Here is a 65693-nt window from a genome sequence, read left to right as displayed (position 1 = left end):
AAATGTGAATGCTGTTATTTGCCACCTTGATTAGCATTGAATGGCCTGCAGTTTCAAGGCCTGGCTGCTTCCTGCCTGGGGGAATCCTGTGTTTCGAGGTGTTAGCTGGCCCTGCTTTTTGAGGTGGCAGCCCAGAAACTCACAACAACCCACCTATGAAAGCCTTTGACAACACATGGCAACATTTTTGAAAATTCACACAGCTTTCCAGAGGAAATAATGAGTAGAATAATACAGTAATTGCATTTTTTTTTTACCAATCTGATTTATTTCCAGCCTTAAGACCCATAACATGCTATGCTGAAAATTTTATATATATATATATATATATATATATATATATATATATATATGTGTGTGTGTGTGTGTGTGTGTGTGTGTGTGTATTATTTTGTATATAATGGACAATATAATTTATAATACAGTAGAGTCTCGCTCATCCAACATAAACGGGCCGGCAGAATGTTGGATAAGCGAATATGTTGGATAATAAGGAGGCATTAAGGAAAAGCCTATTAAACATCAAATTAGGTTATGATTTAACAAATTAAGCACCAAAACATCATGTTAGACAACAAATTTGGCATAAAAAGTAGTTCAATACGCAGTAATGCTATGTAGTAATTACTGTATTTATGAATTTAGCACCAAAATATCATGATATATTGAAAACATTGACTACAAAAATGCGTTGGATAATCCAGAACGTTGGATAAGTGAGACTCTACTGTATATGTATATGTATATATGTATATATGTGTGTATTTTTTGTATATAATGGACAATATAATTTATAATAATATAATCTAATGTATATACATATAATATTGATAGTAATATTGTAATGTAATACAATATAATAACACAATACAATAATATTGATTATATCTATATATATAAAAGAGTAATGGCATCAGGGCAGCGGACCAAACAACAAAACTACAGGCCCCCCAACCTTGAAATTTGACAACACAACCCATCATCCACGCCTCTAGGTTGACACAACAAAAAGAAAAGAAAAATAAAGTCCTAATTACAAGGAGAGGAATTTATCCAATTGCTGTGTCATAATAAAATTATTATTATTATTATTATTATTATTTATTTATTTATTTATTTATTTCTTACCCACCTCTCCATCATCATCATCATCATTATTAAAACTGGCCTATCCCCTCAAATGTGCTGGGGATGATGGGAATGAAGATAAGAATAATAATGAAAATTATTAATATAATAATAATATCATCATCATCCTTCGGAGGTGAGAGTCTTAGTATTAGGAGAAGGGTAGGATATACATGAATATAGTCATCATCATCATCATCATCATCATCATCATCATCATCATCATTATTAAAACTGGCCTATCCCCTCAAATGTGCTGGGGATGATGGGAATGAATATAATAATAATCATCATCATCATTATTAAAACTGGCTTATCCCATCAAATGTGCTGGGGATGATGGGAATGAAGATAATAATAATGAAAATTATTAAAATAATAATAATAATAATAATAATAATAATAATAATCCTTCGGAGGTGAGAGTCTTAGTATTAGGAGAAGGGTAGGATATACATGAATATGATTATTATTACATTATTATTATTATTATTATTATTGAGCCCCCTTGGGGTAGAGAAAGGTGGGATATAAATATGGTAAATAAATCGTCGTCGTTCTTCAAAGGTGAGAATATTATTATTAGGAAAAGGCTAGGATATACATGAAAATAATAATAATAATAATAATAATAATAGAGAAAGGCGGGATATAAATATGGTAAGTAAATAAATCATCATCATCACCATCCTTCAAAGGTGAGAATATTATTATTAGGAAAAGGCTAGGATATACATGAATATAATAATAATAATAATAATAATAATAATAATAATAATAATAATAATCCTTCAGAGGCAATAGCTTCATTAGTAGGAGAAGGACTGTGGTGGAGGCTCCTTCTTTGGAGGCTTTTAAGCAGAGGCTGGATGGCCATCTGTCGGGGGTGCTTTGAATGAGATTTCCTGCGTCTTAGCGGGGGGTTGGACTAGATGGCCCATGAGGTCTCTTTCAACTCTACTATTCTATGATTCTATGACAGGTTATAAATGAATATAATAATAATAATCCCTCGGAGATGGGAGTGTCAATATCAGGAGATGGGAACTGTAGTCCGACACATTTGGGGATGCTTGGAGATCCTGAGCTGGGCTAGATGACCTTTGGGGGCCCTTCTAATTCTATGACTAAGTTGGAGAAAGGGGAACGGAGTCCTCGTTGCCTTGCACTGGACCCAGTGATTTAGGATTTTCTGTAGGATTTCCTTTGGGGCCTGAATACCATAGCATAGAATAGCATAGAACTTCAGGTAAATAACATTTTCTTTATAAAATGTGTTTCAGAGAGCAACTTAAAGCTAGTAAAAAGCATTCTTACTTCTTTTGAAAAGTGTATCATCATCCAGAACTTAAACAATGAAGCAATATTGAATATTTTTGCATCCCTCTTATATTTATTTTGTGTAGGAAGAGAGACAGCAGAAAATGTTAAGAGAAGTGAGGAGAGGTAACGTGGCCTCACTGTACTATCAAATGTACTACCATTCCCATTTTGTCATCCATTATTCAGCTATATGTGCATTATAACAACCTCTGTGGCAAGGCAATGTGTACACTATTGCATAGACGTACTCATAGCTTAAAAAGATTGCCTGTCCCAGTTATGTTATTGCAATATCAGCAGGCTTTGGGGAGGTTGTGGTTGGGATTGTATGTGTGTGTGTGTGTGGGGGGGGGGGAGTGAGTTTTAAAAGCTATTTTAAGTGTAAAAGGTAAAGGTAAAAGTCCCCTGATATTAAATCTAGCCGTGTCCGACTCTGGGGGTTGGTGCTCATCTCCATTTCTAAGCCAAAGAGCTGGCATTGTCTGTAGATGCCTCCAAGATCATGTGGCCAGCATGACTGCATGGAGCATCATTAAGTGTATTATGTTTTAATCTGTTTTTAACAAAATGTACTCCGGTGCCTCCGGTGGCTCAATGTGTAAAAGCGCTGAGCTGCTGAACTTGCGGTCCAAAAGGTCCCAGGTTCAAATCCGGGGAGCGGAGTGAGCACCCGCTGTTGCTCTAGCTTCTGCCAACCTAGCAGTTCAAAAACATGCCAATGTGAGTAGATCAATAGGCACTGCTCTGGCGGGAAGGTAACGGCGCTCCATGCAGTCATGCTGGCCACATGACCTTGGAGGTGTCTAAGGACAATAACGGCTCTTCGGCTTAGAAATGGAGATGAGCACCAACCCCCAGAGTCGGTCATGACTGGACTTAACGTCAGGGGAAACCTTTACCTTTACCTACTATTAAATTGAGTTTTTTAAAACTTTTGTATTGCACTTTTTAAAACTTGACTAAAGCATGGAATTGTTAGCCACCTTAAGTTCCCCTGAGGATAAAAGCAAGGTATAAAAAAAGTTAAAAACAACAGCAGCAGCAATATGACCTGCATGATTGGCTAGGATCATGTAGTAAAAGAAAATGGGGGGAAACTCTGTTATTTTCAGAAATCGCACTACAGTAACATCAAATCAGAAATGTTAAAGTTGCACATGTGTGAAAGAATGAGTACAAAACAAATTTCTGCCACTCTCTTCATAAGCATACTTGGTGTATATGAGAAGGGGATCACTTTTGACTTTGGAGTTCGGAGTAGTTAGACAAACTTCAGTCATTCGCCTCTCCCTTATCCTAGCTGTTATTTCAGCCTTATTCTCTTTCAGACTATTTGAACCGCTGAGACCACACTGGCCTTGCTGGACCATCACCTCCCCTTCTATGTCACCCACCCCAACCAATTGCAGAGTTCCATGCATGCTCATTGCTGTCACAGGTGCCCAATTCTGACATCAGCAAAATGTGCCTACACAACCAGGAAGGTCAGGGCTAAGCTTCCCATCTTCTTTCTGGTCATGTGGGTTTCTCTGTTGATAGAGCTGTTGCCATCTGCAAGAATAATCCCTCCCCTTTTTCTAACTCTAATAAGCACAGGCAAAAGTTATGGTGTCAGTGTCCCATCTGAACATCAGGCTGGTCCAAATGAGATTCAATCCAGCTGTCTATACTGCCCTGAAGTTGTGGGATACTCCGGAGTTCCCAGAAAGCTTTGGAGTATACCCTGACTTTGCCTGTTTAATCTGGTATATTTATCAGAAGTACAAGAAGTTCATGAAAGCAGCCAGGAATCAACTCATGGTGAGCCCAGGTTTTCATGCGCATGTAGATTTGCTCTACTTTAGAAAACTAACTATTTCTGAAATGGTCAGTGCTATACAACAAATAATCAGGTATCATGAGAGAAAACAAACCTTAATGTGGAAATTACCCTCTGTTTTCTTTCACCAGAATTATGCAACTAATTAACAAGAAAAGAGGTCTTTTGGATCGAGTCAATACGGTAATTCATTGCATGCAACGGCATTTGCCCAAGTTGTGTTATTTCTCAGGTGTTGCTGACCATTAGGTGCCAATGTCCTTGCAGGATCCGTCCCGGCCAGTTACCACACAATTTATATACAATATTTATCATAAAAATTATATATATATATATATACACACACACACTGGTTTTATATATATATAATTTAAAATGTATATATATTATATTTATATATTTAAATTAACATTTACAAGGTCAGAAATCTTAGTACTTCATTTTTTGGCTCAGACTAGGAGCACTACACATTTTTAAGTGGTATTTAAATCCTGGGGCATTTAGTACCTTATCACACAATTATACGTCATTATTATTATTATTATTATTATTATTATTATTATTATTATTATTATTCTATTTTACCCTACTTTTTCTCTATCATATCAAAGTGGCCAGCACTAAAAGCTGTAACAACATGTGAATCAACATCTAACACATAATAAATATTAAAATAGAAATAAACAAAATATTTTTAAATATATACAGTAGTTAAAAGCAATAAAATGATTAAACAAATCTATTAAATGACATCAAACACAGCATCCTGGGGCATTTACCGTTTGGTCCAGTTGTTTGGTCTCTGCTCCTCCTTTTTGCTGGTCATTTTCCAGACTCTCTTCGTTCTTTCGGTCACTTTCCTCCTTCAGCCTGGAATCATCTTTCTCCTCTTTGGATGTGAGATCATCCTCTATTTCTTCATTGGTTATCTATAGAAATTAAACAAAATTAGTCCAGCTCAGCCCATAGGACTGGTTTCTCAACCTTTTTCTGACATTAAAGCATAAACTGTACTTGTATAAATAAAGCAGAGGCAAAAAAATAGAGTACAAAAACAGCCATTTAAATAAAATAAAATATTAAAATGCAATTAAAACATTTAACTCCATACATTAGGGTAAATCACGGGAACCATAGGCTTAGCCCGGGCCGTTCCATTAGTCTGTTACACATCTTTCATACCTATTATTGCACCAAATAATAGTTCTCTATTATGCAATGCAGTTTGCCTTTTACCGTGTTTCCCCGAAAATAAGACAGTATCTTATATTAATTTTTTCTCCCAAAGATGTTCTAGGTCTTATTTTCAGGGGATGTCTTATTTTTCCATGAAGAAGAATTCACATTTATTGTTGAACAAAAAAATGAACATTTATTATATACTGTACAGTAGTTGTCATCATAAAACAGCATAACCAGACAAACTGTGAATCCTATCAAGAATTTCTTGTTACTACCAATATTTCCATGTACAGCACTTTATGGTATGTACATTTACTGATCCTGCATGCTCTAGTGTTCTGTTCGGCGGGCATGCTTCTGAACAAAAACTTTGCTAGGTCTTACTTTTGGGGGAGGCCTTATATTTAGCAATTCAGCAAAACCTCCACTAGGTCTTATTTTCTGGTGATGTCTTATTTTAGGGGAAACAGGGTAGTAGTCAATGTTTTTGTAGTCAACGTCTTCAATACATTGCTAGATTGTAAATACGGTAATTACTAGATAACGTTACCGTGTATTGAACTGCTTTTTCTGTCAATTTGCTGCTAAAACAGCAAAAGGATCGCTTAAGACAGGCCTGGGCCAACTTGGGCCCTCCAGGTGTTTTGGACTTCAACTCCCACAATTCCTAACAGCCTACCGGCTGTTAGGAATTGTGGGAGTTGTAGTCCAAAACACCTGGAGGGCCCAAGTTGGCCCAGGCCTATGCTATGATGATGATGCCGGGACACTAGACTCTTATTGATGCCACCAATTGATACACATAAAAGAATAATAATAATATTAATAGTAGTAAACAGTAGGCGTGAGGCCCTGACCAGTTCGAAGGGGTTGCTGAGCTCCTGCCCTTTCCTCCTCCGCCTCCGCCCGGCGCTCCTTCCTTCCTCCTCGTCCTCCATCGGCCTCTTCCTCCGGCAGCGCCTGGCCCCGGGACTCCCCCCCCAGAGCCGGCCCAAGATAATTTTCAAGTGTAAGCAAATAGAAATTTTGGTGCCCCCCCCCACACACACCAAACCACATGAACGGGCCAGCAGAGCATTGGATAAGCAAAAATGTTGGATAATATGAAGGCCAAGTGTGAATAACTGCAGTTGATCACTTTGATTAGCATAGAATAGCCTTGCTAGACATGGTTATGGTTATTGAGCATTATTCCTAGCAGTGCAATAATTGAGGACTTTTTAAGTATTGACCACTGGACTGATTCTGGACTATGATTTTGAACTTATGTGGTTGTAATTGTTGTTTTTAGTAGTTTTTGTTTTAATGTTTGAGTTTAATTGTCATTATATTATTGGAATTTGTATGTCGGCCATTGAATTGTTGCCAGTTGTGAGGCCACCCTGAGTCCTCTTCGGGTGAGAAGGGCGGGACAGAAGTATGGGAAATAAATAAATAAATAAATAGTTAAAAAAAGGACAGTAAAAAAAAGGACAGTAAAAAAGAACACTCAAAAACAGGGGAATTCCAAACATGAAACAATCAGGGCCAGCTAACACCTCTCAACAAAGATATACAAACCCCACTTGCCTAGTTTCCAACACACCTCACAACCTCTGAGGATGCCTGCCTTAGATGTGGCCCTCCTCTGGACACTTTCCAGCATTATTTGGCAGAGAAAGGAGAAAGAATTTGGGCCCTTCCACACAGCTCTATAACTCAGGATATCAAGGCAGGATAACCCACATTACCTGCTTTGAACTGGATTGTCTGAGTCCTTACTGCCATATATCCCAGTTCAAAGCACGTAATGTGGGTTATTTGTTTGAAGCCATTCTTCCAAGTTCTAGTCTCCAAGGCAGAAGGCAACAAGCTTGGTCCATCCTCCCTATGACTTCCTCTCACATTATTATACATGGCCATCAAGTCTCCTCTCAACCTTCTCATCTACATGCAAAACATGCCCAGATCTTTAAACTGCTCCTCATAGGGATTATTCTCCAAAGCCTTGATCATTTCAGTCACTCTCCTCTAGACAGATTCATGTTATCATTTAGTATTACAGTAGAGTCTCACTTATCCAAGCCTCGCTTATCCAAGCCTCTGGATTATCCAAGCCATTTTTGTAGTCAATGTTTTCAATATATCATGATATTTTGGTGCTAAATTTGTAAGTACAGTAATTACAACATAACATTACTACGTTTTGAACTACTTTTTCTGTCAAATTTGTTGTATAACATGATGTTTTGGTGCTTAATTTGTAAAATCATAACCTAATTCGATGTTTAATAGGCTTTTCCTTAATCCCTCCTTATTATCCAAGATATTCGCTTATCCAAGGATTAGCTTGGATAAGTGAGACTCTACTGTACTCATTATTTTTCCTGGAAACTTTCCAAGGCCTGAAGATAGGAGGTATGGTGGCACAACGGGTTAAACTCTTGTGCCAGCTGAACTGTTGAACTGAAGGTTGGGTTGCCGACCTAAAGGTTGCCAGTTCGAATCTGCAAGACAGGGTGAGCTCCTGTCCGTCAGCTCTAGCTTGTAGGGACATGAGAGAAGTCTCCCAGTAGGATGGTAACACATCTGGGCATCGCCTGGGCAACATCTCTGTAGATGGCCAATTCTCTGACACCAGAAGCAACTTGCAGTATGTTCTCAAGTCGCTTCTGACAAGGAAAAAAAGCTGATGGTTTGTAGATCAGTCATAAAGAAATTACCATAAATAAATGTCTCTTAAATATTTTGCCAATATCTGCTTATTATTCCTTCTATCCAATAGAGAAAAGTTCCATAATAACCTCAGGCCCATCATGAAAGTTGGGCAAGGTTACCTTCCGTACAATTTACAGAATCTTTCACCTAGCATGAACACAGAACTTTTGGTAGGTAAAGGTAAAGGTTTTCCCTTGACGTGACCGACTCTTGGGGTTGGTGCTCATCTCCATTTCTAAGCCGAAGAGCCGGTGTTGTCCATAGACACCTCCAAGGTCATGTGGCCGGCATGACTGCATGGAGCGCCGTTACCTTCCCGCTGGAGCGGTACCTATTGATCTACTCACACTTGCGTGTTTTCAAACTGCTAGGTTGGCAGAAGCTGGGGCTAACAGTGGGCGCTCATTCCGCTCCCGGGATTTGAACCTGGGACCTTTTGGTCCGCAAGTTCAGCAGCTCAGCACATTAACACACTGCGCCATCAGGGCTCCCACTTTAGGTAGCTCTGCTCAAATGAAATCATCCAAATGAAATCATTACAAAGGAAATCCAGTTAGTTCATCCTTTCATAGACCAAAACAGTTTAATGGAGACACCCAACCCACATAAACTGGATTACTCAGGATGAGGTCAGAAATAACCAGTCAGCTAATCATAGAATCATATGGGACATCCAGTCCCAAACCCTGCCATACAGGAAAAGCACAATCAAAGCACCCCCAAAAGATGGCCATCCAGCCTCTATTTAAAAACCTTAAAAGGAGAAGCTTCTACTGAACTATGAGGCAGTGAGTTCCACTGCTGAACAGCTCTTACAGTCAGTAAGTTCTTCCTAATGTTTTCTGTAATTTGAACCCACTGCTCCATTGAGTCCTAGTCTCCAAGGCAGCAGAAAACAAGCCTGCTCCTTTTAGATCAGGGGTCCTCAAACTTTTAAAGCAGAGGGCCGGTCCACGATCCTTCAGACTGTTGAGGGGCCGAATTATCATTTGAAAAAAAAAAAACGAACAAATTCCTATGCACACTGCACATATCTTATTTGTAGTGCAAAACAATAACAATAACAATGAAAGACCAATACAATATTTAAAAATGAAAATAAATTTAACCAACATAAACCTGTCAGGATTTCAATAGGAAGTGTGGGCCTGCTTCTGGCCAATGAGATAGTCAGGTTAATTAGGATTATTGTTGTTGTGTGTCTTCAAGTCATTTCAGACTTTGGGCAAGCCGAAGTCCAAAATTATTTATTTATTCATTTACTACATTTATTTACTACATTTATATCCCACCCTTCTCACCCTGAAGGGAACTCAGAGCAGCTCTATGTACATACAATATATTATATTATTAGCATAGCACAATATTAGCATTATATATTACTATATTGAACTATACCACTATATGTAACATTATATGTAATATATAACATATAATTAATATTATTATATGGTATTATTATTAGTATTATATTGTATAAAATGATAATATTATTATCAATATCATATGTATATACAATATATTATATTATTAAAACTGATATAAAAATATTATATTATAAATGAGGGTGGGGGCCAGGTAAATGACCTTGGAGGGCCGCATCTGGCCCCCGGGCCTTAGTTTGGGGACCCCTGTTTTAGATATTTAAACATGGTGATCATGTCTCCTCTCAACCTTCTCTTCTGCAGGCTAAACAGACCCAGCTCTTTAACCTACTAATCATAGGGAAGGTGGGAGCCCCCAATAGCACAGTGTGCCAGCAGGACTGATGACTTGCCCGTTCGAATCCAACCTGGGGAGAGCACGGATGAGCTCCCTCTATTAGCTCCAGCTCCATGTGGAGCGGTCTGAATCAAGGTAAATCAGGATGGTGGCGATGAGGAGAGCAGCCAGTTAGGGAACATTTAAAAAATGGTAATCAAAGATATGGGAAATAAAGAACATGGACAGACTGACTTTCCTGATGAAGAAGCATAATGGAAAACCAATCAAAGAAACAGGAATATATAAGAAAAGGACAGACACAGATTGAAGGAACTCCATAACTGAAATAAGAAATAGCCAACCCAGGCAACATAAAAGGGGGGCACAATCTGCCCCCTAATAAAATAAAACAACTACTCCTCTACATCCAGCAACTTGCTCCACAAAGAGACTAGACTCATTGAACCGAAGATCCAATGGAATATACCGATCCTCTCCCCCTCACCCAATCCCCCCTCCCCCACCACGAATTCCATGTTTTTTCTTTTATTTTTAATTGTAAATTAAAAAACATCAATTAAAAATATTCAAAAACAATTTTTTTTTATCATGACTGTATGCATTGCATTGCTGCTGCTGCTGACTGACCTGAAGGTGGGCACTGACTGGGCAGGCAGGCACAAGTGAGATGGTTTTAACAGCAAGATAGAAGCTGCTCTGCTACGATCAGTCAGCCGGGCCCTATCACCTCCTGGCTGGCTGTTCCACGTGGTGGGTGGCTGGAGGCTATGCCTGCACAAAAACAGCCAAAATGGCTGATGGGAGTCCTGTGCGCGTGCGCATAGAAGTCCCATCGGCCATTTTGAGTGATGGCATGCCAGTCCTGTGCATGCGCTGCACTCAGGGCCTCCATTGCCGGCGCCAGGACAAAGAAGCCCCATCGGCCATTTTAGGCGATGGCATGCCAGTCCTGTGCCGTTGTGTGCATGCGCTGCACTCAGGGCCTCCATTGCCGGCGCCAGGACAATTTGGACAAACACTGTGACCGGAGCAAAACGGGGGTGCTGCCAAGGACTCCACACAGCGCCCCCCCTCGCCTGCGCCCGACGCCAAGGCGTAATCTACGTACTGCATTGGACCGGGCCTGTCCCCCCCTCAGACGCCTCAAAGCCCGGCGCGACATCACCTCAGACCCAGCCCGGGCCGGAAAAGACAGCGGACCGGAAGCGGCCTCCGAGAGGACCCGAATGAGAGCAGGCTGAGAAGGCGCTTTCCGGCTCCTCCGCCCGCCTTCAGAGCAAAAGCGCATGCGCTAAAGGACGGGCCGCTCTCCCATTGGCTACCCTGAAGCGGGCCTTATTTTTGCTAGCCGGGTTTTTTTGCACATGCGCAGAAGGGATTTGGCTTGGTTTTTTTTTCTATCACTGGGTTTTCAAAGGGAGAGAGTCATAGGCACTTTAAATATATATCTATATCTCTATATATATCTAAACATTTATTTTAAATTGTATATATATATATATATATATATATATATGATAAATATCATAAATATATAAATATATTTAAATATGGCTGATGGGAGTCCTGTGCGCGTGCGCATAGAAGTCCCATCGGCCATTTTGAGTGATGGCATGCTAAACTGATTCCTGTTTACTTTATGCCCAATCTCTGAAATTGCTGAAGGGTCAACAATGGAAGGCTTGGCATAAAGTATCGATACAAGCAACTGGTGGGCAGAAATCACATTTATGGAGAAATTAGCGTTTCGGAGGAGACAATGGACTCCAGGATGTTAATAGTGATTGGTTTCCCTTTATTGCAAATGTCAAACACAACAGAAAACTTTATTTGGAACCATTATGGTATCGTTTGGCACAATGCTTTGATACAGCTCATCATTTCATCCCATTGTGTTGTCAAAGCCTTTCATGGCCAAAATCACTGGGTTGCTGTGAGTTTTCCAGACTGTATGACCATATTGCAGAAGCATTCTCTCCTGACGTTTCGCCCACATCTTTGGCAGGCATCCTCAGAGGTTTGTTGGTGTTATTCCAGATAGGAAACAATCATAGGAAACCTCCCAAATGAAATCCAACAGGCACCCTCCCTCCTATCTTTTTTTTAAAAAAGTGAAAACTTGGTTGTGGGATCAGGCTTTTGAGCGATAGAAGCAACATCAATTATAATTATAATGTTTTAAGACATAATGACAGACGCAGATCGGACTCAATGTGTCTTGAATGTATATTTTTATGAATGTTTTAATGTAATTAATTTAAATTGTAATGAATTGCAACTGGAATTTTTTATACATATGTTTTATATTTGTAAACCGCCCTGAGTCCTGCTTAAGGGGTGAGAAGGGCGGGGTAGAAATGTTGTAATAATAATAATAATAATAATAATAATAATAATAATAATAATAAGTCCTAAACGCTTGGAAAGTGTTTGACTTGTGAATTTGTGATACGAAATCCAGCATATCTATCTTGTTTGCTATGTCATACAACGTCGTTGTGTCAATAATAATAATAATAATAATAATAATAATAATAATAATAATAATAGGGCCAGCTAACATCTCCCAGCAAAGGATTCCCCCAGGCAGGATGCAACCAGGCTTTGAAGCTGCAAGGCTATTCAGTGCTAATCAAGCTGGCCTGCTGCACCATTCATAGATGTGGGCAAAACATCAGGAGAGAATGCTTCTGGAGAACTCACAGCAACCCATTTCATCAACACATCTCTCCGGAAAAAGGAGATATGTGTTGTTGAAGGTTTTCATGTCCAGGATCACAGGTTTGTTGTGTGTTTTCCGGGCTGTATGGCCATGTTCCAGAAGCATTCTCTCCTGACGTTTCACCCACATCTATGGCAGGCATCCTCAGAGGTTGTGAGGTAGAGATGCTCACCAGCTTTTTGCAGCCTTCAGGGAAGAAGAGCCTTCCTGCTTCTCTTTGGCCACAGAATCAAGCAGCCCTAAAACACAAAACAAACAAACAATTATTGAAAATATATTGTCTGAGAAATGATTATGAAAGGCCAATAGATGAAAGTATTGCACTGTATGCAGCAAACACTTGCAATGCATGTATATTTGAATGAACGAAAATAAATAAACATTATATATTTAAAGGTTAAACAATCCAATGGGGAAATATGCATTCAGTCGCAAAATGATGCTCATCCTTTTAAAAATCTGACCTCATTATGAGAAGGAGGGAAAAGGAACCATTAAGGCAGAGGCAGGGAAGGCATTAACCCCGACCTTGAACCACTTTGGGATGTGCCATTTAAGCAACACGGAAAGCATGTCCTGATAGGGATGCTCCAGATGTCACTGGGGCACCATCTCCAAGGAAGGCTTCCACATGGCAGCGCATGAGAAAAACTACGGCTGGAAGTAGATTCTAAGAGTTTTCATAACTTTTGTATCAGGTATTTTAATATGTATGTTTTTATATATTTTACTGGAGCACCCAGTGGCGCAATGGGTTAAACCCTTGTGCCGGCAGGACTGCTAACCTGAAGGTTGCTCATTCGAGTCCAGAGAGGATGCAGATGAGCTCCCTCTGTCAGCTCCAGCTCCCCGTGTGGGGACATGAGAGAAGCCTCCCACAGGATGGTAAAAACACCAAAACATCTGGGCAATGTCCCCTGGGCAACGTCCTTGCAGACAGCCAATTCTCTCTCACCAGAAGCGACTTGCTGTTTCTCAAGTCGCTCCTGACACGAAATAATAATACAGTAGAGTCTCACTTATCCAACGTAAACGGGCCGACAGAACGTTGGATAAGTGAATATGTTGGATAATAAGGAGAGATTAAGAAAAAGCCTATTAAACATCAAATTAGGTTATGATTTTACAAATTAAGCACCAGAACATCATGTTATACAACACATTTGACAGAAAAAGTAGTTCAATACGCAGTAATGCTACATAGTAATTACTGTATTTACGAATTTAGCACCAAAATATCACGATATATTGAAAACATTGACTACAAAAATGCGTTGGATAATCCAGAATGTTGGATAAGCGAGTGTTGGATAAGTGAGACTCTACTGTATAATTACTATGTTTTAATATGCAATTTTATATATCTATTTGATTATGCTGTGTCTTGCCTGGAGCCGAAAGGACAGGTAAATAAATAATAATAACAACAACAACAATGATGATGATTATGATGATGATGTAATCCAGGATTGTTGTAATCCAGAGAAGCCCCCACAACGATGGTAAAAACATCAAACATCTAGGCGTCCTCTGGGCAACGTCCTTGCAGACGGCCAATTCTCTCTCACCAGAAGCGACTTGCTGTTTCTCAAGTCGCTCCTGACACGAAATAATAATAATATATATTACTATGTTTTAATATATAATTTTATAGATGTATTTGACAATGCTGTGTCCTGCCTGGAGCCGAAAGGAGAGACAGGTAAAATAGTAATAATAATAATAATAATAATAATAATAATAATAATAATGACACAGTACGAAATCCAGCATATCTATCTTGTTTGCTGTGTCATAAAATAATAATAATAATAATAATAATAATAATAATAATGTGTTGTTGTTGTAATCCAGAGTAACCCCCACAATGATGGTAAAAACATCAAACATCCAGGCATCCTCTGGGCAACGTCCTTGCAGACAGCCAATTCTCTCACACCAGAAGCGACTTGCAGTTTCTCAAGTCACTTCTGATACTATATATATATAAAACTATGTTTTAATATGCAATTTTATAGATGTATTTGACTATGTTGTGTCCTGCCTGGAGAGACGGGTAAATAATAATAATAATAATAATAATAATAATAATAATAATAATAATGATAATAATAATAATAATAATACGTCATCACACAGCCCTAGAAACTTGGGAAGTGTCCGACGTGTGATCCAATACAACTGCCAGCAGAGTGTCTGCTGTGGCCTCATCTTGTTGTGTTTCAAATAAATAATAATAATAACAACAACAACAACAACTTTATTTTTATACCCCACCACCATCTCCCCAGAGGGACTCGGGGCGGCTCACAGATATAAAACAAGCATACAGTGGTATCAAATTTTTAAAAAACACACAAAATTAAATGTTTCAAATAATAATAATAATAACAACAAAAACACAGTCCTAAACACTTGGGAAGTGTTCAAGTTGTGATTTGGTGATAACGAAATCCAGCATATAGGTCTCGTTTGCTGTGTCATACTGTGTCTTTGTGTCAATAATAATAATAATAATAACGACATATTGTTGTTGATGTAATCCAAAACAACATTTCTCTGATCTACTACTCCCGCTCCGTGTTACAGCTCCATCTCCTAAATTCTACTCTACAAACATAGTTGCAATTGAAAAGCTAATTATGTACACAGCACGACAATTATATACACAGTCAGCAAACTCCACTATAATTGAGATCCCAATGCAATTGCTTTCCATGCCAAAGAACTTACATGCCAGCATCCTCCCAAGGACAGCACAGTAAATCTGTGAAGACAAAAGGCAGACATTAACTTTGAAGCCATTCCGAGTGAATGACAGGCCACATTGCTCTGCCAGCCATTAACTTAACAGATCCTCCCTATGGCTCGAGGCTGGATACATCATCATTAAAACAAGAGATAAAACACTATCAAAACACATACAACAAGGGTTAAAATCTGCTAATGAAATGCAGATTAAAATTCACAGATTAATTCAAATAATAATAATAATAATAATAATGAATTTATTAACCGCCTCTCTCCATGGCTTGAGGTGGGGCGCAACGTCATTAAAACAAGAGATAAAACTCTATCAAAACACATATAACAAAAATTAAAATATAAGTTAAAATCTGCTAATGAAATGCAAGTTGAAATCCACCAATGAAATACAGATTAAAAGTCACAGATTAATTCAGATGATGATGATGATGATGATAATAATAATAATAATGAATTTATTAACCGCCTCTCTCTACGGCTTCAGGGGGGGTACATTATCATTAAAACATGAGATAAAACACTATCAAAACACAGATAAGAAAAATTAAAATATAAGTTAAAATCTGCTAATGAAATGCAAGTTAAAATTCACAGATTAATTCAGATGATAATAATAATAGTAGTAGTAATAATAATAATAAATGAATTACCCGCCTCTCCCTACAGCTTGAGGTGGGGTACAACAACATAAAAACAAGAGATAAAACTCTATCAAAACACATACAACAAGAGTTAAAATACAAGTTAAAATCTGCTAATGAAATGCAGATTAAAATTCACAGATTAATTCAAATAATGATGATGATAATAATAATAATAATAATGAATTCATTACCCGCCTCTCCCTACGGTTCGAGGTGGGGTACATTATCATTAAAACAAGAGATAAAACACTATCAAAACACATATAACAAGAGTTAAAATACAACTTAAAATCAGCTAATTTAATGCAGATTAAAATTCACAGATTAATTCAGCTGATAATAATAGTAGTAGTAATAATAAAAATAATAATGATGAATTTTTAACCCATAGTAGTAGTAGGAATAATATAATAATAATAATAATAATAATAATAATAATAATAATAATAATAATAAATGAATTACCCGCCTCTCCCTACAGCTTGAGGTGGAGTATAACAACATAAAAACAAGAGATAAAACTCTATCAAAACACATATAACAAGAGTTAAAATACAAGTTAAAATCTGCTAATGAAATGCAGATTAAAATTCACAGATTAATTCAAATGATGATGATGATAATAATAATAATAATAATAATAATAATAATGAATTCATTACCCGCCTCTCCCTACGGTTCGAGGTGGGGTACATTATCATTAAAACAAGAGATAAAACACTATCAAAACACATATAACAAGAGTTAAAATACAACTTAAAATCAGCTAATTTAATGCAGATTAAAATTCACAGATTAATTCAGCTGATAATAATAGTAGTAGTAATAATAAAAATAATAATGATGAATTTTTAACCCATGTAGTAGTAGTAGTAGGAATAATAATAATAATAATAATAATAATAATAATAATAATAATAATAAATGAATTACCCGCCTCTCCCTACAGTTTGAGGTGGGGTATAACAACATAAAAACAAGAGATAAAACTCTATCAAAACACATATAACAAGAGTTAAAATACAAGTTAAAATCCGCTGATGAAATGCAGATTAAAATTCACAGATTAATTCAGATGATGATGCTGATGATGATAATAATAATAATAATAATGAATTTTTAACCCATGTAGTAGTAGTAGGAATAATAATAATAATAATAATAATAATAATAATAATAATAATAATAATAATAATAAATGAATTACCCGCCTCTCCCTACAGCTTGAGGTGGGGTATAACAACATAAAAACAAGAGATAAAACTCCATCAAAACACATATAACAAGAGTTAAAATACAAGTTAAAATCCGCTGATGAAATGCAGATTAAAATTCACAGATTAATTCAGATGATGATGCTGATGATAATAATAATAATAATAATAATTATTATTATTATTAATTTAATATTTTCGCATCATCCGAAAATACATCACACAGTCCTAGACACATGGGAAGTGTTCGACTTGTGATTTTGTGAAACGAAACCCAGCATATCTATCTTGTTTGCTGTGTCATACAACGTCGTTGTGTCAATAATAATAATAATAATAATGAAATAATTCAATGACAGAACCCAAAACCTGCTTCACAGGCCCTTATTCTATTCATAGTCATTGCTACAGTGGTAGGAAAGCCTGTGTTTACAAGCATTAATGGTCCTCATTCATCCCATTCCATCCTTACTTTGGACAGCCTTGGCGACTTCTTTCCTGGCTCAGACGTCTTCGGAAATCCGTGACGAAGGAAGACAGATGCCAGGCCTAAAGACAAAGGGCAAAGCTACCATCAATGGACAAAGCTACCACCTTCCTCCCCAAGGCTGGGTGTCCCAAAGGTCAGGGTTGCTTTCGGCTCCTGATGTTACCTGTCAGGAGGCTCCCCAGGTGCTCTGAGTCCAAGGAAGAGCTTTCTGTTTCGCTGCACAAAAGGCAAAGACCACGGCACAGCCAATCCACCAACGCAGACGTGTCTGGATTACTAGGAAGACACACAACACTGCAGTTGACCTAAACTCTCTTTTGTAAATTGCGTTTTCAACTAAATGTCCCAGTATCCCCTAAACAGAAGGATTCTGTAGCCCCAAAAGGCAATTATTTATTTATTTGCGACATTTATATCCTGTCCTTCTCACCCCGAAGGGGACTCAAGGCAGCTCACAATTTATATGTACATACAATATATTATATTATTAGCATAGCACAATATTAGCATTATATATTACTATATTGAACCATACCACTATACTGCAATATTAGCAATATTACATGTAATCTATAATATACAATTATAATAGTGTATTATTATTATTGTATTACATTATAATATTATCAATACTATATGTATACAATATATTATATTATTAGCATAAAACAATATAAGCATTATATATTATTATATTGTACTATACCCCTATACTGCAATATTATTAGCAATATTACATGTAATATATAATTATATTATATTGTTTTTTTATTAGTAATGATATTGTATTACATTATAATATTATCAATACTATATGTATATACAGTAGAGTCTCGCTTATCTATTATTGATACAAAGCTGTCCCAGTATACACCTTTAAGAGGGGAAATTGACATTTTAATGCAAATTTATAGACATATATATATATATATATATATACACACAGTAGAGTCTCACTTATCCAACATAAACGGGCAGGCAGAATGTTGAATAAGCGAATATGTTGGATAATAAGGAGGCATTAAGGAAAAGCCTATTCAACATCAAATTAGGTTATGATTTTACAAATGAAGCACCAAAACATCATGTTAAACAACAAATTTGGCAGAAAAAGTAGTTCAATATGCAGTAATGCTATGTAGTAATTACTGTATTTATGAATTTAGCACCAAAATATCACGATATATTAAAAACACTGACTACAAAAATGCGTTGGATAATCCAGAACGTTGTATAAGCAAGTGTTGGATAAGTAAGACTCTTCTGTATATTGTACTATACCCCTATACTGCAATATTATTAGTAATATTACATGTAATATATAATATACAATTATAATAGTGTATTATTATATTGTATTACATCATAATATTATTATCATATAATATATTATATATGTATATACAATATACTATATTATTAATATCATAGTCAGAGCTGTTTGACAGTGGAATATCTGTGATGGAGTCTTCTTCTCTGGAGGTTTTTAAGCTGGAGCTGGATGGCCATCTGTCGGGAGGGCTTTGATTGTGTCTTCCAGCCTGGTAGAAGGGGGTAGGACTGAGGAGTCTTGGAAATCTCTTCCAACTCTGAGATTCTATCTTCGTCTCCCAAACCCAAACGGTTGCAGGTAAAATCCTGTCAAATTATATGTCAAGATGAAAACACACACAATGTGCAAAGTCCGGATTTACTTTTCCAGCAGCTCGTCCAGGCTCAAGAGGCCTTCTCTGTGGAGGTGCCATGCCATGTCCAGGGTGAGTGGGCTCTGAGGACAAAGCACATTGGGTTTGCAGTAAGAGCATGAATCTTGCAAAGATAGTTGCTGCCATTATTATTGACGCAAAGACATAGTATGACACAGCAAATGAGGAGCACTTGCGGAGCTGGTTTCTTTCTTTAAGGCCTGACCTGCATTTTCCACATTTCTTGAGCAAACAATGATGGGCTGAAAGCATTCTGGGAGGCCAGATCCTTCAAAGTGTTCAGCAGGCAAGACAACTTTTCCTATAGTTGCAAAAGAGAACAGTGTGGTTAAGGACTATCGACAGAAATATTATTTTGGATTCTATGAATTAGTCTCCTGTTTTAATATTGTATGTTTCTTGTATGCTTCTTGTCAATTTTAACAATTGTTTTATTGATATAGATGTTTTACTGGTATAACTGTTTTATAGTTGTGTTGCTGATATTTGTTTTATCAGGCTAGGCCCCATGTAAGACGCCCTGAGTCCCTTCGGGGAGATGGGGCGGGGTATAAAAATAAATTTATTATTATTATTATTATTTAACTCACTGCAAGAAACACGTTTTGTCAATTAATGCTCTGCCTTTCATTTTTTTTTTTCTGCCTAAGTGTAGTATCTTTCATTTGTCCTTGTTGAAATTCATTTTAAGTTTTGGGCACTCTAGTCTGTAATCTGTTAAAAGTCATTTTGAATTCTGATCCTGTCCTCTGGAGTATGAGCTCTCCCTCCTAATTAGGTGTCATCTGCATATAATCCAGTTCAAAGCAGATAATCTGGATTTTATATCGCAGTGTAGAATGGGCCCGAGTCTTCCATTTTGTTCTTCTCTTGTGAGCATGGAGAGAGACAAGATGTTTCCAGAGAGATCGATAGCTAGGCCTTAACTTTAGGTAAAAGTTTTCCCATGACGTTAAGTCCAGTTGTGTCTGACTCTGGGGGTTGGTGCTCATCTCCATTTCTAAGCCGAAGAGCCGGCATTGTCCGCAGACACCTCCAAGGTCATGTGGCAATTGGCATGACTACATGGAGAGCTGTTACCTTCCCACCAGACCTATTGATCTACTCACATTTTCATGTTTTTGAACTGCTAGGTGAGCAGAAGCTGGAGCTGACAGCGGGAGCTTACCCCGCTCCCTGAATTCGAACCATCAACTTTTCGGTCAGCAAGTTCAGAAGATCAGTGGTTTAACCCACTGCACCACCGCGGGCTCAGGCCCTTACTTTACTATATAGCATTGCTGTTCTTTCAGTGGAGCCTTTGTAACTTGTGTAATTGCTGGAGCTCATTTTGCTCTACTGAAGAAGGTTCTGATCTGCTAAACTGCTGCTGCTGCTGCTGTTGCTCCTTTTGAGATGCTTTTTCCCTTTTTGAAATTGCCCAACATACTACATTACCGCTCCTTACTCTTGGCTCTCCTTTCAGCAGCGTGGCCTGACCAGACTCCGCAGAGATCTTCTCCAGGTTCCTTGCAGCCGTTCTGGCCGAGAGGATCCCCACCGGCAAACCCAAGGCAGTGGCTTGATCCTGCAAAGCAGAGACTGGGAAGCAAAGGAAAGGCACAGATCAGGACATAGATGAAGAAGGCAGGCCGTCTGGCAGGAAAAATTGGATAGAAACCCTGCCATTGTCTACATTTGTGGTGGGAGTACACCTCCTAGCATCCATATACTGCCTTTGCTGGCTTAGGGCGATGCAGCCCATCTACACCCAAAACTCTTGAACATTTAAAGGTTTGTTTTCATCATGTTTCTATAATAATAATAATAATATTATTATTATTATTATTATTATAGAAACATGATGAAAACAAACCTTAAAACAGACTGACAAAGTTCTGGAACACAACACACCAGACCTCACAGTTGTGGAAAAGAAAAAGGTTTGGATCATTGATGTTGCCATCCCAGGTGACAGTCGGATTGACGAAAAACAACAGGAAAAACTCAGCCACTATCAGGACCTCCAGATTGAACTTCAAAGACTCTGGCAGAAACCAGTGCAGGTGGTCCCGGTGGTGATGGGCACACTGGGTGCCGTGCCAAAAGATCTCAGCCGGCATTTGGAAACAACAGGCATTGACAAAATTACGATTTGCCAACTGCAAAAGGCCACCCTGCTGGGATCTGCGCACATCATCCGAAAATACATCACACAGTCCTAGACACTTGGGAAGTGTTCGACTTGTGATTTTGTGATATGAAATCCAGCATATATATCTTGTTTGCTGTGACATAATAAAATAATAATAATAATAATAATCCGAAAATACATCACACAGTCCTAAACACTTGGGAAGTAGTCGACTTGTGATTTTGTGATATGAAATCCAGCAAATCTATCTTGTTTGCTGTGTCATAATAAAATAATAATAATAATAATACATCACACAGTCCTAGACACTTGGGAAGTGTTCGACTTGTGATTTTCTGATATGAAATCCAGCATATCTATCTTGTTTGCTGTGTCATAATAATAATATAATAATAATAATAATAATAATAATAATAATAATAATAATAATAATACATCACACAGTCCTAGACACTTGGGAAGTGTTCAACTTGTGATTTTGTGATATGAAATCCAGCATATCTATCTTGTTTGCTGTGTCATAATAAAATAATAATTTTATTCTTATACCCCACCTCCATCTCCCCGAAGGGACTCAAAGGGCTTATATATGGCACAAAGTGATTAAGGCAAAGCATAAAATAAACGTACAGTATAGTACAATAAAATAAAAACTATAGCATATAAAAAACAAGAATCCTGGACTCGTTGAGCTGAATATTCTTATCTGGCTGAACAGATTGACTTGGATTTGTTTCAACCATTCTTCCTGGCCAAACAGGTCCTCTTTCACTCACCCAGAAGCAGTTCTGAGGATTCTCGGCCTGAATTATCAGGAATTAATAATACTTCTTTACATACAGAACTTCCCACCTGGAGAAGATAAAAAGGGAAGAGGGATCAGAGTGATTCCTAAGCAGCAAGGAAAACAAACACTCCACTTCCCACTCTATTCCAAATGCAGCCTATTAACTAGGAATGTTGTTGCTTTTGGCATTTTTTTTCTTACTTCACGGAGGAGTTCGTCCAGGTTCTGATGGCAACTCAAGACACGCAGGGCTTTTTCCTGCAGTCGCTGTCCATTTCGACGCCCATGTCGCTGCTTCTTCGATCTTCCCGCTGAGCATAAAAAAAGAGAAAAGAGGCAAATGCATTGGGTCAAGAAATGGAGATAACCAAATGAGTATCAGTAAAGACTAGAAAACAATTTGATTGAGCTTTCAAATTTGATAGGCTTTCAAATAACAACTAGCAGTGCTAATTATTATTATGTATGCCAGAACTTAATCAACAGACCCAGTCTTTTGAACTTGAACACGCCCATCTGTATTTTAGAATGTGTTTATGAATGTTGATGTAAGCTAATAATTTTTAATCTGATTTACTGTACAGTTTTTATATGTGTGTTTTATTGTAAGCCGCCCAAATCCCCTGTTGGGTGAGAAGGGCGGGATATAAATATTGTAATAAATAAAATAAAAATAAACAAACATCTTTCAGATAGGACCTCTGAGCATAAACAGAGTGCAAATACCCTTATTTGTTTCATTTATTTACATCACTTTTACCCCGCCCTTCTCACCCATAGGGACTCAGGGCAGCTTACAACAGTCGGCAATTTACATTGCCCAGAACACATTAAATAAAACAATAACAAAAGCAATAAACATTACAACAATACCACATCAATTAAAAACTATTAAACTCCATGACAACATGAATTATAAAATTTTAAAATGCATATGTAGTTAGATTCATCCCTTTGAGTGGGCCTCTGAGAATACAGAGTGCAAATACCTTTCAAAGGCCTCTGAGCATCCAAATACCTTTCCTAGAAGACCTCTGAGAATGCACAGAGTGCAAATACCTCTGAGCATGTAGAGTGCAAATACCTGTCGAGGAGGCCTCTGAGCATGTGCAGAGTACAAATACCTTTGAGCATGTACACAGTGCAAATACATACCGAAGGCCTATGAGGATGCACAGAGTTCAAATACCTTTCAGAGAAGGCCTCTGAGCATACAGTGTGTTTAACTCTTAGTATGCACAGAGTGCAAATATCTATCAGATAATGTCTCAAAGCATGCACAAAGTGCAAATACCTCTGAACATGCAGAATGCAAATACCTTTCGGGGAAGGACTCTGAGCACGCATAGAGTACAAATGCCTTTTTGAGAAGGCCTCTGAGCATGCATAGAGTACAAATACCTTTCGGGGAGGCTTCTGAGCATGCACAGAGTGCAAATGCCTTTGAGATAAGGTCTCTGAGCATGCACAGAGTGCAAATACTTTTCAGGAAAGCCTCTGAGCATGCATAGAGTACAAATGCCTTTCGGGAAGGCCTCTGAGCTTGCACAGAGTGCAAATGCCTTTTGGAGAAGGCCTCTGAGCATGCACAGATTGCAAATACCCATTGAGAAGGCCTCTGAGCATGCACAGAGTGCAAATACCTATTGGAAAAGGCCTCTGAGCATGCACAGAGTGCAAATACTTCTGAACATGTACAAATACCTTTCAGAGACAGCCTCTGAGCATACACAGATTGCAAATAACTTTCGGGGAAGGCCTCTGAGCATGCACAGAGTGCAAATGCCTTTCGGGGAAGGCCTCTGAGCATGCACAGAGTGCAAATACCTTTCGGGGAAGGCCTCTGAGCATGCACAGAGTGCAAATGCCTTTCGGGGAAGGCCTCTGAGCATGCACAGAGTGCAAATACCTTTCGGGGAAGGCCTCTGAGCATGCACAGAGTGCCCCTCTTCAGTAGCCACCTACCCAGGAGGACAGAGAGGGTCATTTTGGCCCCTCCTCGCCCTTCTTTTTCTTCTCTCTCCAGCATTGCCGGACTCCTCCTTGGCTCCTTTTTCTTCAGTTCTTCCTCCTTCAAAACAACCCAGAAGCAACCAGCGCGCCCTGCAACCCCATTGGCTGCCTCCTGTGCATCCTAGCCAATGGGAATGAAGGACATAGGCGGGGCCCATCTCTCGCTCACAAATCCCGCCCCTGAAGTAGGAGGCCATTTTAGTAGTGGCAGCGAAATTTGGCAGCCATCTTTGTAAGGGAAGGAGAAAGAGAAGGCTTTTCCCAGTCATTGCAGAGGGAACCAGACACTTTTTAACGCATGCGCATTAGCAACCCATTGCTATTATTGATACAAAGCTGTCCCAGTATACACCTTTAATAGGGGAAATTGACATTTTTATGCAAATTTATAGACCCATAGCAACTTATATTTCTGGATTTGTTTGGTATTTCTTCCAAAATTATGTATACATAATTTTGGGAGCAAATGTAAACAAATTATATATAATATGAGTGATGGCATCACGGCAACCCACAAAACAACAAAACTACAGGCCCCCCAACCTCGAAATTTGACAACACAACCCATCATCCACGCCTCTAGGTTGATACAACAAAAAGAAAAGAATAATAACGTCCTAATTAGAGGGAGAGGAATAATTGTTTTTATCCAATTGCTGCCAGTTAGAAGGCTAAGCTCCGCCCACTTGGTCTCCTAGCAACCCAATAAAAATAATAAAAAACACTAAAAAATTGATACAGTAAAATACTATAATAACAGAAAATAACTAAAAATAATACAAGAAAATAATAAAATATAATAAATAAAAATATAACTTACAATAAAATTAATTAAAAAATGCAAATAACATCAAATAAAAATTACACAACAATTTTTAACCAATACCACCACCACTTTGCCACAGCAACGCATGGCCGGGCACAGCTAGTATATATATATTTGTGTATGTGTATACATATGTACATTATATGTATATGTATGTATGTGTATATATATACATTATATGTATATGTATGTATGTGTATATATATATACACATACTGATGATGATGATGATGAGTATCTGGGCTCAATGTGATGGAATCCTGGGAGACGTAGCATTACAAGGTCTTCGGCCTTCTTGGCACAAGGATGCAAACTACAACTCCCTGGATACCCCAGCATTGAGCCATTGCTAGAGTCCAAGTGGGGTCAAACCGCATTAATTCCACAGTGTAGACACACTTAGGGAGTGCCCAGGGATCCCTGGCGTTGACTCACAGAAAAATGTGTCATGTAGTTTACCAAAGGTGAGAGAGCAAGAGTGTGTGATAATGGCTGGTAAATATTGAGCCTTGGCAAATAATGACGGAGCCGGAAAGGAATGGATGACATTCCTTGCATCTAGGTTTGAATCCACATCATACAGGATTGTGGGATTTGTAGTTTGGCAAAGGTCCTGAGCCTTATCTGCTGGAGAGCGATGTTGCCTCCCTAAACTATTACTCCCAGGATGCGATAGCATTATTTAGCTAAAGTGGTGCTAAACTGCATTGATTCTGGAGTGTGGCTGCAAAGGCTTAAAGACCTTGGAAAACTACAAATCCTAGGACTCCATCACACTGAGTCCCAGCAAAACTGCTTTGATTCTGGAATGTGGATGTAAAGACTAAATACCTTGGAAAACTACAAATCCTAGGATTCCATCACACTGAGTCCCAGCAGTTAAAGTGATGCCAAACTGCATTGATTCTGGAATGTGGATTCAAAAAATACCTTGGAAAACTACAAATCCTAGGACTCCATCACACTGAGTCCCAGCAGTTAAAGTGATGCTAAACTGCATTGATTCTGGAATGTGGCTGCAAAAAATACCTCGGAAAACTACAAATCCTAGGATTCCATCACACTTTTGTCATTTTGTCTTTCCCAAACTAATAGAGCAGGACATGGTGGGGTTTGTAGTGCAATGCATCTGGAAACTCAAGACAGGTAAGGTTGTTTTCAAGCATGATATCTCACAGCTGATATACAAAGTTTTCTCTGATCTGCATTTCTCCTTGCCACAATACCAATATACAAGCTATTCACTCACAGTACAATTGCAATGGATTGTCCAGATTGGAAGCAATAATTAAGACATAAGGTGTCTATTCCAGTTAGAAAACACTGATCCACTAAAATATTGAAGAGAAACAGTAAAATTTTGTACTTCCCTTAATTAGAGAGTGAATAATAATAATAATAATAATAATAATAATAATAATAATAATAATAATACTCCCAAATCCAGACTGACAAAGTTCTGGATCACAACACACCAGACATCATAGTTGTCAAAAGAAAAAAGGTTTGGATCATTGATGTCTCCATCCCAGGTGACAGTCACATTGATGAAAAACAACAGGAAAAACTCAGCCGCTATCAGGACCTCAAGACTGAACTTCATAGACTCTGGCAGAAACCAGTGCAGGTGGTCTCAGTGGTGATGGGCACATTGGGTGCCATGCCAAAAGATCTCAGCCGGCATTTGGAAACAATAGACATTGACAAAATCACGATCTGCCAACTGCAAAAGGCCACCCTACTGGGATCTGCACGCATCATCCAAAAATACATCACACAGTCCTAGACACTTGGGAAGTGTTCGACTTATGATTTTGTGATACGAAATCCAGCATATCTATTGTGTTTGCTGTGTCATACAATAATAATAATAATAATAATAATAATAATAATAATAATAATAATAATAATTTTGTATCGCTTTTCTCCCTAAATGGGACCCAAAGCAGCTCACAAACATTATAAAAACAATACAAAATCAACACTCTCAGGATAAGTAGAAAGTTTTCTACACTACAGAATGATGCTCCCCCACCCCATAAAAACTATTTGCAAATATTAATATTATTAATAATACAACCTATATTTTGCAACCCAGGACCTGAGAGCAGATTAGCACACAGACCTGTTGTTCCCAGATTTGTGTCTGTGATGCTCAGGCATGCCGTTTTGTTCCAGGATTTAGAAGCCCACAAGGTGGACTCCATGGGAAGTCCATCAGAAATTCTGACAGCTTTCTAAAAAAATATATATTTTGAATACACGGATGCGAATATGTGCATCATTTGTACGAGTTTTGTTCCTAGGTTAAAGATGTCAGTTCCTTGTTGATTCTATCATAGAAACCTAGAGAAAGTTGACTGCAGGGCAAAAACTTTGTTGTGGCAACAGAGACATCTCCATCCACCCATTTATCAAAGTTTGTGACATAGTTTTTGCAGCGTAATCAACTTTCCCCATGTGTTTACAACAGAAACAATGAGTAACCAATATTTATAATCTGGGAACATCACCCCATTCATCCAGGCACAAATACACCACCAAAACTGTCCTCACAGATCTCTCATTCAGAAGTTCATGGTGTGATAGCAGGCCAAATTTAGTATTACCTCAACATAAAGGAACTTAGCTAGAACTATGTAAACTTGAATGATACGCAGTTTTTTTTAAAAGAAATAGACTATTTATTAATACATTCCTCCTTCACATTGTACATTGATTCCAAAGTAACTGGAGTATCACCCAAAAAGGGGTGAAATCCATGTAATGAATGTTGCAAAACTGCTCAGATGTAATTGTGTGCTCATTGAATGAATTGCATACAGTCTGAATAATAAACAGTTATAATACCAATTAGCAAATACATATGCTCATTTTAATGCAAAAAAAAAGATGAAACACAATTTCTGAGTTGCCTGTTTAATGTTTGTGTTACTCACTGTATTTCTTTTCTTCCTCTGTTACTATTAATCTGTCTGCTTCATTACCATACAAAAAAGAGAAGGATAAAAATGAAAATATCTAACTAGTTTCCAAAATTTTACATAAAATGAAATCCAAAGAATTTATTGCTGGGAATATCACAACTGAAATGTTCGCAGAAGCCAATAATGACATTGTAACACCATGGGCACAGTTTAGCCTGGCACTTAAATTTGATTTCAGTGTCTACAAATCTTTAGTAGTTAATGCAAAAGACATCAAAACCCAATAGAATCTAATCTAAGATGGGAAAAGGCTGAGCTAATAAAACCTATTGTGTGCCTTAATGGGGATGCACTGTTGAGAAACAATAACTACAGCCATCTTAACATCGTTTGAACATTATTGAATTTGTGTTTCCTATCTTAAAAGCCCTTATAAAAATGTCAATGCATTTGCTTCATTCAAATCCATATGTAAGAGTTTAATTTACGTTGCTGATAACAATCAGGCTCTATCAACACCATGTACTGTAATTCTGTAATGTAGATAACTCCTTTATTATAAGAGATTCCATTTTCTATAAGAGATACAGTATCAGATGCTGTTCACAAAGCCTGCAGTGTGCCAACTTGCCATTTTATGGGAATCAACTGATCATCACCTCTTTCTTTTCCCTTAAGAGATCAGTCAGTGTTTTAAGATTTGAGAATATATGCTCCTAATTCAATTCATGGCAAGAAATGTAATAATTAAGCTTAGGTAAAAATTTCCAGTATATATTTTGCATCTGTATTTTTATTTCATATAAATATAGCAACACACACACACATTCATACACACACAGAGAGAAAAAATGTAGAAATGTTAGACTGAGGATCTAAGCAAAGTGGATTTGTTCCCTAAATTCACACATTCTTCCAAAGTGCTGGTTCATATTTCAAATCCTTTCTGGATGCATATTTAGAGTCTGATCCACCATTTAGATATGTCTACCTATTAGCAATGGATTTCATAATAAAACATGCATTTATTGACATATTGGAACTGATAGGTCCAACTAGAAGTCTCCAGAATGTTTCATATTTGGAGAGAAAAATATAAACATTCTGGGAATTCTTCCTAATTATCTGAGTAAAATCCAGGAAAATCTCACTATGCCAAAGGTGTTTAAGCATTTAATTGTTCTGTTTGGCTGAACCAAGATGTATGCTCTTGAGCTGCAATTCTAAACTTGTTTGTGAATGAAACAAAACCAACCTTGAAATGAAGGAAATAATCAAAGTCCAAGCTTCCTTAGCTTGGAATACAAACTCCAGTAACCTGTAATGTTCAGCTTTGATTCTAAAAAAGTCCCTTCTTTTTTTCTAGCTCCTGTCAGTTATTCAACTAACTCATTCAGTTTCCTAATGGAATCCTGTTTCTGATAGAGATAGTGTATAGTGTGTGTGTATGGATAGATCTAGTTGGATCTTTTAATAGTTAAAATATTTTTGTAGGATACAACAGAAATGTGCATCCATTGGCTTTTGAGATGTTTTGGACATCAACTACCTAGTGAGAGTTGTGATAGTTGTAGACCAAAATATCTGGAGTACCAAAGTTCTCTAATCATAATGTAGAATATAGGGGTAATGCACCCTAAATTGGGAACAGTCCTCTGTAAGATGTACTTTAAATTGCATGCAAAGGATGAATGACAGAAAAGTGGAAATATGGAAGCAGTTGGAATCATCCGGTGTGGTGAGCATGGAGGCAGGGTGGGTGTTCTGAGAGTTCTCAGAACACCAGTACCTTCAGGTGGCTTTGAAGAGTGATAGCTCTGTTTCCATAGGTTGATTGACACCAGAGGAAAGCCAAGCCTAAAGAGTCTCACTCCTGCTAGTCAGGTGGGAGGTTTTCCTGAGACTAAGTGGTAGAGAGAGATCAAGGCAAGGCAGCCACTGAAGGAGATCCTGGACAAAGATCCAGGGCTTACAGCCATCCTTCAACCATTTTTAAATTCAAGAAAGAAAGAAGGTCAAGCAAATGTAAGTCCTACTAGTGATCATTTCTTTTTGGCACCTTTTTAAACAAAAGATAGATGTCATAGGAGCCATAGAGCTCCTCTGCAAAATTCCTAGAGTGCCCGGATGTATGGAGAGGCTTAGCAGAAGTGGCGACAAGAAAGGATGGAAGTTTAGAAAGAGCAGACAATTCTAAGAAAATCCCAGAGGGGCAAGAAGAAAGGGCAGACGTCCTAAAGAGAGGGGCGGAAGAAGCTGCCAAGGGAGAGGCGTGATGAGGGATGGAAGATGAGTGTAGACAAGCAGTGACGACTGGAGAAGATAAAGCGATACTGGGGACTAAGGGGGGGGGGGAAAGGTGGAGGACAGTAAAGGGATAGTGACAAGTGTGGAGACACAAGCGGAGAGACGGAGAGACTGCAGTGACTCAGAATTGGTGGGGAGAGAGCAGAGGCAAGTGACTGACAGGCTATTGAGAAGTTCATAGAGAAGATTGAAAAAGCAAGACTGATTTGGGAAATAGAATCAATTTGGTTCTTTCTTTCTTTATTATATATTTTCTCTTTTGCTGGTTTTTTACTTTTGATATCTTTATTACCCCCTGCATTGTAGAAGACAATTGGGATATTCGATGTGACTTTATTTTTTTAAACTCTTCTTATTGTCATCATTAGTATTTTAACTTTTTTGGCATTACTTCGAGATACGTCAAGAAGGGACAGAAACGTTTGGTACAGATGATCTGATTTATAATTAATTCATTTTTTAAAATTTATGTATTGACTGACAAAAGGAATATTTTACTAGTAATTACCCAAATTGAGAATGAAGGGGAATGAAAGAGGGGAATGAACATTTGATGTAAATGGAACATGTCTTTTTTGTTTTGTTTGTTTTGAAATAATCGAAGGAATTAAGGATATATTTGATAAGAACAATACTGGAACTATAGAAATTACAAATTGATTCTTAATTTGAACAGGAATTTACTGAAACCATTGAAAATTAATTCAGAATAAAATTCACACATAGTATTTCTCTCTCTCTCTCTCTCTTTTTTTTTACAGGAAAGAGCCTTTTCAAATAGGAGACAGCAATATATTTGTTTAAAAACATTATGTGCCAATTTCCCACAGAATAACTCTCTAACTGCAAAGAATTTTCAAAAACTATGCAGTTTCCAGACACTTTCTTGCAGTGGGAAGATAATTGCTAAAATTAGTTCTTGCTCATTTTGGGGATGAAATTAATGAGGAATTCCATTCGTAGTTTTGATTTTTAGCCCTTTCCTGTACCTTTGCACAACTGAAACCTTTGCACAACGAAAGCAAAACCACTCCAGAGAACATGGAATTAGACTTTTTGATGACAGGTTGAAAAGTGGACACTACTACCTGGACCAAGTCACACGCTCAGTATTTACCTGGAAGGCTTTTTCCCACAATAGTTCTTTGAAAAGGGGATGCTTCCATAAGCACAAGGCAGCTTTTGAGTAGCAGAAGCTGGGGCGGGATAATGTTTTCCATGGAAGGTCATCATCCATGCTGCCTTCCCAGCTTGTATTTCGGGCTTCCGAGCAAAGAAGGGGCACGACGTACTGAAGCTGCAAAAGAGCGGGCTGCTTAACACACAGATCTAAAAAGCGATGGCTAAAAATGCTCATCAAAGGAGGAAACATAGTTTTGGCATCAACTATATTCCATTCCAGCCCTGCATTTGCTGTAAGAATCCCTGCTGTCTTTAAAAAATAGTATCTTCCATCCCTTCTCTTTTATCCAACTCAGCTAAATAATAATAATAATAATAATAATAATAATAATAATAATAATAATAATAATAATTTCATCTAAAAATACATCACACAGTCCTAAATGCTTGGGAAGTGTTCGACTTGTGATTTTGTGATACGAAATCCAGCATATCTATCTTGTTTGCTGTGTCATACAATAAAATAATAATAGAGGAAATAAAAATAAAAATAGAGGAAAGAAGAAGAAGAAGAAGAAATAAAACAATAAGAATTATTATTATATATTATATTATTATTATTATATTATTATATATATTGGAGTCATGGTGGCTCAATGGGTTAAACCCTTGTGCCGGTTGAACTGCTGACCTGAAGGTTTGCGGTTCAAATCTGCAAGATGGTGTGAGCTCCTGTCTGTCAGCTCTAGCTTGTGGGGACATGAGAAGCCTCCCAGCAGGATGATATATACACCCCACTTGCCTAGTTTCCAACAGACCTCACAACCTCTGAGGATAGCCTGCCATAGACGTGGGTGAAATGTCAGGAGAAAATGCTTCTGGAATGTGGTTATACAGCCTGGAAAACTCACAGCAACCCAGTGATTTTAGCCATGGAAGCCTTCAACAACAAAAAGTTACCTTTTTCACAAAACCAGGATGAAGCACGGAGCATAAGGAGTCATGGGGAAGGGAGCCAAACTTGCAGAGAAAGTAAGAAAGTGCCACAACACAAAACCTGTGGGTAAAGAAGGGAAAAGGGTTATTTCTCTGAAGTTGTATCAGGCCCCTTGCAGATATTTCATTTAAGCCCAAGACAAGAGGTCTGCGTTTTAGAAATGACTGGGATATTATCCAGACAAAAAAGAAGTTTACTTCATGCAGAAGGTGGCAGACTGTCCTGCCTGGCAATCCAAAAAGTAATCCCAGAGTTCGGATACAGAAAGGCCTCTCGTGGAAGCACAGGAAGGGTCCAGCGAAGAGCAGAGGTCGATGGCTGGGATGGACGCTTTGGCTTCGTTCAAGTGGATCGCAAAGACAGCCAAGCCCATGATGTGAGCGTCCCTGAGAGAAGAGCCCTACAATGGTGGCGGGGTATAAATAAATATTATTATTATTATTATTATTATTATTATTATTATTATTATTATTATTAATTCCAGTGCTATGATCCTAAGGTTCTATGAGAGGTTGGTGGCGGGGTATAAATAAAATTATTATTATTATTATTATTTTATTATGACACAGCAAACAAGATAGATATGCTGGATTTCGTATCACAAAATCACAAGTTGAACACTTCCCAAGTGTCTAGGACTTTGTGATGTATTTTCGGATGATGCGAGCAGATCCCAGCAGGGTGGCCTTTTGCAGCTGGCAGATCGTAATTTTGTCAATGTTGTTATTATTATTATTATTATTATTATTATTATTATTATTATTGTTTATTCCATTGATATGATCCTAAGGTTCTATGAGAGGCTGGTGGAGGGGTATAAATAAAGTTATTATTATTATTGAATTCCAATACTATGATCTTAAGGTTCTATGAGAGGCTGGTGGTGGGGTATAAATAAAGTTATTATTATTATTATTTCCAATAATTTGATCCTAAGGTTCTATGAGAGGCTGGTGGCGGGGTATACATTTTTATAATAATAATAATAACTTTAATAAGTTATTATTATTATTATTATTATTATTATTATTATTATTATTATTTATTCCAATACTATGATCCTAAAATTCTATACGAGGCTGGTGGCAGGGTATAAATGAAGTATTATTATTATTAGTAGTAGTAGTAGTAGCAGTATTGTTATTATTAATTCCAATGCTATGATCCTAAGGTTCTATGAGAGGCTGGTGGTAGAGTATAAATAAAGTTATTATTATTATTATTTATTCCAATACTATGATCCTAAGGTTCTATGAGAGACAAGTAGCAGGGTATAAATTTATTATTATTATTATTATTATTATTATTATTATTATTATTATTATTATTATTTATTCCAATGCTATCATTCTAAGGTTCTATGAGAAGTTGGTGGCGGGGTATAAATAAATAATAATAATAATAATAATAATTATTATTATTATTATTATTATTATTATTTATTCCAATGCTATCATTCTAAGGTTCTATGAGAAGTTGGTGGCGGGGTATAAATAAATTATTATTATTATTATTATTATTATTATTGTTATTATTATTATTTATTCCAATGCTACAATCCTAAGGTTCTATGAGAGGCTGGATGGCCATCTGTTGGGAAGGCTTTGATTGTGTCTTCCTTCCTGGCAGAAGGGGGAAGGATTGAGTGGCCATTCTTCTGACACAGAATCCAAATCAATGTAAGAGCCCCATGAAAACCAACCTGATGGTGAATAAGTTGGCAAAGGCGGCTCAGCAAGGAGGGCAGGGCCCGGCGGTGTCTGCAAAGCATTTTGGCAAAGAGAGAGGCCCAGGAGCCCTGCCTGCAAGGAAACACAAAGGAACGGGCACATGGAGGATTTTGCCATGTTTTCCCAACCACATGCGGACATCATGTGTGATTTTACCTCTCTGGTGGCAGGAAGTACGACGCAGACATGACATTCTTGCAAAACGCCGTCAGCAGAAGATCCACAGCCTGAAACAGAGAAAGAGAATAAATGAAAGAGAAACAGACAGAAAGAGAAAAAGAGCCTCTCACTTCTAGGCCAAGGATTTGCAAGAATGCTCAATAAGGAGTTTATCACTACTAACCAAAACTACATTTTATGATTTTTAATAAATTCAATAAAATGTATTATTATTTTATTGTATGACACAGCAAACAAGATAGACATGCTGGATTTCATATCACAAAATCACAAGTCTAACACTTCTCAAGCGTTTAGGACTGTTTGATGTATTTTTGGATGATGCGCGCAGATCCCAGTAAGGTGGCCTTTTGCAGTCGGCAGATCGTAATTTGGTCAATGTCTATTGTTTCCAAATGCCGGCTGAGATCTTTTGGCACGGCACCCAGTGTGCCCATCACCACCGGGACCACCTGCACTGGTTTCTGCCAGAGTCTTTGAAGTTCAATCTGGAGGTCCTGATCACGGCTGAGTTTTTCCTGTTGTTTTTCGTCAATGCGACTGTCACCTGGGATGGCGACATCAATGATCCAAACCTTGTTCTTTTCCACAACTGTGATGTCTGGTGTCTTGTGTTCCAGAACTTTGTCAGTCTGGATTCGGAAGTTATTATTATTATCGTTATAGAAATTAGAGAACTCCCATTTCTTTAATGTGGCCATTCCAAACAATCAAGCCCCTCATATCTGAAGGCACCGACTGGAACTTTAAAGTCTTGATTTCTTGCACAGACAGTGTGCAAAACCATGGATCAAAATGGCTCTTACAGCCCCGAAATCAACATTCCTATAGACGTAAGTGTCCAGCCCCCAGTGGCGCAGCGGATTAAACCACAGAGCTGTTGATCGAAAGGTCGCAGGTTCTAATCCGGGGTGCAAGGTGAGCTCCCGTTGTTAGCCCCAGCTCCTGCCAACATGCAAATGTGAGTAGAGCAATAGGTACCGCTCCAGCGGGAAGGTAACGGCACACGAGAGATAAAGCAGGGCATAAATAAATACAACAACAACAAAACAACAAATAATAATAATAATAATAATAATAATAATAATAATAATAATTCACCTCTTGATGCTGTTGTGGGACTTCAGGAACAGAAAGATCCAAGCAGATCCTAACGTCCACAGAATCTGCTTCCTCCTGGTCGTTGGTGGGTCCCAGGACACCCGCCAGTGCCTCCGAGACACGAGCCATCTGAACCGGAAGCTCTGCAACGAAGAATCATGAAGTTGGAAGGGACCCCCAAAGGCCATCCAGTCCAACCCCCTTCTGCCATAACGCAGGATACAATCAAAGCCCTCCCGCTGACAGATTATCATCCAGTTTGACAGGCATCAAAGAAGGAGCCCCCATTGAGTGGCAGGCATCCTCAGAGGTTGTGAGTTCTGTTGGAAACTAGACAAGTGGGGTTCATATCTGTGGAACATCCAGGGTGGGAGAAATAACTTTGGTCTGTTTGAGGCAAGTGTGAATGTTGTGTTTAGAATTGAATGGCCTTGCAGCTTCAAAGCCTGGCTGCTTCCTACTTGGGGGGATAATAATAATAATAATAATAATAATAATAACTTTATTTTTGTATGCCGCCTCCATCTCCCCACAGGGGACTCAGACCGGCTCACATGGGGACAAGCCCAATCAATCACATTATCATCATAAGATCAACAGTTAAACAACAAACATCATAATAAAACAATTTAAACAGGCCATAGTTTTAAAAAACATTATTGAAAATGCAAAATATTAAAAGAAGAACTGATATGGATATGATGGGACACAGCACTTCAGCCAACCCAGCTCCATGGGCCTAAATCTAATCCAACCCATTGTATGTAGTAAACATAATGAGTTTTTTTTCCTGTGCCTAGATATCTATAACACACATTTTAAACAGATGACCTTCCTTGACTTAAAAAGCCACGGGACTAAATAAAATTCATGCCTTTTCAACGTTATGTATTGTTTAGAAAATAAATTATCTAAGAGAACTCCATGAAAACATTTGTTGGGAGGTGTTAGCTAACCCTGATGGTTTCCTGTCTGGAATTCCGCTGTCTTGTAACACCAACAAAGGATTCACCCAGGCAGGAAGCAGCCAGGCTTTGAAGCTGCAAGACTATTCAATGCTAACCAAGCCGGCCAATGGCAACATTCACACCTGCCTCAAACAGACAAGAGTTCTTTCTCCCACCCTGGATATTATTCCACGGATATATAAACCCCACTGGCATAGTTTGCAACAGACCCCACAACCACTGAGGATGCCTGCCATAGATGTGGGCGAAACGTCAGGAGAGAGTGCTTCTGGAACATGGCCATATAATTTATTTATTTATTTACAGTATTTATATTCCGCCCTTTTCACCCCGAAGGGGACTCAGGGCGGATCACATCTATATATATAAAAGAGTGATGGCATCACGGCGACCCACAAAACAACAAAACTACAGGCCCCCCCAACCTCGAAATTTGACAACACAACCCATCATCCACGCCTCTAGGTTGATACAACAAAAAGAAAAGAAAAATAAAGTCCTAGAGAGAGAGGAATAATTGCTTTTATCCAATTGCTGCCAGTTAGAAGGCTAAGTTCCTCCAACTTGGTCTCCTAGCAACCCAATAAAAAATAATAAAAAACACTAAAAATTAATACAATAAAATACTATAATAACAGAAAATAACTAAAAATGATACAAGAAAATAATAAAATATAATACATAAAATATAACTTACAATAAAATTAATAAAAAATTGCAAATAACGTCAAATAAAAATTACACAACAATTTTTAACCAATACCACCATCACTTTGCCACAGCAACGCGTGGCCGGGCACAGCTAGTTACACATATAAGGCAAACATTCAATGCCTTAACATAGAACAAAGACAGAGACAAACACAGGCTCCGAGCTGGCCTCGAACTCATGACCTCTTGGTCAGAGTGATTTGTTGCAGCTGGCTGCTCACCAGCCTGTGCCACAGTCCGGAAAGCTCATAGAAACCCAGTGGTTCCGGCCATGAAAGAATTCAACAACACATTGGATTAAAGAACATGTTTAAGCTTCAAAAAGTATTCCCGACAGATCTGCCTGCCTTCCAGACCCAACCGTCCCTGCAACCCGCATACCCTCCTGCTTTTCTTGATCCGCAATCAACTCTCGGAGTATCTCAAGCTCAGCTGTGAGCAGTTCCAAAGGCTCTTTCAAATCGCTCGTCTCCATTTCGACCGATCCATCTGCGGGGGAAAAAGGAGAGACGTTATTGGACTACAATTCCCAGAATCCCTCACCACTGTCTTCTGGGAGAGCATGATGATTGATGGGAGGAGGACCACTTTTAGGAACGTCAAATACAATGGGATCAATTTACAAACCACGAATGGATGGACAACCATTTGGGGATCAGAGGATAATTTTAGAAAACTCCCAACCCTCAGCAGATCTCAGTTTGTCAGGGGCAAGTGTGAATGTTGCAATTGGCTACCTTGATGAGCACTGAATAGCCTTGCAGCTTCAAAACCTGCCTGCTTCCTGCCTGGGGGAGTCCTTGGTTGGGAGGTGTGAGCTGGCCCTGAGTGTTTTTAAGGTATTCACATGCCTACTATTACACACCTGTCACACCTGAGATAGGTAAAACCATGCTGATTTGAAAGTGTTATTTCTTGTTTATGTGTGCGGTACCTACTTTGAAAATATTTGTTCTACTCCAGAAACTTTGTTTTTGTGGTGGCCACAAACTATGTTGAATTAGTTGAGACTCTTATCAGATATTCATTGAAAAACTAGAGCAAAACGTGTTATAGCAGGATGTCCCTCAAAAACAAAGTTTTTGTAGTTTAATCCATATTTTTCATGTTTTATGATAGAACCAATTAGGAAATGACATTCATAATCCAGGAACAAAAATCATGTTACATAGTATTATTGTTCAATAAATAATTCTTTAAAATATTTGAACAGTATTGTACTTGCTGTAATTTATGAGCTCCCTGAGTCCCAGTTTTGGGAGGGTGAGTTTATTTTTCACTATAGAAATTATACAAGCAGCACTACACCAGTAGAAGGTAAAGGTTTCCCCTGGTGTTTTAATATGTTCTTAATATGATTATTATTTCATTTTTGTTATGTTTAGTATTTGATTTTAATAGCTATGTCTGTATTTTGATGTTTTTGTATGTTTTGTTGTTTTATCCGGGCTTGGTCCCATGTAAGCCGCCCCGAGTCCCTTCGGGGAGATGGAGGCGGGGTATAAAAATAAATTATTATTATTATTATTATTATTATTTGGTTCACAAACAGCGCCATATGCTGAACAAACAAGTAACAGCCGCTGTACTACAAATGACTGTTTCAGGAAGGAATTCCCCTGGATTTTTGTTTTTTAGTGTTGTTCTTTATTTACTGTACTGATTACTGTTCTTTCTCCCACCCTGGACGTCATTCCGTAGATATATAAAACCCACTTGCCTAGTTTCCTACAAACCTCACAACCTCTGAGGATGCCTGCCGCAGATGTGGGTGAAACAACAGGAGAGAATCCTTCCGGAACATGGCCAGAAAGCGACCGATAGAAATTTGATAATGACTAGGGGTCAGTCGATGCCGCTCACCTTGTAAGAGCTTCTCTTTTGCAACTCGGCATTCTTCGATATATGTTTTGTACGCATTTGGAGGAATCTTTTCAGCCCTGTTTTAGAAGGATTGAGGCCATAATAACATCATGAGGTTGTACTGTCAATAGAGACTGAAACAATCCATTGAGATCATGACAAACTTGGATAAGTTCAAGAAAATTATTAATTTCCCTTCTTACCTTCTGAGGGATTCTATCAAAGCCATGCGGGGATCTGGTCTTTCCGGAAGCTGCAATGTTTAAATAAATGTTTAAATATCACAAATTATTAAACACAAATTATTAACAGAGTGTTTGTATCTGTGCCAATTTTTTTCAGTGTTTATACATACACATATATATATATCTTCTATCTATATAAATAAAAACTAGCTGTGCCCGGCCACGCGTTGCTGTGGTATTGTCTGGTGGTGTTGGTGAGAAATTGTTGAGGTAGTGGTGGTATTGAATGTCTGTTGTAAGGCTGTCTTTATGTTTAGTATGCACACTGAAGTGGATTATATGGCAGTGTGGAGTCAAGATAATCCAGTTCAAAGCAGACAATATAAGATTCTAAATGGGTTATATAGCTGTGTGGAAGGGCCTTGAGTCTACACTGCCATATAATCTAGTTAAAATCTGATAATCTGTGGAAGAGGCCTAAGTGAGGCCTAACTGTGCCTGTCCCCTGGGCTGGGTAGGTTGCTAGGAGACCAAGTGAGCGGAGCTTAGCCTTCTAACTGGCAGCAATTGGATAAAAACAATTATTCCTCTCCCTCTAATTAGGACTTTATTTTTCTTTTCTTTTTGTTGTATCAACCTAGAGGCATGGATGAGGGGTTGTGCTGTCAGTTTTCGAGGTTGGGGGGCTTGTAGTTTTGTCCGCTGCCCTGATGCCATCACTCTTTTATATATATAGATGTAATGTCCGTTTGTGAGGGACCTCATATCTTCCAAACTACGAAATTTGGACACAACGTACTATTCAAACTGGAGAGTGTTTTAAGGTATTCACATACCCACTATTACACACCTAACACACCTGAGACAGGTAAAACCATGCTTTGGTTCACAAACAGCGCCACCTGCTGGACAAACAAGTTCTATAACACTATACTATAATATTATTAGTAATATTACATGTAATATATATACAGTAGAGCAGGGGTCCTCAAACTTTTGAAGCAGAGGGCCTTCAGACTGTTGTGGGGTCCGAATTATCATTTGAAAAAAAATGCAAATTCCTATGCATACTGCACATGTCTTATTTGTAGTGAAACAACAACAACAACAACGAAAGAACAATGCAATATTTAAAAATGAAAACAATTTTAACCAACATAAACCTATCAGGATTTCAATGGAAAGTGTGGGTCTGCCACTGGCCAATAAAATAGTCAAGTTAATTAGGATTGTTGCTGTTGTTGTGTGCCTTCAAGTCATTTCAGACTTTGGCCGAGCCTAAGTCTAAAATTAATTATTTATTTACTGCATTTATTTACTACATTTATATCCCACCCTTCTCATCCCGAAGGGGACTCAGAGCAGGTATATGTACATATAATATATTATATTATTAGCATAGCACAATATTAGCATTATATAATTATATATTGAACTATACCACTATACCGTAATATTATATGTAATATATAACATGTAATTAATATTATTATATGGTATTATTATTAGTATTACATTGTATAACATGATAATATTATAAATATCATATGTATATATAATATATTATATTATTAAAACTGATATAAAATATTATATTATAAACTAGCTGTGCCCGGCCACGCGTTGCTGTGGCAAAGTGGTGGTGGTATTGGTTAAAAGTTGTTGTGGAATTTTTATTTGACGTTATTTGTATTTTTTTTAATTAATTTTATTGTAACTTATCCTTTTTATTTATTATATTTTATTATTTTGTTGTATTATTTTTAGTTATTTTGTTATAGTATTTTATTGTATTAATTTTTTAGTGTTTTTAATTATTTTTATTGTATTATTTGTATTTATTTTATTTTTTATTCTTTTATTAACACTGGGCTGAGTGGGTTGCTAGGAGACCAAGTGGGCGGAGCTTAGCCTTCTAAGTGGCAGCAATTGGATAAAAACAATTATTGCTCTCCCTCTAAGTAGGACTTTATTTTTCTTTGCTTTTTGTTGTATCAACCTAGAGGCATGGATGATGGGTTGTGTTGTCAAATTTCGAGGTTGGGGGGCCTGTAGTTTTGTTGTTTTGTGGGTCGCCGTGATGCCATCACTCATTTATATATATAGATTATTGTAAATTATTATCGATATTATACGTATATACAATATATTATATTATCAAACTGAGGACAGGGGCCTTTGTTTGGGGACCCCTGCTCTAGTGCGACGAGGACAAAGTTTGCCATGCCTGCTCTATACTGCTCTGCTATGGAGTTCTGGGATGTGTAGTTTGCTGAGATAAAGGGGTGCATCTACACGGCAGAATTAATGCAATGTGATGCCATGGCTCCAGGCTATGGAATGCTGGGAGTTGAAATTTCCACTCTTCGGCAGTGAAGACCTTGTGAAACTGCAACTCCCAGGACCCCATGGCAATGAAAGCGCAAGGAGGTAAAACCCTTGTGCCGGCTGGACTGCTGATCTGAAGGCTGGATTGCTGGTTCGAATCCGTGAGACGGGGTGAGCTCCCGTCTGTCAGCTCTAGCTTGCGGGGACATGAGAGATGGTTAGCAGCAGGATGGTAACACATTCAGGCATCCTTGCCTGGCAATTTGTGATTCCAGCCGGAGCATTCCTCAATCCGGACTCAATCCCCAAATTCTTGACAGTCTTTGCTTGAGCCTCTCCGGTTTTGCGGGATTTCTAGTCTCCTTCCATCTCCATTCCTTGCCAGAAAAAAGGGCCAGACAGGCTCCCAAGAGGCATGACTGTGCAGCCACATTCGGGAAGTGAGCATGAGATCAGAGTGTTTTTCTATTCCCATTCCTTGTGGCTTCCCAGGCATGGGCCAATGTGGGTCCTGCAGGTGTTTTGGACTGCAACTCCCACCATTCCTAACAGCCTCAGACCCCTTCCTTTTCCCCCGCAGCCGCTTAAGCTGCTTATTATTATTATTATTATTATTATTATTATTATTATTATTATTATTGTATGACACAGCAAACAAGATAGATATGCTGGATTTCGTTTCACAAAACCACAAGTCGAACACTTCCCAAGTGTCTAGGACTGTGTGATTTATTATTATTATTATTATTATTATTATTATTATTATTATTATTATTATTGTATGACACAGCAAACAAGATAGATATGCTGGATTTCGTTTCACAAAACCACAAGTCGAACACTTCCCAAGTGTCTAGGACTGTGTGATTTATTATTATTATTATTATTATTATTATTATTATTATTATTATTGTTTTATTATGACACAGCAAACAAGATAGATATCCTGGATTTCGTTTCACAAAACCACAAGTTGAACACTTCCCAAGTGTCTAGGACTGTGTGATGTATTATTATTATTATTATTATTATTATTATTATGACACAGCAAACAAGATAGATATCCTGGATTTCATTTCACAAAACCACAAGTCAAACACTTCCCAAGTGTCTAGGACTGTGTGATTTATTATTATTATTATTATTATTATTATTATTATTATTATTGTTTTATTATGACACAGCAAACAAGATAGACATGCTGGATTTCGTCTCACAAAATCACAAGTCGAACACTTCCCAAGTGTCTAGGACTGTGTGATTTATTATTATTATTATTATTATTATTATTATTATTATTATTATGACACAGCAAACAAGATAGATATCCTGGATTTCGTTTCACAAAACCACAAGTCGAACACTTCCCAAGTGTCTAGGACTGTGTGATGTATTATTATTATTATTATTATTGTTGTTGTTGTTGTTGTTGTTTTATTATGACACAGCAAACAAGATAGATATGCTGGATTTCGTATCACAAAATCACAAGTCGAACACTTCCCAAGCGTCTAGGACTCTATATTATTATTATTATTATTATTATTATTATTATTATTATTATTATTATGACACAGCAAACAAGATAGATATCCTGGATTTCGTTTCACAAAACCACAAGTCGAACACTTCCCAAGTGTCTAGGACTGTGTGATTTATTATTATTATTATTATTATTATTATTATTATTATTATTATTATTGTATGATACAGCAAACAAGATAGATATGCTGGATTTCGTCTCACAAAATCACAAGTCGAACACTTCCCAAGTGTCTAGGACTGTGTGATTTATTATTATTATTATTATTATTATTATTATTATTATTATTATTATTATGACACAGCAAACAAGATAGATATCCTGGATTTCGTTTCACAAAACCACAAGTCGAACACTTCCCAAGTGTCTAGGACTGTGTGATGTATTATTATTATTATTATTGTTGTTGTTGTTGTTGTTGTTTTATTATGACACAGCAAACAAGATAGATATGCTGGATTTCGTATCACAAAATCACAAGTCGAACACTTCCCAAGCGTCTAGGACTCTATATTATTATTATTATTATTATTATTATTATTATTATGACACAGCAAACAAGATAGATATCCTGGATTTCGTTTCACAAAACCACAAGTCGAACACTTCCCAAGTGTCTAGGACTGTGTGATTTATTATTATTATTATTATTATTATTATTATTATTATTATTATTATTATTGTATGATACAGCAAACAAGATAGATATCCTGGATTTCGTATCACAAAACCACAAGTCGAACACTTCCCAAGTGTCTAGGACTGTGTGATTTATTATTATTATTATTATAATTATAATTATAATAATTATTATGACACAGCAAACAAGATAGATATCCTGGATTTCGTATCACAAAACCACAAGTCGAACACTTCCCAAGTGTCTAGGACTGTGTGATTTATTATTATTATTATTACAGTAGAGTCTCACTAATCCAAGCCTCGCTTGTCCAAGCCTCTGGATTATCCAAGCCATTTTTGTAGCCAATGTTTTCAATATATCGTGATATTTTGGTGCTAAATTCGTAAATACAGTAATTACAACATAACATTACTGCGTATTGAACTACTTTTTCTGTCAAATTTGTTGTATAACATGATGTTTTGGTGCTTAATTTGTAAAATCATAACCTAATTTGATATTTAATAGGCTTTTCCTTAATCCCCCCTCATTATCCAAGATATTCGCTTATCCAAGCTTCTGCCGGCCCGTTTAGCTTGCATAAGTGAGACTCTACTGTAATAATAATAATAATAATAATAATAATAATAATAATATAGGTTATAATAATAATAATAAGGTTCCCGGGAACTATCAAAATGAACAAAACCTGGCAGTCAGCATTAAAAATAACTCTACAATCTGGATAGTAATTAAAGAACAACACTCTAGAAATAAAGGTATTCCCCACAGGAAACAACCAGAGCCAGCTAACACCGCCCAACAAAGGATTCCCCCAGGGAGGAAACAACCATGCTTTGAAGCTGCAAGCCCATTCAATGCTAATCAAGGTGACTAACTGCAACATTCATACTTGGCTCCACAAACAAAAACCTACTTAGGACGATGCCACAGAAACGCGTGGCCGGGCAGAGCTAGTGAAATATAGAATTATTTTTAAAAACACACAAAAGGGGTCCCGTGATCTGTGGAACCCCCTGCTGCAGTGTCAACTCTCCCCCTCCCCTCGACAGCAGTCAACCCTTGGATGCCAAACAGCTTTGCAAATATTATTCTCCCGTTTTCTAGGCGTTGACCCCATTCTGCCATTCATGGAAATAAAAGAGGGAGGAATGATGGGAATGGGTGTTGTTGCCTTTTGTTTTGGAAGGGAAACGAATGCAGAAAGCTCCACGGAAATAGCAGTTTGAACCCGAGAGACCGTGGTTCGAGTCACGCTCTCTCAGCCTCTGTGAATATTGCCATTGGCCACCTTGATGAGCATCGAAGGGCCTTGCAGCTTCAAAGCCTAGCTGCTTCCTGCCTGGGCAATCCTTTGTTGTGAGAGTGGTAGCTGGCCCTGATTGTTTTCCTGTCTGGAAATGCCTCCCAACAAAGGATTCTCCCAGGCAACAATAGCCAGGTTTTGAATGGTGCCACTGGCCACCTTGATTAGCACTGAATGGCCTTGCAGCTTCAAAGTCCAGCTGTTGCTGCCTGGGGGAATCCTTTGCTGTGAGAGTGGTAGCTGGCCCTGATTGTTTTCCTGTCTGGAAATGCCTCCCAACAAAGGATTCTCCCAGGCAGCAATAGCCAGGTTTTGAATGGTGCCACTGGCCACCTTGATTAGCACTGAATGGCCTTGCAGCTTCAAAGTCCAGCTGTTGCTGCCTGGGGGAATCCTTTGCTGTGAGAGTGGTAGCTGGCCCTGATTGTTTTCCTGTCTGGAAATGCCTCCCAACAAAGGATTCTCCCAGGCAGCAATAGCCAGGTTTTGAATGGTGCCATTGGCCACCTTGATTAGCACTGAATGGCCTTGCAGCTTCAAAGTCCAGCTGTTGCTGCCTGGGGGAATCCTTTGCTGTGAGGGTGGTAGCTGGCCCTGATTGTGCCCTGTCTGGAAATGCCTCCCAACAAAGGATTTCCCCAGGCAGGAAGCAGCCAGGCTTCCTGCCTGGGGCCATTCAGTGCTAATCAAGGCGATTAATTACAACACACTTACCTCAAACAGACAAGAATTCTTTCTCACAGCCTGGACATCATTCCACAGATAGATAAACCCCACTGTCTCATTTCCAACAGACCTCACAACCTCAGAGGATGCCTGCCATAGATGTGGGTGAAACATCAGGAGAGAATGCTTCTGGAACATAGCCAGACAGCCCAGAAAACTCACAGCAACCCACTAATAGAAGAAGTTCTTGACCATAAGAATAAGAGCTTTTCAACAGTGGAACTCACTGCCCCAGAGTGTGGCAGAGTCTCCTTCTCTCTAGGCTTTTAAGCTGAGGCCGCATGGCCATCTGTTAGGAGTGCTTTGATTGTGCTCTTCCTACCTGGCAGTTTGAGGTTGGACTGGTGTTGGACAGGCCGGAAAACCCACAACAACCCATCCACAATAATGTTTTGAAAATGTTATAAATAATAATTCTATGATAGTGACCTTTTGAAACTAGCAGTAATACTATTAAAATAGTATAATAATAATAATAATAATAATAATAATAACATTAATAATATAAAATACATCCGAAAATACATCACACAGTCCTAGACACTTGGGAAGTGTTCGACTTGTGATTTTGTGATACGAAATCCAGCATATCTATCTCGTTTGCTGTGTCATACAATGTTGTTGTGTCAATAATAATAATAATAATAATAATAATAAATTAATATTAAATAATAATAATAATAATAATAATAATAATAATAATAATAATAATAATGCAATTAAGGCCAAGATCGAAAAATCAGCTGATGACCCAAAATGCAGACTGTGCAAGGAGGCTGATGAAACCATGGATCATCTCCTCAGCTGCTGTAAGAAAATCGCACAGACAGACTACAAACAGAGGCACAACTCTGTGGCCCAAATGATCCATTGGAACCTATGCCTCAAGTACCACCTCCCAGCAGAAAAGAACTGGTGGGATCACAAACCAGCAAAGGTCGTGGAAAATGAGCACGCAAAGATACTGTGGGACTTCCGAATCCAGACTGACAAAGTTCTGGAACACAACACACCAGACATCACAGTTGTGGAAAAGAAAAAGGTTTGGATCATTTATGTCATCATCCCAGGTGACAATCGCATTGACGAAAAACAACAGGAAAAACTCAGCCGCTATCAGGACCTCAAGATTGAACTGCAAAGACTCTGGCAGAAACCAGTGCAGGTGGTCCCGGTGGTGATGGGCACATTGGGTGCCGTGCCAAAAGATCTCAGCCGGCATTTGGAAACAATAGACATTGACAAAATTACGATCTGCCAACAGCAAAAGGCCACCCTGCTGGGATCTGCACGCATCATCCGAAAATACATCACACAGTCCTAGACACTTGGGAAGTGTTCGACTTGTGATTTTGTGATATGAAATCCAGCATATCTATCTTGTTTGCTGTGTCATAATATAATAATAATATATTAATATTTACTATTACTACTACTACTACTACTAATAATAATAATAATAATAATAATAGTGTTTTGCATTGTCGATGCATACATCTATGGCTAAGCTATATTGGCACCAGGCTGGCAAATACCTGTATATCTGTATTTTATTTTAAGTGAACTAGATGTACAGTAGAGTCTCACTTATCCAACACTCGCTTATCCAACGTTCTGGATTATCCAAGCCATTTTTGTAGTCAATGTTTTCAATATATCATGATATTTTGGTGTTGAATTCATAAATGCAGTAATTACTACATAGCATTACTGCGTATTGAACTACTTTTTCTGTCAAATTTGTTGTATAACATGGTGTTTTGGTGCTTAATTTGTAAAATCATAACCTATTTTGATGTTTAATAGGCTTCTCCTTACTGCCTCCTTATTATCCAACATATTCACTTATCCAACATTCTGCCGGCCCGTTTACGTTGGATAAGTGAGACTCTACTGTATGTTGTGTTTGTCCTGTCTGTTCTTGATAAGGCCAACTGGCTAATCAATAAATTGTTGTTGCTTTGACAGTATTGACATCAAGCATTTCGATTAGACTGATTTCTCCCTCTTAATTTTGACTTTCATGGTATACAGACCCTGCATGTTGTCCTTGGCCATTGATTCCAATAAAGGGGAGGGGGTCTCCTGTCAATCAGGGGAAGCCCCGCCCCCTCCTCCCCCAATGCCAAGGGTCAGCTTTTTCTCCAAGGCTTTTGTCCCTGAAATCAGGACAAAAGGAAGAAGGAATGACAGGACAACAGCAACGAGAGCCGAAGGTGGGAGACCCAAGAGGATCCTGAACAACAAGAACGACATGTATTGATCTGGAATAAAGGAATTTGCTTCCAAGCCTTTGCTGTGAGTGGATTTCGTCCTAGGGCTCTGCAGTCCAGGACATACTGTATATACTCGAGTATAAGCCGACCCGAATATAACCCAAGACACCTAATTTTACCACCAAAAAACTGGGAAAACATTGACTCCAGTATAAGCCGAGGGTGGTAAATTTCAGAAATAAAAACAGATACCAATAAAATTACATTAATTGAGGTATCAGTAGGTTAAATGTTTTTGAATATTTACATAAAGCTCAAATTTAAGATAAGACTGTCCAATTCTGATCAAATCATTATTCTCATGTTCTTCAATGTAAATGTGCTTATGTATCCTTTTAATAATAATAGAGTAAAATAATACATGTAATAATAAATAGAGTAAAATAATAAATGTTTATGTTGGATAAGCGAGACTCTACTGTATATATAAATATCTTTCTATTTACATGATATTTATATGATATCATTACCTCCTAAAATGGACTCTGTTCAGGGTTTCAACCAGCCTGAACCTCTTCTTGAACACTATATTACAGTATTTCTTAAGAAATCTAACATGGCAAATCTCTCTGTGTCACACACACATGCATACACTCATCGAATGTGTCCAAAATCCACACCATCATGTGCCCCATTATTGTCATATTCACACAGTTTGCTGGATAACAGTTGTAGATGGACATCCAGTCTGACTCCCATACTGGCTACAGTTTGTATAGTAGCAATTACTCTATTCTACTGAATAGAATAAACTGAACTGCACAGTTTCTGTTTGTGTCTTCCAAATGATAGTTGGCATTCCATGGCCTTTCCTGCACCCAAAATATTCTAGATGGGCCAAAAGAAACATGTGGAAAATGCTCTTTAGCCCCCAGAGTACATTTGGGGGCATTCCTTTTCAGCCTCTTGGATGGGACATCATGCCTAGGTCTAGCAACTGATGAAAGACCCTGCTTCCATTCCAGATTTGTGGCCCTAGAGGCAGAGAAGTACAGTATTTGTAGGAATTAATGCTCTCCTTGAATGACTTCCCTTTTATTTGTGTTCATGTATTCTTAGATTGTAAGGCTGAGGGCAAGGAACTCTTGAATTAACAGTTATCTGGCTGGTCTTAGAGTCTTTTTTGGTTGAAGGGGGAGGTATAAATACTCTAAATAAAGAATAAATGAATACATGAATATAAAATGTCACTCCCTAGTTCCTGACAGTTTTTGTTCCCTGCTTTCAAATGCATTATATTATTTGACATGTGCAATGTTTTCTGATTCCAATGAGAACATCAGTGTTTTGGGAGACATATTCAAAGGACTCTTATGTTCTAATCAAGCAAATAAAATGTAACATACATTTTTTATATTGTGGGATCCCGCGCCCTACCCAATCCAGGGAATTCTCTTATCTTCCTCCCACCCCAACCCCCCATGGTGATATTTTATTTTCCATCAAATGGTACCAACCTACTGAGACAATCTGAGTACCTCTGTTTTATTCACACCCTCCAACTGTCTCAATTTGGCAGAGACAGTCCTGATTAACTATACGTAATTTTTTCAACTACTCTTTGAAATGTTTCTCATTTATCTTCCCACTTTCTTTTTTTCTTCTCAGCTTCCTTCAATTGATGTGAACAGAGTTGAAAATCCAAAAGTAGTTTAAACTTAGCAGGGGAAGGGAAAAGGAGAATGGAATTTTGCCTTTACTTTCAGGCAAAACCAAAATACAGCAGCCTCATCTAGTTTTTGTGTCTTTCCTCATCAACAACCTTGATCTTGACCATATAATGAATTTAGCTTGGCTGCTGGGGTCCTAGTTTTTAACTGTGAAGTTAAAAGTATAGGGGTTTTTGTTTTTGTTTTTGCAACATCAGATTTCTAAAACTGACATTAGGAATGTTTTCTTTCAATAAATCACATTTATGTGTTCGTTGGTTTGTTTTAATGTACAACCTGTCTTTTTCCTTATTTAGGATTATACTGGTTGGGTAAAAAAAAGAGTTCCCCAATGAAGGAAAAACCCTATCGCCAAAACAAAACAAATATTTATTGATGAAAACTGCATATATATCAAATGACTGAACTTTCAGAAATGGTAAGATTCCTCAATGACTTAACTATATTGCCTAATATCGGTAAATACTCTGGAACATAAGGAGGGAAGGGGTAAACTTTTTCATTGCATTCCATGAAGATTTAATGTATTCTGGAAGCAGCCAACTGAAATGCTAGAAATATTTTGTATACAGAACATAAGGAATCATATGATCAGAACATGAGCCTGCCTCAACTTGGAATGCCCTAGAGCAGGGGTCCCCAAACTAAGGCCCGGGGGCCGGATGCGGCCCTCCAAGGTCATTTACCTGGCCCCCGCCCTCAGTTTTATAATATAATATTTTTATATCAGTTTTAATAATATAATATATTGTATATACATATAATATTGATAATAATATTATGTTATACAATATAATACTAATAATAATACCATATAATAATACGAATTATATGTTATATATTACGTATTATATAATAGTATAGTGGTATAGTTCAATATAGTAATATATAATGCTAATATTGTGTTATGCTAATAATATCATATATATTGTATGTACATACAGCTGCTCTGAGTCCCCTTCTGGGTGAGAAGGGTGGGATATAAATGGAGTAAATAAATGCAGTAAATAAATTATTAATTTTAGACTTAGGCTTGGCCAAAGTCTGAAATGACTTGAAGGCACACAACAACAACAATCCTAATTATCTTGACTATCTCATTGGCCAGTAGCAGGCCCATACTTTCCATTGAAATCCTGATAGGTTTATGTTGGTTAAAATTGTTTTCATTTTTAAATATTGTATTGTTCTTTCGTTGTTGCTGTTGTTGCACTACAAATAAGACATGTGCAGTGTGCATAGGAATTTGTTTGCATTTTTTTTCAAATGATAATTCGGCCCCTCCACAGTCTGAAGGATAGTGGATCGGCCCTCTGCTTCAAAAGTTTGGAGAGCCCTGCCCTAGAGTTTTAGACCTTGATACTGGAGTGGTCGTGTGTTATACACTGGAGAAAAAAACACCTCTGTCTGAAACCCTGTCAACCTAAATCCAGTTTACCATATTTTGAAATATTAATGTAATATATGTATAACCATTTTAAATATTTATATAAAGTCAGGAAGCAGGAGCAGGTTTGGCTACATATTATTAACCCACTGCTGAGCAACCTACCTGATAGATCTGCCCAATTCAATGTAAAGTTTTTATTAGGTGACAATGTCTGCCATGTGACCTAGGATGTTGCCAAGTTTCTCTCTGAGGCAGCCAGGATAAGAAAACTTCCTGTATTAGACTCAGGTTGAATCTTGTCTTGTATATATTTGCAGTGTTTTTACCCTTGTCCATGTGCATCTAGAATTGCATCCGTCCTGTTTTTAAGTAGTCTTATCATAGAATCATAGAGTTGGAAGAGACCTCATGGGCCATCCAGTCCAACCCCCTGCCAAGAAGCAGGAAATTACCTTCAAAGCACCCCCGACAGATGGCCATCCAGCCTCTGCTTAAAAGCCTCCAAAGACGGAGCCTCCACCACAGTCCAGGGGAGAGAGTTCCACTGCCGAACAGCCCTCACAGTGAGGAAGTCCTTCCTGATGTTCAGGTGAAATCTCCTTTCCTGTAGTTTAAAGCCATTGTTCCATGTCCTAGTCTCCAGGGCAGCAGAAAACAAGCTTGCTCCCTCCTCCCTATGACTTCCCCTCACATATTTATACATGGCTATCATGTCTCCTCTCAGCCTTCTCTTCTGTAGGCTAAACATGCCCAGATCTTTCAGCTGCTCCTCATAGGGCTTGTTCTCCAGACCCTTGATCATTTTAGTCACTCTCCTCTGGACCCATTCCAACTTGTCAATATCCTCCTTAAGTTGTGGTGCCCAGAATTGGACACCGTATTCCAGGTGTGGCCTGACCAAGGCAGAATAGAGGAGTAGCATGATTTCCCTGGATCTAGATGCTATACTCCTATATATGCAGGCCAAAATCCCATTGGCCTTTTTAGCTGCCGCATCACATTGCTGGATCATGTTTAACTTGTTGTCCACGAGGACTCCAAGATCTTTTTCACACCTACTGTTGTCGAGACAGGCATTCCCTATTTTGTATCTTTGCATTTCATTTTTTCTACCTAAGTGGAGTATCTTGCATTTGTCCCTGTTGAGCTTCATTTTATTAGTTTTGGCCCATCTCTCTAATCTGTTAAGATCATTTTGGATTCTGCTCCTGTCTTCTGGGGTATTAACTATCCCTCCCAGTTTGGTGTCATCTGCAAACTTAATGATCATGCCTTCTAGCCCTTCATCTAAGTCATTAATAAAGATGTTAAACAGAACCGGGCCCAGGACGGAACCCTGCGGCACTCCACTTGTCACTTCTTTCCAGGATGAAGAGGAAGCATTGGTGAGCACCCTTTGTGTTCATTCGCTTAGCCAATTACAGATCCACCATTGTCTAGCCCACATTTTACTAGTTTGTTTGCCAGAAGGTCATGGGGGATCTTGTCGAAGGCCTTACTGAAATCCAGATACGCTACATCCATGGCATTCCCTGTATCAACCAAGCTTGTAACTATAGAAAAAAAGAGATCAGATTCGTCTGACATAACTTGTTTTTGATAAATCTGTGTTGACTATTAGCAATGACCGCATTTGTTTCTAAGTGTTTGCAGACCACTTCCTTAATGATCTTTTCCAGAATCTTGCCTGGTATCAACGCTAGACTGACCAGGCGGTAATTGTTTGGGTTGTCCTTTTTTCCCTTCTTGAAAATAGGGACCACATTTGTCCTCCTCCAATCTGCTGGGACTTCTCCTGTTCTTCAAGAACTCTCAAAAATGATTGCCAGTGGTTCTGAAATAACTTCAGCTAGTTCCTTCAATACTCTTGGATGTAGTTGATCTGGCCCTGGGGACATAAATTTGTTTAGAATGGCCAGATATTGCTGAATGACTTGTTTCCCTATTTCAGGTTGGATTTCCCCTAATCCTTCATCCACTCCATGTTGCATGAGGTTGGGGACAGCTTACTTTTTGTGAGAAGACTGAGGCAAAGAAGGCATTAAGTAGTTCTGCCTTTTCCCTATCCCCTGTCAGCATTACCCCAACAGGGGGAGGGTGATGGGGCTTTAGGAGCCTGGTGAGCCTCTGATTGATATGGTGTATTTTTGCCCCGGGAGGCAGCATATTTCTCGAGCCATCCCATCCGGTCTGGAAATGATGACTTCCATTCCTCTAAGGAGGGAGTTGCCTACTACCAAGACCTGTTTCCTTTGAGAATTGATAGGGTCCCTTTTGTGCAAGATAGTGTGTAGGTCCCCTGAAAAGTGTTCCTGTTGAAGTGAGTCATGTAGGTGTAAAATGTTGTCTTCCTCCTAGACATCCCCAGTGCATTCATCAATGACAATCAATTGAGATGCATCCAAGAGCCCATCACTCTCCCAAGGTTGTTCCTGTTGTGCCTGGTCTATGATTGGGGATGGACAATCTGCATGACTGTGTAAGTGTGAATGTGGTTGTGGAGAAGTCATAGTTATTATGTTTAATTTTAACTGTTAGAGTATGTATTTGTGTTTAGTTGACACATTAGCTGAAACAGAAGCCATCTTGTTTCAATCCACAGTAGTGCTGTTACCAAGGAGACGGAGCTGGCTAGCTCACCAGAGGGAGAAGTGGGCGGAGCCAAGAAAAGGAAAAAGTGGGAGTTAAAAAGAAGAAGCCCGGGAGTGCGTGGCGGGAGGCTTTTCAGTCAAGAAGGGCTGAGGAGACAGGCCTGGCCAAAATCTTTAGTCAAGGCAGACTAAAGGGAGCCTAGTCAAGATCTCTAGTTGCGAAGGACTAGTGATCAGGAATTTGATCGGTAGTAGATCAAATTAAAGGCTTTTATTGTAGTTGGGACATTGTTCACTAAGGAGCTCAGCTGAGGTTAGAGTTCACTACAATTTATATCATCAGTAGGAGAGTGAGAGTGGAATTACACCAGAGACTACTGGTGTGGTGGTTATAAGAGTTATTAAACCACTTGTTTATCTAAAGTTCCATAAGTAAATCAATCAACCTGCAACCATAAGCTTTGTACGCAATAAACTTGTTGTTCTTTGCTAACAACTGACTCATTTCATCTCATCTGCATCTATGGAGCCAAATTTCATCGGTGATAATTCAAAAGCCTCACGTTGGTGGCAGTTACCTTAATAAATCACCTAATTGGGAAAGAGTAATAGTCACAGTTACCTCAGAAAGGTAACAACAACACAGAAATCCCTAACTACAGAGACAGAGGCTGGGATCTTGAAATAAAGATCACCCCCTGTAATCCTTCCCCTCATATAAAGGTGATATATATATATAATCTAGAGGGATTAAAAGATTCAAAAATCCCCTCAGCAGTGGAAACAGCATTTACAATTTGCTTTGACACCATTACAATTGGCTTGAGTCTTCCCAATTGGCTTTAGCACCAGCGCAATTGGTGGCAGCGTCGGGATTGATTCTTCGTAATTAGATTAAACCATCCCAATTGAAGTAATGTCTGCGCATGGTGATGCATCATTATTTTGAGAATATGTTTTCTCTTGTTTGGCAATACACAGCTGATAAGAAACAATACTGGCTGGTTGATGATTTAAGTTTGTAAAATAACACTTTGTAAACCTTGAAGGCTCATGGTTTCAAACCAAAAATCTGAGAATTGTTCAGTCTTACTTAAACTTCACTCACTTATTATCTATTTTAAATCATTGTCAGCTTTTACATCTCCAGGTAAGGGAGTTTGCCAGACACTATATATCTAGCTATGTAGTATTGTAAACTGGTATCACATGCAAAAGAATTATTCATTTTAAAAGGTCTATTAATCAGTATAGTTTGTCATTTGGAGTATACTGTGGGCCAGTATCCATTTTTCAAGTGACTTTTTCCTTTGTCAGGAGTGCATTAAGAATGTTTCACTGTCATGCAAGCTTGCTACAAAGCCGAAACAATCCTTTGTCTTGTTTATTTATCAGACTTAATGTAATGGGATCTCTTGACAAGTACACAGATGAAGAAGTAAGAACCAATTTCTAGATACTAAAAATGGCTTCACAGATTATACTTTGGAAGCTGGTTGCCCTTTTTTCTGGGATTGTGATCAGTTTGAACTAAATTTAGACCCAAAATGAGCCCAACAAAGGTATAGGATTACAGTAGAGTCTCACTTATCCAACACTCACTTATCCAACATTCTGGATTATCCAAAACATTTTTGTAGTCAATGTTTTCAATACATCGTGATATTTTGGTGCTAAATTCGTAAATAAGGTAATTACTACGTAACATTACTGTGTATTGAACTACTTTTTCTGTCAAATTTGTTGTATAGCATGATGTTTTGGTGCTTAATTTGTAAAATCATAACCTAATTTGATGTTTAATAGGCTTTTCCTTAGTCCCTCTTTATTATCCAACATATTCACTTATTCAACGTTCTGCTGGCCCGTTTATGTTGGATAAGTGAGACTCAACTGTAACTCCATCCCTACATACTACAATCAGCACTAAGTACCTTAACACACTCAAAGTGGGAAGTTGCCTTCTTGCAAACAATTCTTGGCTTCTGAGACTAGATACACACTGGATATGAATGAACCAGATCACACTTGTAGTTCTCTCATTCCCGTATCTATTCAAACAATGTGATTTGACTGATCTCATGGCAGATGGGTGATTCCTCCCAGTCCATCTGATGTTCCCTTACATCCTGCTTATATCGCAGAGAATGATAGAATCCTACAGAATCAGAAAAAAACAATCTTTCCACTGAAACTCTCCATGAATGGATTGTTGTGAATTTTCTGGGCTGAATGGCCATGTTCCAGAAGCATTCTGGAAATAATGCTTCTGAAACATGACCATACAGCCCGGAACATGCACAACAATCCAGTGATTCCAGCCATGAAAGCCTTCAACAGCACTCTCCATGAATGTCCAAAACCAGTTGTGCAGGTTGGAACCCCTCCTTAGAGCTTGCCTATGTTATTGTTATTTCTTTTAAGTTTATAATGTTGGTGATTCAGATAACTGAAGTAGGAACACCACCAATAAAATACTATATATAACTCCAAGAGAGCATTCTGAAAGATTGATACTTGTATCATGATACTGGCCAAAGACAGAGGATCAAATTAGGCATTAAATTAAGGGTGTAATCGACCATTTTGTTCTCATTTAACTTTCAAAAAATGGAAACAATGTGGACTAGACATATTCCACTTTAGGATAGCAGCATGAGAAAGAGACAATTTTGGAGGCTTTTAAACAAAGGCTGGATGGATAGCTGCATAGTTTGTACTTTTCCTGCATGGCAGGGAGTAGGACTTGATGATGGTCAATATGGTCTCTTCCAACTCTGTGATACTATTATTGTCCTTAATCTGGTTCTTCTCGCTCTCAACAGCAATGTTTCACTGATGAAAACCAAGACATTGTTATTTATTAGAGCTGTGCAATCTTCATTTGTATCTCGTATGTCAGATCTAATTCGTAAGATTCATGCATATGACATTGAGAGACACAAAAAGGCAGACATGCAAAAAACTTAAGATTCAAAATGCCGACCTATGACTTTCAGATGGGTTATGTAAGTCTCTGTCGTGGGTGCCACTTCTCCCCCAAAAGGACTGGTTTTGGTTCCCCTAAAAGGCCCTGAGGAGAATGGTGGGGCCGGAGTGAAGGGAGAAGTGCTGCTTTTCCCCCACAGGGAGTGGTGATGGGGAAGGGAGGACCAGGCAAGAAAGAAGCCATCCACATATGGCTGGCCCAGGGAGAGACAGTCAGAAACCACACTCACATTGGGGCTTCAGTGTGGGAAACAAGCAGAATTCTGAGAAATGTAGTTAGGGTGGGGTCTTTTGAATTCTCTGTCACAGAGGTCTTCACCTTCCTGAACTTCATTTCCCAGAATTCTGCTTACCGACTTGTGCTGCCTCTACCGCCTCCGCCTCCTCCCTGAAAGTTTTGGTGGGGTAAAACCCTTGTTCATTCCCCAAAGGAATTTCAACATAAAAAGGTGTTTACTGGAAGTTGAATCAACCCTGTGAGGTAGGCAAAGGTGAGAGTAACTCCAAATATTACTTAGTAGGTTTCCTGGTGTTGTTGTTGTTGTTGTTGTTGTTATTGTTGTTGTCATTTCAAAGGCTAGATGAGCATCTGTTAGGAGTGGTTTGACTGTGCTTTTCCTGTAGCAAGTTTATCCCAATAGCTCTAAAAATGAGAGAGAAATGATCACCAGAACCTCCCCTCCTTGCACAATTACTTTAAAAAAAGTAATGAAGAATACATTATATCATTATAGTTATGATACAGACCTCTAATGATATTTTAGAAACACTTTAGAAATGATTCTCCGTGCCCCCCTAATTTAGCAATGAGTATTGAAACATTTTTTCATTGATTGCACAGGCCTATAAAATAGAAATGTTGAGTTTGATTTTATATTCTCATATTCAATCTATGATTTGGAACAAAAATTAGTTGGATTCATATTTACCTACACATGAAACAAGGTTTTTCTGGGGTGTTTTATTTCCTGAAACTGGCAATGGTAGCCACTTTGAGTCCCTTTTGGGGAGATAAAGCAGAATATAAATAAATAAATATAATGGTGGTGGTGGTGGTGGTGGTGCTGTGGATTATATATTGTCTTTGAAATTCATACATGTCTGAGGCTTGCAATGATGTTTAGTTAGGAAAATGAACATGAAATTATAAATGCATGTTTTTCAAGGCACATGAAAACAAATGTATATGCTTGAAAAAGATTAACTAGCATGTTTAGTCAATTGAAAGATGCATACTTAAATGTATACTTTTCAGGAAAATGCATATAAAATATAATGACTTTCCCTGTGTGGAAAGAACTAATCTCACAGACTAATACAGAAACAGGATAGACTTAAGATGCTGGTAAGATCTCCAAATTGAACATATAATGGATTTTCACATCCATATGAATTCTATTGCTATAGGCCCTACATACATGGAAATGATGATGTTGACATGGAAAAAACAGTAATATAATAATAATAATAATAATAATAATAATAATAATAATAATAATAATAATAATTTTATTCTTATATCCCGCCCCATCTCCCCGGAGGGACTCAGGGCGGCTTACATGGGGCCATGCCCAGACACGACAGCACAAATCAGATAAAACATTAAACCGAGCAGTAAAACTTCAACATGATTAAAAACAGTCATAAAGAAGAAGTAAGAAGAAAAACTCAAATGAAGCTTCTTTTTTAAAAAAGAATGAGTCTGCCTTCCTGTCAGTCTTGTTTATTTGGTGATGCCTCCCCTGACTAAGTAATTGAAGAAAAGATGGATAGAACTTTAGATCTGTTGTCCTCCACACAAATATATGGAAAATTGTAAGAGAAATGTCTGATTAAATTTAGAATACTGCAATTCAGAACTTGGATACATTTATTTTATTTTATTTTATTTTATTTTATTTTAGGGGGAGACAGGAATTATAGCGCTATGAATCAACCAGCTAACACTGGTGCAATCCCCCATCTAACCCAGAAATGAACTTTTTCAATCGCTGTTGTAACATAAATTCATTTATGATTAGGAAACAAATGAAGGAGAAGCAAATGATAGTAACATTGTCTTTTTGATTTTGTTCTCCAACTTGCTGTACCTGCTAAGTCAACCTGTCTGATAACATTAGATCTCAAACCATTCTACACAACTCTCCATGTAAAGCTTCTATCCCTTTGATACTACTGAGTTATAATGCTATCATTCTGGATTAGCTGCGATGATAGTATTCTATGACAACCTGTAGTCTGTAGTTTGATGCTTCCTGGCAGATTATTTTAAATATTTCTCCAAAAGGTACAGATTCCAAAATGGATCTAGCCCATACCCCAGATATCTCACCTCCCCTATGGCATACTTAACAAATCTAGAGGTTCCCAATCATCGGAGGCCTTCACCCTGACTCAATATCACACCATTCCATCAGCTGTACTCAAGGGCAGACACCAGAAGACCCCCTACCCAAAGAGGATCTTCTGGCCCTGTGACTCAGTTCAAATAGAAATAACTGAGCATATGCTCCTCCAGTGCTTGTTCTACAAGGGCATTTGATCTAGACTCATTCTGCCTGTGCTATATAATTATCCAGGCTGTTGAGGACCAGCTTACACCAGCTTGCTGCTCTCAGATACCAATCCAGTTATAACCTATAATGCTGCCAAGTTTTGTGCAGCAGCACTTAACATCCGCTGGGTGATGACTGGTTCAAAAAGTTAACAATCTAACTATTGGCTAACTGAAATGTAAATCAGTTCTTCCTACCCCAATCCCCTAGACTTGTGCTGTTGCACTCCAAGACAGCGTGAGCGCTGGAAACCAAACAGAGACCAATAATCTTATAATATCTTTATTAAAACAATTATAAATTCAGGAAAGAATAAGTTGATAAGGTGAGTGAGCAATAGTTCTTTATGATAGGGTATGAATTAGTCCTAAGAGTTGAAGAGAAATGTCCAGTATTATTATCCAAAGTCCAGAAACCGAAACACGCTCAAAACTGTTTGAAAATTTTTGAGCAGGGAAAAACAACGAGAAAGCAAGAGTGAATAACAAGGTCCAAAGAGCAAGGTCCAAAGAACAATGTCCAAAGTCACTTAGTAGTCTTGTCATCAAGGCAGGAACGAGACGGAGTTAATACCAATCTTGATTCAGGAACAAGGCAAGGAAGTGAATTTACTCTGGTTCAATCGGGAGTCGCGGCTCGGCTTGGCCGCCAGGAAACAGGAGTCTTGGCTTGGAGAAATCAGGGAACTGGAGTCGGTGAAGTGTTCTCAAGGATTCGCTACGTTGACACTGCAAATTGTTCACAGTGTAAGACACTTTTATGGAACTTAGATCTAATCACAGCGAAGGGAAACCAACTCCCCACAGGTTCCCAAGGGAATCTCCTATCCAGTATCCCCTCTAGATGCCAATCGTTTACTCCTTTGAAGTTCTTGTTTCTGTGATCTCTCACGATGCAAAAACTCCCTTCTATTAAAGGATACATTCCCTGGGGAACTCGGGACATCTGGTTCTACCACAGGAGTAATGTTTTCAGTATCTTTCCCAATTAAGGAAGCATCGGAGCTATCCACAGTTGGGGTCTGTAATTGAAAGGAGCTCGTAGAAGAACTGGGTAAAAGGTCAGAATAAGCTTCATTCTGGTCAAAGTTCATTTCTGAATCAGGTTCAAAACCCAAAGGAGGCTGGGGTATAACATGTGCCCTGAATGCTCCTACCCCTACATCAATCTCCCTCCCTCTCTATTTCTTCCTAGTCCCTTCTCTTCTCTAAATAGTTTTTGTGTTTTAGCCTTTAACATACCTTTGTTTTCCAGTCTTTTAGATTTGACTGTACAGTGCTTTTATGAGACTTTATCCCACTCTCCTTATGTTGGTCTATAACTGTAGTAAAATTTTTTGATTTGGTTTGGTTTAAGATATTGAAATTACTTGTAGAAAACTAATTTTGAAATGCTAGAATTGGGCCTAATGCCACTGGCTGCCTCACAGTCATTCACATTTCTGCTTGCATGTTTCCCAAATTTGATGTTCTAGTGCACATTTCTACTACATATTGCAATATATTGTAAGGTCCCCACAGGGCCAGCCGGAGAAAATTAAAAATATTAAGCGGGGGTGGGGAAAAGCGCCCCCCCCACCGGCGCCGCGGGAGGCGTGGCCATGTGCCTCCCGTGGCGCCGGCGGGCCCCGCCTCCCGTGCCCTGGCCCCGCCTCCTGCCCAGCGTCCCCTGGCCCCGCCTCCCACACAGCGTGGGAGGCAGGGTCAGGGCTAGTAGCACGGGAGGCGGGGCCAGGGTTGGCCCTGCTTCCCGCGCTACTCACCCTCGCCCGTCTGGCCTTTTCCAGCTGGCCAGACTGCAGCGGAGGTCCGGAGGCGGGGCCAGGACACGCTGGGCGGGAGGCGGGGCACCGCCCTGATGGTGCCCCGCCTCCCGCCCAGCGCGTCCTGGTCTAGCCGGCCTAAGTTGCTGGACACAGGCACAGATCGCCCAGCCGATCTGCGCCTGCGTCCAGCAACTTCCGCGCTTTGCCGTTTGGCGTGGCGCGGCGGCGGCGCTGCTACGGGGCGCTGTCAAGGCGTTGACAGCGCCCCCTAGCGGCGTTCTCCCGAGGCCATGGCTTAACAGGCCTCATAGGTTAAACCAGCCCTGTGTCCCCACATTCTTTCCAAGAAAGATCTGAAGGGAACTTTATGACACATTGCCAATTTGACAGGATATAAGTATTTCACAAATACACTCTTTTACTTTGATTTTGTTTTAAATTTACTGAAACTGATTAAATTTTATTACATTCATCCATTCATAGCATTTATCTATCACATCTCAACCCATTGGGCTCCCTAAAGCAATGTAGAACAAATACAAAACAAAGTCTAATTGATTTCTTTTGTTAAATTGGATTCCATTCCTTTTTCAAAATAAGATGCCCCAAGTCCTGTTCTTCTATTTCCCATAGCCCCTTCTGTGGATTAAGCAGCAATTATCAGCAACTATTATACGATACTATCTTTTATACATGGTTCTATTAGTATAATTAATGACCAGTTATTCAAATGAAGTAACAGTACTGATGACTTGCTGCATTGGAATTTTATTATACTTACAAAAGGATAATGTATCTGATAAATGATTACACATAATTCTAATGTACCTGATAATCTATTATTTACAGGTATTGGGCAGTAGCAGTAGTCAGGGGAAGCAAGTGGCACTGGCAGAAAATCATTCATAGACAATAACAAGGGCACTTTAGCTGATTCTTATTGCTACTGTGCAGAAGAAGATGATGGTAAATCATTAGTGAATGTCTTTTAGCATGAAAACTCTATGATAAGACAACTCAAAATGAAACAAGAGATATTCCTGCTCAGAAACACCTAAGATATTAGAATCAAGGAAAACTAGAAATCATAAAACAAGAAATTGAACGATTACCATTACCATAGCTGGTCAAAGGTAAAGCTGCATCAGGCAGGAATGGGATATTTTCAATCAAAAAATTTACGGTGTTTCACTCTGGAAATGATAACTAAAAAAGAAATGAAGTGTATCAATAGTTAAGAAAATGTATTCCTTGCCTAAGAAAACCCTGTGATATTTAGAGGATCACCATTGAAGGTATTGTATTGAAGGTATATGTATTGAAGGTACATACACAAGATGTATGTACAAGATGCAGCAAATGCAATTGGGGATATAATGAGAAGTATCACTGAATTGTATCCATGACACACTAGGCAAGATCTACTAATATAATTGCTTCATGCCCCCACCACAGAAGCGTATGAGGAAGAAATGAAAAATTTCTACATGAGAGTCCAGAAAGAAATTGATCACGCACTAACAACATTGTTACATGGCCGCAGGAGTCACTCCGCTTCGTCATGATGTGTGCGGAACCTGGTGTCCCATGCCCCACAGCACCCAACTTCTCTTCCAGCTGATCTCATGGAGGGAAGCATGGGGTGTGTGCGGAGCACACAGATTCTTCCTTGGACTCCAATGGAAGCACAAGAAGCCTCCTATGTTGTCGTGGTAGCAGCATGCACCAGCTCTGATCTCCTTCACCCATGGAGCTGTGCTGCCATTGTATGATGAGAGCTGTTAGGCTCCCTGGGTGACCTGAACTAAACTGTCCCATGCTGGTGAATTTAGCCCTTTGTAATGAGATCGTAAAACAGGACATATTGGTAATAATTGATAAAACTACAATGATTCCACTTTACCTGTCATGGCAACATTCTATGAATCCTGGGACTGAAAGTTTAGAAAACATTAAGTAGCCAGAAAGTTCTAGACCCTCAGTAAATACGAACACCAGAATTACACAGAATGCAACCATGCCAGTTAGAGTTGAATCATGGTGCTCTAACTATGCTATGTGAGATGGAACCTGCAATGTTTATTGAGCCTTGGACATGAGAAATAGTGTTAGAGTACTAAATTATTCCCATTTCCATAGAGGATATGTTCCAAGACTCTCAGTAGATACTTGAAACCATGTATGCATTGTTTGGAATCATACCATAGAATGACAGTATAGGATCTAGGGTTGGTTCTACACAGATTCTGCTGTCACCTTTCCCACCCAGTATGCCTTTGGTGCACTGATAAACATCTCTATGGGAAATTGGATGGGATGGGGGTGGAAATCTGCAAGGTGGTTTGAGGCCAGGTTCCCTGTTCAATGAAATTACCTTCCTGGCCTCAAACCAGTTCTAGACCTGTGAATTTAATCATCCCACAGTGACCCGTTCCTTTTAATCCATTTCCAAACTGAACTATAGTGCCTTTGTAGAACCACTCCTTAGAGAGGCCCAAAAACAGTTCTGGCAAAGGAATATTTTTCAGAATATGGATAAGTGAGACTATAAGAATTGAGTCTGTGAATAAAGGGATTTCACTGTATGGTCCGCTGTGACTCTATGGTAAGCATATCTTCTTTTATATCAACAGGGACAGCCAGGTATAAGAGCGTGACATCTAAAAAATGGTGAGTCTCAAACCCCTTAATTTTGGAAATTACATATTGCTGGCTATATCACTTGAATTCATGTAAACTGAATTTACCGCAGTAAAGATGTGCCTTGAAATACAAGCCAGTTTTCATGGAAAAACTCAGTAAGAAGTAATATCCTAAGAATAAAGCATATTGGCAGTGTATCTAAGATGTTATTCCTCTCAGCATGTCTTCAATATAACAAGAGCTGCACATCAGAGTCCCTGCCAGAGACCAACAGTTTTTCTCTGAGAGGTATCAACATTTGTTTAAGCATATTGTTATTTTTTTTATAATAACCAGCAGAGTTTGTGTCCAATTTATACACATGCTACAGTTTTTATTTATGTTTATGCAATTTCTGTCTACCACCTGCCTCATTCCATTTATCCACACTGAGATGCTTGTCTTATCCCTTTTACTCAGACTCAGGCAAGCAGTAAACACAATTAGCAAAATGTAATACATTATTTATGCTCTTTAGCCCTGATTTTAGACTGGAGCTCAGATAAGATAGTATGAATTGAGCACAAAATGTACTGTCAGAAAGCCCTTTCCTTCATTCACTTCTTTGTCTATATGTTGATACAGTAGAGTCTCACTTATCCAAGCCTCGCTTATCCAAGCCTCTGGATAATCCAAGCCATTTTTGTAGTCAATGTTTTCAATATATCGTGAAATTTTGGTGCTAAATTTGTAAATACAGTAATTACAACATAACATTACTGTGTATTGAACTACTTTTTCTGTCAAATTTGTTGTATAACATGAAGTTTTGGTGCTTAATTTGTAAAATCATAACCTAATTAGATGTTTAATAGACTTTTCCTTAATCCCTCCTTATTATCCAAGATATTCGCTTATCCAAGCTTCTGCCGGCCCGTTTAGCTTGGATAAGTGAGACTCTACTGTATTACAATGATTTTGAAGTGATGCTTCATGGCTGTCAAGAATGATATATTTCACTATCTTATTTTCTAGCTTAGGTCCAGTATCATAACATACCAAGAAAGCAAACTGGTACTATGGGGCTTACACATTATGATTATTAGATTTGAGTTATTACAAATTTAACAGCATACTCAGTTCAAAAAGATATACCATCCTCAAATATAATAGCCTAATAGTCTTCTATTTCACAAAAAATAAGCATGAGATGGACACTTTACTTGCCCTTATGCTTGGAGATCTCCAGAATAATCAGCAGGTACCCATTATAGAGGGGCCCCTGGTGGCACAGTGTGTTAAAGCACTGAGCTGCTGAACTTGCGGACCAAAAGGTCCCAGGTTCAAATCCTGGGAGCGGAATGAGCGCCCGCTGTTAGCCCCAGGTCCTGCCAACCTAGCAGTTCGAAAACATGCAAATGTGAGTAGATCAATAGGTACCGCTCCGGCAGGAAGGTAATAGTGCTCCATGCAGTCATGCTGGCCACTGACCTTAGAGGTGTCTACGGACAACACCAGCTCTTCGGCTTAGAAATGGAGATGAGCACCAACCCCCAGAGTTGGTCACGACTGGACTTAACGTCAGGGGAAACTTTTACCTTTACCTTTACCCTTTATAGAAACTAGAACTACCTCCCCAAAGCATTCTATTCCCATAAACTAGGGGAAAGGGGAGGGAAAACAGTTAAAATCACTTTTCTTGGCCACAATAAGATTTACAACATTCAAGAGCCATACTTACCCCTCCATCAACCTCTCCCCCCAGACTGTATTTGTGTCTGCTGGAGCGTCATAATCCTCTATCCCTTTCAATTTTTATGTAGAAGAGGAGGATTTTGCTTCACAAAGATTTTGAATAGTGTATTAATTTACACTACTCAATGTTCACAAATTGCTTCCCCCTCAAAAAAAAAAAAATCAGAAGTAACTTCTAGTTATACCAAGAAGTGTGGTGGATCTAGTGTGGAATTATCCATGCCTACTTTAATTTTCACTTTCCATATCATTGCTTAATCCAGGGGTC

At 38.5% G+C, this 65693-nt stretch overlaps 2 protein-coding genes across 3 annotated transcripts; both read right to left on the bottom strand.

The window, feature by feature from the left end:
• Positions 1-4967: 4967 nt before the first annotated feature.
• Positions 4968-22415, bottom strand: LOC134294723 (Fanconi anemia group A protein-like). The gene is made up of 9 exons (XM_062966349.1): positions 22327-22415; positions 20864-20997; positions 19622-19717; positions 19405-19478; positions 17874-17986; positions 17693-17769; positions 15330-15363; positions 12769-12835; positions 4968-5199 (listed from the first exon to the last, which is right to left on the bottom strand). Coding segments are annotated over exons 3-9 (381 nt in total). The 5' UTR covers positions 19637-19717; positions 20864-20997; positions 22327-22415; the 3' UTR covers positions 4968-5198.
• Positions 22327-40258, bottom strand: LOC134294722 (Fanconi anemia group A protein-like). 2 transcript variants are annotated; one of them, XM_062966346.1, is made up of 11 exons: positions 39286-40257; positions 39083-39159; positions 37601-37708; positions 35541-35683; positions 34416-34486; positions 34232-34331; positions 32727-32929; positions 32493-32589; positions 31528-31707; positions 22539-22648; positions 22327-22402 (listed from the first exon to the last, which is right to left on the bottom strand). In XM_062966346.1, exons 1-10 carry the CDS (start codon positions 39309-39311, stop codon positions 22574-22576), a joined length of 1080 nt encoding a protein of 359 aa, XP_062822416.1. In that variant the 5' UTR covers positions 39312-40257; the 3' UTR covers positions 22327-22402; positions 22539-22573. The 2 variants fall into 2 exon arrangements, with proteins under 2 accessions (XP_062822416.1, XP_062822417.1); XM_062966347.1 differs by lacking the exon at positions 22327-22402 and having other exon boundaries at positions 22519-22648; positions 39286-40258.
• Between the last annotated feature and the right edge of the window lie 25435 nt (positions 40259-65693).

Source organism: Anolis carolinensis, unplaced genomic scaffold (assembly GCF_035594765.1).
Source record: "Anolis carolinensis isolate JA03-04 unplaced genomic scaffold, rAnoCar3.1.pri scaffold_19, whole genome shotgun sequence".
Taxonomy (NCBI): Eukaryota; Metazoa; Chordata; class Lepidosauria; order Squamata; family Dactyloidae; genus Anolis; species Anolis carolinensis.
The sequence above is the reverse complement of the archived record's forward strand: the minus strand, read 5'-3'. Positions and strand labels throughout refer to the sequence as shown.

Excerpts from the sequence above, each read along its gene's own strand:
- LOC134294723 (XM_062966349.1), bottom strand. Across the intron at positions 17,987-19,404 it reads CTGGACGAGCTGCTGGAAAA|TAATCCAGACACGTCTGCGT; the intron begins GTAAATCCGGAC and ends GTGTCTTCCTAG. Across the intron at positions 15,364-17,692 it reads AGTCGCCAAGGCTGTCCAAA|ATTTACTGTGCTGTCCTTGG; the intron begins GTAAGGATGGAA and ends TTGTCTTCACAG.
- LOC134294722 (XM_062966347.1), bottom strand. The coding sequence starts at position 39,311 with ATGGCTTTGATAGAATCCCTCAGAAG. Across the intron at positions 39,160-39,285 it reads TTGATAGAATCCCTCAGAAG|GGCTGAAAAGATTCCTCCAA; the intron begins GTAAGAAGGGAA and ends CTTCTAAAACAG. Across the intron at positions 31,708-32,492 it reads ATCCTGGTTTTGTGAAAAAG|CTTCAGTACGTCGTGCCCCT; the intron begins GTAACTTTTTGT and ends GCTCTTTTGCAG.